General features: G+C 40.7%; 5 protein-coding genes and 1 pseudogene across 7 annotated transcripts; 4 read left to right on the top strand and 2 right to left on the bottom strand.

The window, feature by feature from the left end:
* Window positions 1-681: 681 nt before the first annotated feature.
* Window positions 682-6,405, top strand: LOC103705453 (protein KINESIN LIGHT CHAIN-RELATED 2-like). 3 transcript variants are annotated; one of them, XM_026804023.2, is made up of 3 exons: window positions 682-2,408; window positions 3,871-4,088; window positions 5,014-5,703. In XM_026804023.2, the coding sequence occupies exons 1-2, from the start codon at window positions 757-759 to the stop codon at window positions 4,079-4,081; spliced, it is 1,863 nt and encodes a 620-aa protein (XP_026659824.1). In that variant the 5' UTR covers window positions 682-756; the 3' UTR covers window positions 4,082-4,088; window positions 5,014-5,703. The 3 variants fall into 3 exon arrangements, with proteins under 3 accessions (XP_026659824.1, XP_008787386.1, XP_008787385.1); XM_008789164.4 differs by lacking the exon at window positions 5,014-5,703 and adding an exon at window positions 5,767-6,405 and having other exon boundaries at window positions 683-2,408; XM_008789163.4 differs by lacking the exon at window positions 5,014-5,703 and adding an exon at window positions 5,807-6,405 and having other exon boundaries at window positions 684-2,408.
* A 965-nt stretch (window positions 6,406-7,370) lies between these two features.
* LOC103705563 (RING-H2 finger protein ATL16-like) lies at window positions 7,371-9,489 on the bottom strand. The gene has a single exon (XM_008789326.4). The coding sequence runs from the start codon at window positions 8,860-8,862 to the stop codon at window positions 7,870-7,872; it is 993 nt and encodes a 330-aa protein (XP_008787548.1). The 5' UTR covers window positions 8,863-9,489; the 3' UTR covers window positions 7,371-7,869.
* A 19,147-nt stretch (window positions 9,490-28,636) lies between these two features.
* LOC103705561 (ethylene-responsive transcription factor ERF095-like) lies at window positions 28,637-29,457 on the top strand. Its single transcript, XM_008789325.4, has one exon. It carries the CDS (start codon window positions 28,841-28,843, stop codon window positions 29,216-29,218), a length of 378 nt encoding a protein of 125 aa, XP_008787547.1. The 5' UTR covers window positions 28,637-28,840; the 3' UTR covers window positions 29,219-29,457.
* A 21,421-nt stretch (window positions 29,458-50,878) lies between these two features.
* On the top strand, window positions 50,879-54,731 carry LOC103705452 (serine/threonine-protein phosphatase PP1-like). The gene is made up of 2 exons (XM_008789162.3): window positions 50,879-51,398; window positions 53,749-54,731. Exons 1-2 carry the CDS (start codon window positions 51,197-51,199, stop codon window positions 53,895-53,897), a joined length of 351 nt encoding a protein of 116 aa, XP_008787384.1. The 5' UTR covers window positions 50,879-51,196; the 3' UTR covers window positions 53,898-54,731.
* A 3,686-nt stretch (window positions 54,732-58,417) lies between these two features.
* LOC103705451 (inorganic phosphate transporter 1-4-like) lies at window positions 58,418-61,555 on the top strand. Its single transcript, XM_008789161.3, has 2 exons — window positions 58,418-58,703; window positions 59,559-61,555. The coding sequence occupies exon 2, from the start codon at window positions 59,638-59,640 to the stop codon at window positions 61,258-61,260; it is 1,623 nt and encodes a 540-aa protein (XP_008787383.1). The 5' UTR covers window positions 58,418-58,703; window positions 59,559-59,637; the 3' UTR covers window positions 61,261-61,555.
* A 1,639-nt stretch (window positions 61,556-63,194) lies between these two features.
* Window positions 63,195-72,089, bottom strand: part of LOC120103887 — a 9,383-nt pseudogene continuing 488 nt past the window's right edge.

Raw genomic sequence — 72,089 nt, forward strand, 5'->3', positions numbered from 1 at the left:
AAGTTTGAGTTTGTTTGAGTTAAAGTTTTTGAGTTATCATGGTAGTAAGTGTAGTGTAGTCATATCATTGTGCTTGGAATCAACTAATTCTAATCTGCAAATTGGAGTGCAAGTAAATTGCTTAATTGTACTTGCCATTGGAAAACAAACAGGAAGACCAGTATCATTGGTGGATCAGAGTTTACCATGAAATCAAAAATTTTGGTATCGCTGAGGTTTTAGATGACGTTATTGTTTAAACATTCAAACAATTTAAACAACTAATGAATGATCTGGGATTTGTGCTGGTAATCATTACACTACAGTCACTACTTAGCAACTTCATCTTCGATTCTTAGGTTGTGCATACTCAAAAAGCTAATACATGGTAATTACAATATCAGGGGGCCTCACCTTTTCTTTTTTTTAAAAAAAAAGTTAAACAATTATATTTTATTTTTCTCTCTATCTATAAGTATTTTTCAATTCTTGTTTTAAGTCATAATAAAACATAACCTAAGAATTTAATTCTCGGTGTTTGAGAAATAAATAAATAAATAAAAACAGGAGCTTGTTGCACGTGCGTCGTACGTGCCATACGTGCCAAAGCACTAACCCCGTGTGACGGCGCTCAAGGAGAGGGGCCGCCGTTTCTGCTATCCCGGCGGTGCAAAACGGGGCCCGTTATCCTCCCGAAACGCGACTCGGGCTTATCTAGGGTTTTACGGAAAGGAACGAAACCCCTCTTCCCGGAATACCCCTTCCCTCCTCTCAGCCATGAGACGAGCTTCTGCTCGCCTCCTCTCCGCCTTCACCAAAACCCATCCCAATTCCCGAAATCTCCCCAAACTTCTCTCTCCCCGCCCCCTCCCTTCGAATCCCTCTTCCATTTCCAACCTGTTCCCCAGAACCCATCCCCCAATCCCGTTCCCCAAATGCCCCTCCCGCTCCCTCCAAACCCTTTCCGCGAACGCCCCTCCTGCTCCCCTCTCCTCCCGGCAGCAGAAGCTCAAGGAAAAATCCGACCTTGAGGAGGCCTTCGAGTCCGCCACCACCACCGACGACATCCTCGCCGCCTTCCAAGCCTTGGAACACGCCCTCGACGAGAGCGACAAGAGGCTCGGCCTCGCCTGCCTTAAGGTCGGCCAGCATCTCGAGTCCATCGACTCCGAGGACCATGAGAAAGTCCTTGGCTTTGGCCTCAGGGCTCTTAAGATCCTCGACAAAGATGGCGAAAGCTCCATCTCGGTTGCCATGGCGCTCCACCTGGTCGGCTCGGCGAGCTACAATCTCAAGAGGTTCAATGATAGCTTGGGGCTCTTGAATCGGGCCAATCGGATTCTGGGCAATTTGGAAAGAGATGGTTCGAGCGAATTCGATATTCGGCCGGTGAGCCATGCAGTCCAGCTGCTGCTCGCCAACACGAAAACGGCAATGGGTAGAAGAGAGGAGGCTCTGTTCAATCTTAGAAAGTGTTTGGAGATTAAAGAATCGATCTTGGAGCCAGATAGTAGGGAATTGGGGGTTGCCTATCGGGATTTAGCAGAGGCTTATGCTGCAGTTTTGAACTTCAAGGAAGCCTTGCCGCTGTGCTTTAAGGCATTGGAGATTCATAAGGCACAGTTGGGGCAGAATTCGGTTGAGGTAGCTCATGATCGGAGGCTTCTTGGGGTTATCTATACGGGTTTGGAGGAGCATGAGAGGGCCTTGGAGCAGAACCAACTCTCCCAGAAGATTCTGAAGAACTGGGGAATGGGTTCTGACTTGCTCAATGCCGAGCTGGATGCTGCCAATATACAGATTGCTTTGGGGAAGTACGACGAAGCCATCAACACTCTGAAAGGGGTAATTCAGCAGACTGACAAGGACAGTGAGACTCGGGCATTGGTGTTTGTCTCGATGGCTAAAGCATTGTGTAACCAGGAGAAGTTTACAGATGCAAAGCGGTGTTTGGAGATCTCTTGTGGTATTCTTGAAAAGAAAGAATTGGTCTCTCCTGATAAGGTTGCTGAGGCATATGTGGAGATATCAACGTTGTATGAGATGATGAATGAGTTTGAGACCGCTATTTCTTTGTTGAAGAGAAGTCTTGCAATGATTGAGAGAATTCCGCAAGAGCAGCATGTGGAAGGGAATGTCTCGGCAAAGATTGGCTGGTTGCTTCTCTTGACTGGTAAAGTAGAGCAGGCTGTTCCATACATGGAAAGTGCTGCTGAGAGGTTGAAGGAGAGCTTTGGGCCGAAGCACTTTGGGGTGGGATATATCTACAATAACCTGGGAGCAGCGTACATGGAGATGGAGCGGCCACAGACAGCTGCGCAGATGTTTGCACTTGCAAAGGACATCATGGAAGTTTCACTGGGGCCACACCATACAGATACCATCGAGACGTGTCAGAGCCTTGCAAATGCATATAGTGCAATGGGAAGGTATTAGTTTCTCATCATTTTTACTCGAGTGTCATTTTATTTTATTTTTTAATGTTAATGGGAATCCGGATTCTGATGATACCTTTTGATGGCCACAGGCTAGCATAATAATAATGATCTGACAATTGATTCTTTTGGATATTGATTTGATGCAATGTGAGATGGCTCTGTGGACAACTATGAAATTATGGTGGTTCGTTTGTTATCTTGGGATCTAGACATGGTTTAGGTTCTCCATGTATTGCACCATCATGCCATAATTGTGTCAAATTCATAGCCAATCTTGTTGCAGTCTTTACCCTTGTGATAGAGCACCAGTTGATAAGTTATTGTCCCTGCTTTTTGTGTTGGTTAAGAAAAGCCACCCTATCGTCGCTTAGATGTATTTGCAACTGGGTTTCACTGTGGCAGTATGATGAAATATAGAATCTATATAACAACTATGTAATCTAAGCCTGTCTTATCAGATAGGATTGGCTTCAAAGCACGGCCCTGAACAATAAGTTATGTAAGATTGAGGGCTTTGTCAAAAAAATTGTTGCTGAATTTATTTTCTCAGCAAGAGGCCAGACACTTTGCTTCTCAACACTTAGTGTTACTCGGCTCTTTTGCATTGTCTTCATATAAGTGGACCTTAGTTATTTTTTCAGTATTATTTGTTATTAGGCTTCTCCAACAATCTGATTTGGTACTGTATCTACAGAGTGAATTTCATGATACTCGACAAAGCATGGTGGATGTCTGTTATGTGGCTAGACATGCTTTGGATTTTTATGTATGTGTAGGAAGTACAAACAACATTACTTCCTGTTCCACTTGTAACATATTGCGTGGAAAATTTGACTTATTTCTCGAGTCAGCACGACTTTGTGTGCTTTTGTGTCTTATGTTAGACATCACATTTTTGGGGATTCTGAAAATTGCATGTCAGACTATCAAGGATTTCGCATGTTCAGTTATGCTGACATTGCTAGTTCTGCATAAATTTGCTGTTGTGGAAGATATGCATCCTTTTGAAGCTCTACCATCTGTCCCTTACCTCTTGTAGTTGTAGATCTGGAGTTTTAGGTTGTCATTGAAAGGACATTTTATGTATTTGGTCTTTTCTAGCAAATCATGAAATCAAATAGCCAATTTATTGCAAGACACTGAAGGATTGGAGTCTAAATCTCTAACTCAATTAAAAAAAGGTTTCAGCTGTTTAATTATCATTACCTATCATCTTAACTCTTTCATCACGAACTTGCATTGGAATGGCCTGTGATATTCCTGCCATCTTTTATAAAATCATTTAATATTAAGTTGACAATAGAAATCTTGTCGTTGCGAAGAACACTTAGATATGTAATGAAAGACAACTTTAGAATCTTGTGAATTATTTTGGTAATATATTTTCATATTGAAGAGATATTCTACTGAGGCAAATCATATTATAAATAATATCTTCTGCCATGAATTGCAGCTATGCCCTTGCATTAGAATTCCAGCAACAAGCTGTTGATGCATGGGAGAACCATGGTCCGAGTGCCAAAGATGAGCTTCGAGAAGCTACTCGGCTTCTTGAGCAGATAAAGAAAAAGGCTTTCGAATCTATGTCTAATGCAGTTTCTCAGGAGGCTCTGCCTCTGTCTCATGGAAGTGATGCTGTTCCTTCCAAACTTGAGCAGCATTGATGACAAGGTCAGTTTGTACGTTTTGAAGCATTGTGGATTTGCTGCTGGTATTCTTATATTCACGCATGAATATATATGTCTTAGAATTCTTTGCCATGTGAAGTTGTGATCATGCTTCTCTTTCCTTTCGACTTAGCATAAGTCTTGTCTTCCATTTGAATTGTTAGCTTTTATATCTAGAATAGCAGCATACCAGCATCTTTGTAGTAGCTTACCCTATACTTCTGTTGATCTGTTTCATACATCTCCAAATCCTGAGAGAAAAGTACTCTATTTTCTGGTAGCTCCTGTGGTGGTGGAATTGATACCCTGTCGCTACCAATCATAGCTTATCTGGAACTCCCTTTTGGAGATTATTTCATGTGCCAGTCATGCCCATAAACTTCATCAACCCATGTCTGTCCAATAGAGCAAAATTTTATGCGTGCTGAACCATCGACTTGGAAGATTCTCTTTGTCAACTGAAACTTGCATGTGTTAGAGGAATAAACAGCCCCTTTCTGATCCAGTCTAACCGACCTCAAGCTGTAATGGCATGTATTGCTCTCAGTACATTTGATTGCTATACTAAATTTTCCTTTTGATCTCCTGTTCTTGAGCATCACAGGAGACGTAGTCCTTGAGTATGACACTAGCTGGGAACAGTAAACCTTCTCTGAGGTGGAATAAGTAGGAATGGACGTTAATGTTTGAACGGTGTAAACCTAGAAAGTCTTGTTTTTCATAACATTCTTCTTTATCTAATCCAAGCAATGAGTGGGGAGCTCTCCGACTGTCAGTTTTTGTTTGATTAACTGTCCAGTAGATGTGTTATGGTCTTCATGTCTATGTTGATTCTATGAATCCTCAAACTAATCAACATCACCACCTAATTCATGCTATGGCTGCATTGTTCATCCTACCAAGTAACCTCCATACTCATTTGTTTGCAGGTCGCCATCATGACCCCCACACTTTCTAATTTGTACAATATCTGGTTTAGAATAAGAATGTGGAGCACTTGGCAGTGCCATCCGTTGAGAAGCTTTTTCATATAAATTTATCTTCAAGAACCTCCTTATGATGTAAGCATATTTCTTCAAGAGCTTGGGGACTGAATTTGATCTGCAGACTCAAAATTTCAACACTGCCCTTGAGATCTATGTTTTCTCTAGATCCCCAGTCTAAAATTTTAATTGCATAAAGTTTGTCTAAGAATGATGGTTTTTATTTGTGGATTGCTGCCACTTAGGTTTCTTGGTCCAATACCTGGGCGGCCACCTTGCTTATTGGACCTCCATCACTCAACGTGCCCTGTTTTTCTTTTTTGCTGGAAAGCTGTTGGTCTATGTGTATACCTTATTGCAGAGTGGACCCCATATAGCAACATTTCACCAGTGGTGCCAAGAAATGTAGTAGTCAGATATCCATTTTTTTTAGAGCATAAGAATGCCATGTAAATCCAAACTATTCAATTTTTGGGGATAAAAAATAGGACCAAGATGTTGCAAATTTGTGTCATAAAGATACTCTATTTGCTACACCAGTGATTATCCTTAAAAGCGATCACAAATTCTTTTTGAATAGTTAAGCATCAAAAGATGTAACTGACCTATTGATTCAGATCATGCCCATTTCTGAGTGGTTTGCAAGCCTTAATAGTATTAATTTGTTAGCCTTGATTTTTGCTCACATTCTTTATGTAGGACTTCTGGTGGGTGTGATTCTAAAGCGCATTTTTTGCAGATGAGATTCTAAACTGCATTTTAGAGAGCGATCACCTATCCATCTGAGAACATGATGACCGGTCCAAGGTGTACCAGCGGTTGGAAAAGGTTTCTCGGTTCAGATTAAAATAGTATATTTCAAGTGGGTCGCTCATAAAAGTGAAGAAATAAGATGTTCGTCAGGCACCATTACCTAATGATTCCTGCAGCAAGCACCATTGTGTTGCAGAATCCAGACAGACTATCAAAGAATGTACTGGGCATTGGAGGTCACCAAGTGTGGATCATGGTGTTGAGTTCTAAATGATGTTCTCACTGGTAGCATCAAATTCAATACATTGGAGCTGAATAAGTCGGTGCCTGTTTAGTACTGAAAGGGACAAAAAACTCCAGGATGCTCAGGTTTAGTATTTAAAAAATGATTTCTTAAAGTGAGATTTTCAATGTATACAATTGCAGGTGCAGGTGTTATGTTCAGAGTTTTAGTCAAGTTTTTTTGGCACATTTTCTTTGGATTCACTTAAAGGCTACATGTCTCTGAGCCCGTTTGGGCAGTCTCTGATATTCTGACAATGCATAAGCCAATTGGTCTGTATGAAGGATTTCATAACTGCATCCTGTGTATCAGTGTCGACCTGTTTTTGAAATTGGTGGTGGAAGAAGGCTGGATAGCCATCAGCACTGCATGCACCCTCATGTTGCTGATGTGAATGATGCTTTCTGCTTACTGGAGGGATGGTTATTTTTGATGGACAGGTCTGAGATGGTTGGATCCATTGTCTGGTTTTATGGGACCCTCCATGTTCTGGACAAGTGTTTGACAATTATAATTTGAATTGCTTCAAGCCTGCAAGAGGCCAAGTAGATATCTCAAAAACTTAAAAAATGAGTGTTCGAGGTCCCCTCATGGAGAACGTAGGCCTCAAGTTTGCTACCCTCCAGGCTGCTGCTACTCTTCCTCTCTTGCTTGACTTGTGCCTCCTCCTCTCTCTCTCTCTCCCCCCCCTCATTTGTTATGGAGTACATGAACTGGTCATCATTCCTACTTGTTCCTTTCATGATAGCAGCGTGTTCTGAAGAAATTTGAGAGAAAAGACCTGTGAAGTTTCTTTTGGTAGCCCAAAGATGCGAACTTATGCTTTAGTCCGGTTTGAACAATATCGAACTTCTTGCACACCAGGTATATTGGTAAGTAAACGACAATAAGGGGTGATGACCATAAATCTACTTCTCCGTCGTCTACTTGCTTCACAAATGAAAATAGTTATTTTGGCATGATTATAGGTTTTGGTAAAAAGCATGCCTATAGGTTTGGAAAAGTATTAGGTTTTGTCACATTTGGACCTGGAATGATGTGGGGACAGCTGTTGCCCACTTGCTGTAGCTTTACTTTCCCAGCATCCAGAGGAAACCTGCGACCTTAGGGATTTTTTTTTTCCTGGGTTTTTTCCTTTCAAGGCAATCGAAAGTTTCCAAAGACTGCTGAGAGTGGAAGGATCTTAGGAGAACTGAATGAATATAATACGATTGACCATTCTTGTTTAGAACTTAGAAGTTTCTCGGCCATCAGATACATGATGCCCCTGTGATGCAATTCTAAAAGCTTCAAGGTAAGAAAGGATGGACGTATAAAAAGAAAGGACACCTGCTTATAAGAGAGGGTTATAAAAAAATATGCTTTTTTGCTGTGTTCTCACTTAGGTTCTTGGTTCTAAATCCGTCGATGGAGCTCTTCTTTCGACAGAGAGAAGATTAATATATGCCTGAAATCAAGAGCTCGGGGAAAGACTAATGTCTCAGTATGGGGGCGTACGCTTACGCTTACGACGCAGGCTCGTGTAGGTCACTTGGTCAGAAGAAAAGAACCATAATGGATTGAAGTGTTAAGGTCCTATAGCATGCAGAAGATAATTTTTCACCACAAAAAAAGGGGAAAGGAGAAGAGCTTAGTTAAACAAGGAAGAAAAATTTTAGCCTATCCAGTGATTCAATTCCAGTATACACTCCCTCTATGTTCATATGATAATCTATTCCAAAGCCTGTTAGAAAAAGAAGCAGCAGCAGCAGGAGAATTCTCTTTGGTCACACCTCGTTTTGAACTGGAAGAACAGAACTCCTTGAGCTCCGGCACTGACCGAACGAGAAGAAAGTCCGCCGGATCCTCCCTGAATTGCTGCTGCTGCTCTCCTCTTGGAAGTGTGGGTTCTGCTGCAAGATGTTCTGCACCGCCATGTAGAGCTGCCTGTCACTGGAGGAGTCCATAGAGAAGGACCTCCTCATAGGCTGGATGGAGAACCGCTCGTCTTTGCCCCTCGCATCGATGCACTCGTCCCCCATGCTGCTCCCATGGTGGAGTTTCCTCTCCTTCTTGTGCCCACCCCTCTGCTCTGCTTTCCTGGGGGGAGGATCCGTATTGGTGCTACCGGTGGCTGGTTGAACCTCGTCCATGCCATCGTTACTAATTTCTATCACGATATCCCCACTGTGCTGGAGATTCTGGTGGGAGGCCAAGTCCATCAAGTTGTCGGCAGGGAGTGGAGTTGTGGTTGTGATGTCCGACCTGCAGAGGGGACAATTGGCATTGGTTTGAAGCCAAGTATCGATGCAGTCTATATGGAAGACATGGAGGCAGTTGGGAAGCAGTCTAATCCTCTCTTGATCTTGGAACTCATTCAGGCACACAGCACACTCATGGAAGGACCTCTTCCCCTGTTCATCGCCATCATCACCACCACCACCACCACCTTTCCGGTATCGGAATGTCGGTATTGCCCGGATGGCGGATTCTTCGAGGCCGCGGCTCTGGGTGGCTCTCGCGTAGGCCATGAGCGGGTTCTCCCCGAGCCTCCCGGAGCCAGAGAGCCGGGTGATGACATCGGAGCGGCGCCAGTTGAAGCAGCACTTGATCACAAAGACATAGTAACTGAGGAGGAAGATGGATGTGGAGAGGATGCCAAGGATCGAGATAGCTAGGATGGGGAAGTTGCTGTATGGGGAGGGAGTTGGGGATGGTGGTGGGGGTGGGAGTGGGGGTGGTGGCTTAAACTGAGGATGGTGCCCGCATCCTGGACCCATTAAAATAGGAAGAAAAGCTCCTGTTGGGAAACAAATGAAAAAGCCTGAACGATCAAAGTTAGAAGCGGGGGAGATTGGTGGTGATGGAGGTCATGAACATAAAATAAAAGCAGAGAATTCGACGAAGAATGCGATCGAACATTCACAGAACTTCTACAAGAACAGGGGAATAGGATTCTACCTTCCCGAGCGATGGAGAAGTGCACTCAGACCAAGAAACTTTAATGGAGAGGAGATGGGATGGGATTCGCAGCGTTGGAAATGGGAGTCGGGGATGCCATGGGCTTTTCGGTTCACGGAAACGAGTTGATAAAGAGGACTGGAGAACAGGGCGAGTGGAGAGGGGGAGGTAGATTTTTTCTGAAAAGGAAGACTTCGTGGCATCATGTTGACAAGAGCGGATCCAAGACCGCCCGGTCAACACGATTCTCTTTCTATTTTCTCTTGATGAGATGGTGAGATGACCCAATTTTATGGGCCTCACCTATTTGCCCTAAAGGGTCAAAAATTGAGAGGAGCGTGATAGAAGTTTGCCTCCTTTCTGAAACACTAGGTCCATGTAGCAAATTGGTGGTCAAATTGATTTAATTTTAGACCAATAAAATCTAACGCTTTTAAATTCTAATTGATGAAGAATGTTTAGTTTTTACATACATAAATTAGACATGAAGGTGATTAGGAAGGCTATAGCATGTAGACGTGTCTGATAAGTTGCTTTACTGTAGAATCTAAGTCTTTTTTGAGTGAGAAACATAGGCTTCATAGCCATAGATATAGAAATATACGTACTTTGATCAAGTCAATTTAGTAGCTTAACGTGTAAGGCGAGCTCAGCTGGTGCATAGCTTGACCAATTGATTATGAACTGTGCATTGAGTTTAAATGTTGGATGGTGCACTTCTCAATATTTTTCATCTAAACAATTTATAGCTGGTGACTCTCTCCCTTTCTCTCTCATAAATTTTAAAAAAAGAAATGCTTAGTTAATAAAAAAAGATTATTTTCTATATCCTGTTTGGTTTACTTGTAAGTTTGACTCTATGATAGCTGGAGCTGCATTGGCCATATATGATTGTTTCTTCCTCATGTTTTATTAATTGCGACATGACATGAGAAGATACTTGTATTACTTTAACATGGTTCATCTGCCTCGAAAAGAAACAAGAAATGTCGGCATTATTTTTTTCATAAAATAAATGACAAGATATGGGGCTTCGTAAATAAATCTAAAAATATTTAAAATTACGGATGGAAGCTCCTAAACTTCTAGTAACATGCTATTAGCAAACTTTTAACCCTGTTCCTCACATAAACTCACGGTTTAATGCAGACATTTTTGTCGTGAGATGATATTAAAGACAAGAAGATCTGTGATGGTCGCAAAATATGTTATATAGAAATCAGCAGGCAACCAAGTCCACGAGTAAACGACCGAACGTAGCTGAAAGGTTGGCCTCTTGACTTCCAAGTCAAAAATGCGTTATCGAGAGAGGAAGAAAAAAAAAATAAAAATTAATTTCCTACTCTTTCAATGATGCTGATATATCAGAAAGTTTTTGTTGACCTAAACTGTCGTTTTTACTTTAAAAAATTCGCTAATATTTTTTTTTTCAATTTTAAAGATGCCTTCACGGCCCACGGATATTTTTTTTAAAAAAAAAAAACAACACAGGCCAACGAGATTAGCTTCTCTTCCTCTAAAAGTAAAAATATTATTTTCTACGTTGAATATGCCGTGTTCCAATCACAACCATTTATTTTTATATATTTTATTTATCAAACATATATCTTGATGTATTATTTAAATAATTATGATCGGTGCTGTGCATAGCCGTACGTGCATGCATGCATGAGACCGAGGAAATAATTTCTCGAGTGGGGACTCGGTTAGTCTTTCCAGCCTTCGGAGCCTTCGGAGGGGAAATACCGCTTCTTGGCTCCACGGGTTTACCAAGTCTGGTCTTTGTTCAGGAATTAGCTTTTTGTTTTGTTTTGGTTTTTTTTTTTTATGCGTGTGTTCTTGCTAGAATTTAGACGTATTGGAATTCTAAATTCACATCACCATCACCAAGGAGGAAAAGTAAAAAAGGATCTTTCCTAACATCAAATCATAGAGTTGATTTAAAATGATTCGAAGGCTGGAGATGATATGATGGCGGACATGATCGTGCCTAGAAATTTGAATCCCTGGCTACCAATAGGATAAAGATTGCAGAGTGCCAGTAGTGCAAGCAGCTATGATCATATTCCTGTACGACCTTTTCCATGACCTCATTATTTTGGTGGGGCCACACCATCCTCTTCTTCATGGGGGGTAAGCTGATATTAGCTCAATAATATTTGCTGTGATGTTGTGATGTGGATTCGATGCAGGAGACTACCGAACTGCAATTGCTTCAGAGAGAAAGGTTTCAAAAAATAATTACTTAAGATTTTTTTTTAATTTTTGAAAAAGTATGGTTAGAATATCGCCAAGCACTGTTAACAAATTGGCTTAAATTTGTACCGTTTGACTTGCTCTTATGGGATCAAGAAAAGGTTTGATCTTAAATTGGGTCATGATGTTGATATGTACTGAGCAAATTTCAACGGCCGGATCTCGGAAGGCTTTGTTGGTGGAGGCATCATTTTTTTTTATATATAAGTTAACCTTTCTCGTCCTAGAATTTATCATTTTAATATCTAATAAATGCACTTTTAACTCATCATAATATTGAATTAACTTTATGTTCTAATTATTTCATTTCCTGCACCACTAGCCAACTTATTGTGTATAAGAAAAAAAAATCTATGGACTCAAGACAAATTCATATCTTTATTCAACTACATGTGAATGAGCACCAAATTGTATCGAAACAATACAAATGTGTAGCAATAGAGATGAACGATCATTAAATAATACAGTTCATATCGAATCATACACAGTATGCATTTTTTTGATGATCAATCATCTTTTAATAGTGGCCAGCTGGCCGTCTAATCGTATGCCGGTATGCCTTCAAACCGGTAGCGTTGGTTTAGAACAGCTATAATTCTCAAATACTGCAACAATTTTTGGCGACTTTGGGGAGCTAAGTTCTCTAATCTTTGACTTAATCCAAGTACCATGTACCACTCTTTTCTTTAATTTAAACATATACAATGTTGGACTCGAACTGCTCCTGGACAATCTGTTTGCAACTACTGGATGCCAATGCTATGCTGTCAAGGGCCGAGTGGGGGATGGCTAATTGGCGACCCCACATATAAAAGCCAGAGAAGGACCTTTCAAATCCATCAATCTGGCCGAGGAAAAGCTTCTGCAGAAGGGGATGGCTTTTATGAGCAAGGGACATCCAACCCATCAGAGAGCAGAAATTATCGGCAGTGCACAATTTGGTGATACAGCTATTACCTTCTTTGGGCTGGAAAGTAGATGCAGTCCCCAAGAAAATGATAGAATTGTGACAATTTAGAAAGCTTAAGAACAGTCATATAGTCCCTGTATGAAACTTGGCAGCCTTTTCGTTTTACTTTCTTTCTTTTGTAAATCACATTTCTGTACTTAGTAAATAAGTGGATTGATTCTCGAGCAGTACATCTCAAAAATCCGGGCTTCTGTGTAGTTCGAGTGTCCTTGAATGGGTGGGTCTCCCAGCTTTTTCTCCCTTTTTGTTCTTTTTAGGTGGAAGTGACTAAAAGAACTCATAGGCTAACTACTTATATGGTACATACTCGTCGTATATGATGCAGATTTTGACAAGCTGAATTGAGGGCATCACTCCTGATGCGTCCCATCTGAATTGTGCTAATCACATAGCAATGAGAAGTGTATGCAATGGGAAAAGATGGTTGTATTGGCAATATTGACATCAGGTGTTCAGAACTCTGCTTAGAACTACCTAGCTTAGCCAGAATTCTGCAAACAGTGTTGGATACCAGAGGATATTCATCTCTCATTTCTCCACTGGGTTCTTATGAGTTTGTTCTGGCAGAAGGGAGTATCCTGCTGAGAAAAATGATTTATGGATGAGTTAGACATGCTGGTGGAACTTGGTGTTAGGGGGAATATGATTTTTTTCCCAAATGACATAGATGCCCCTAAGAAGCCGTACAACTTCCGACCCCGGACGGCCGAAGTCGGCGTCCGACTTCGGAACGCCCGACCTCGAGACCTCCGACCTAAGAAAAACCCCGATGTTCGAGGTCTACTCTTGTCAGCCACCTACTACAGCCGTGCGCCTCTGAGGTCTGGCCGAGGACCATACCCTGACGCCCCTCTGGCATTTATTGCGCATGGTCGCTGTAACTCTCCGGCTTACTCCACAATAAATGCGGATCTCCGGCTTACTCCACAATAAATGCGGATCTCCGGCTTACTCCACAATAAATGCGCATGGCTCCTGTCATCTACGGACTCTCAGCTCTCCACGGCAAATCAGCCTAGCAGAGTCTAGTCAACTATGATAAGTCTCCGATCTCGGCCATACCTCCGACACCAATGCAATAATTCGCTTGATAGCGTGCTAGTTCGGGCTGTACGACGCCCTCACCGCCGACATCAGTGCAATGATTCGCCTGACCGTGCGCCGACCCGAATGACATGCCGAGCCGTACTACGGCTTCGCCCTGTTACATCGCAGGTAAACCAACCCCCGCCTATAAAAGGGAGCCTTGGCCTCTCAAGAGAGGGGGGGAAGATTGATGCACTCTACAGACGCCGTTCATCTCCTTTCTACACTACTTGCCCCCTCCCTGACTTGAGCGCCGGAGGGCCGGCGCCGGAAAACCCGGCCACCGGCTCGTGTGCAGGCACCCAGACGGAGGACGCCGCCAGCTGACGGATCGCCGCCTCGCCGCGCGGGCCAGCCGTCCCTTCTCTCCGACCGCCCCAGACGGAGGACACCGCCCGCCGACGGACCGCCGCCCCGCCGTGAGAACTCGCCGCTCCCTCTCCTCGACCGAAGATTGCCCCCGGGTCCAATTTCCAGCAACAGTTGGCGCTAGAGGAAGGGCCCGAGTTGTGGCCATGAAACTAAGGAGCAGAGGAGTCTCTGATACCTCCCGGCATCATGCTCCAAGCCTCGGGCGCTCAGTCCAGAATCCACCACCAAGACCTCCGGCAGATCAAGCTCCACAAGTCCAACCCGAGCACTTCGACGCGCTAGTGCAGCAAGTCCAAGCGCTAGCCATTGCAGCCCAAAGCCTGCAACAAGTGGAGGCTCCTCCTGTGCCGCCTCCACGGGTTCATATTAAGCAGAGGAAGAAACTTTCTCCCGAGCCATCTCGAATCAGGCATGGCTCCCGCTACAACGACGTACGTGGGGGCAACTAGTGAGAAGTAGTAGCCCAAGTCTCACATCAACGAGTTGGAGGAAAAGAGAAATAAAAGCTGAGGTCTGGAGAAGGAGAGTTATGTACTCCCTCCTCATGGGTGTAAGTTCTTACAACGGCGCTCGTGACGTTGCTCTCCTTCAGAGCGTCGCCATCACCGAAGCCCCGGCCGTGCACAGAGGGCTGCCGAGCTCATCCAGGCCAAGCTCATGCAGGCCGAGCCGAGCTCAGAAGGCCGAGCTCGTCATCCATATGCTGCAGCCACAACCTGCAGCAGTCTCATCCAGGCCGAGCTCCGCAGGCCGAGACTAGAAAGCTGCCGAGCTCAGAAGGCTGCCGAGCTCAGAAGGCCGAGCACAGAAGGCCGAGCTGACCTCAGAAGACCAAGCACAGAAGGCCGAGCTGACCTCAGAAGGCCGACCTCGTCATCTATATGCTGCGGCCATGCCCTGCAGCAGCCTTACCGCACCATGCTTTACTTGCCAGCCACACCACGACATGTCAATCAGGGACCATACCCTGCTACGACTGTCAACACCTAATGCGGGATGAATGCGAGGGATTTAAACATAAGGATTATCAGTAAGTTATGTTGATTAACTAGCCTAATAGCAGCAGAAAATTCAGTCACATATGGGATAAGAAAACATTAACATGAGCATAGTAATTTCAAGACTAGTTACCCGCATGTACTAATTCATTTAGGACTTAGAAGAATGAACCGTTGTGGTTGAGAAACCACTTGATTAGGACACTTCCTTCAATAAATCAGACCTAGAGTTGAGGTTTACCAAACATTGAACTTCTGAAATTTTTTTGGAGGAGGATCCTTGATCTCACTCTCGAAGGTTGATGATTGGATGACCAAGCTTCATCTTCCGTTGCAACAGGGCCCTTTTGCTATTGGTTTGGAAGGATAATTGACCCAATGACATGGAGTACTTTAAGGACCTGCAAAGAAATAGGGATTAGAACTTTGGCGTGAGAGGGGAATGGAAATCACAAAAGAAAAAGGAGGCGAGAGGAGGTAGGGCAGCGGTGGATGTGGTAGTGGCTTTAGGGCCTCACGCCCAACTTGGAACAAGGGCCTCACGCCCAACCTTCTCTCAAGGTGACAAATCAAGATTGCTAAGGAAGAAAGAAGCACTTTTTATTCATTCATCAATTGAAATTACAAGATATCATGAGGAGGTATTTATAGACTTTCCTCATGATTTGAAATTTAAACACATAATGAATGGCGCTCCACATTTGAAGGCTTGGTTGCTAGAGAAAAGGAAAGAAAGTTGGCCGGCTTTAAGGGGGAGGATTTGAAAAGTTGTTGGCTCCCATTTGAAATTTTCTTGCATTTAAATTGTGGCCGACCTCTTGGACTTTGAATTTGGGTGACGTGTCAACTTGTATGAGGTGGCATGGTGATTGGTTCTTCTGATGAGGTGGCATGACGTTGCATTGGTTTCTTTGATGAGATGATGTGGTCGGCTCCTTATGCTTGACTTCATCCTGGTTGGCGTGCTTCCATTGGTTGGAGTGGTGGTGAGGTGGCCAGCTGATGTTGATGTGGATGCCGAGGTGGTGCTCCAAGGGTGTGCAAAGGTGGTGGTAGAAACATGCAACATGTCCTGACTTGGCTTGCTTTCTGACTTATTGAGGCTTGCTTTCTGACTTATTGAATTTATTTACAGGACTCGATCAAAGCCACAGTGACCTTGAGTTAATTGATTGGAGTCTTTTCTGGATTCTGGTGCCCGCACCAATTCTCCCGGGGTGGGAAGAATTCGACTCTGTCGAACAGGGGTTGGTTTGGCTGTGGTACTTTTCTAGGAGATCTGGGTTAAGTCTCTGTAGGTCCTCTCGAGTAATCCATGAATCATCAGATTTTGGTCGACCCTCCCAGTGAACCAAATAGCGTTGGTACCCTTTGTTCCGGGTGGTGATAGCTTGATCATCCAAAACATGTTCAACCCTATCTCTCGATTCTGGAAATGTGGCTGGAGGGCACTCAGGTGTGGGTTCACTCTCAATGGGAGCATGATCAAAAGGCTCACTAGGTATCAATGTTGGTCCCTTATACTCTATAAGGTCTGAGATGTTGAAGGTCGAGCTAATACCAAAATCAAGGGGTAAGTCAACCACATAAGCGTTAGGTTCAATTTTCTTTAATATCCTAAATGGACCTGCACTGCGGGCATGCAATTTTTTCATAGTTCCCGGGGGAAACCTTTCAGGTTTTAGTCTAATCATTACATAGTCTCCTTCAATGAATTCCTTAGCCCGTTTGTGACGATTAGCTGCTTGCGCATAAGCTTTGTTACTCATGTCAATTTTCTTACTGATTTCATTATGTAAATCCCTGACATGTTGTGCATATGATTCTGCTGTCTCTGAGACTCGTGCATGTGAGGGTAATGGAATAAGATCTACAGGTTTCCTAGGTTTATATCCATGGACAATCTCAAAGGGACTCTTTCCTGTGGATCTATTGACTGAGCTGTTATAAGCGAATTCAACGCGTGATAATAGGAGATCCCAGTTTCCTAGGTTGTCACCGACAAGGCATCTCAATAAGTTTCCTAGACTCCGATTAACGACTTCGGTCTGACCATCAGTTTGAGGGTGGTAGGCAGTGGAGAATTTGAGTTTGGTTCCTAGCATATGCCAAAGGGTCTTCCAGAAATAGCTAGTGAACTTAACGTCTCTATCTGATACGATGGTCTTGGGTAAACCATGTAGCCTAACCACTTCATTTAGAAAAAGTTTAGCTATTTTTGAGGCATCATAAGTCTGGGAATAAGGTATGAAATGTGCCATTTTGGAGAATCGGTCTACCACGACATATACTGAATCATGTTTTCTCAGGGTTTTGGGTAATCCTAACACAAAGTCCATGCTAATATCTTGCCAAGGGCATTCGGGGACTGGTAGGGGAGTGTATAGACCGGTGTTTTGTCGTTGTTGCTTTGCTGTGGTGCAGGTTCGACATCGGGCTACTATTTGGGCAACGTTTTTCTTTAGACCTGGCCAAAAGAACTGGTCTTCAACTTCTAAGATGGTTTTGTTCCTACCAAAATGACCAGCTAGGCCTCCTGCGTGGATTTCCCAAACTAGAAAGTCTCGGGTGGAGGTACGGGGAATGCACAACTTATTTCCTTTGAAGAGGAATCCGTCGTGAATGGTAAAATCGGAAAATTGGCTCGAGGGTCCTTGACGGATTGATTGGTAGGTTTTCTTAAAGTCGGGGCAATGTTCATACTCCTCCTTGAGCCTTTCAAAACCTATGACTTCGGTACTAACAGAAGTGAGGAGCATAGATCGTCTACTAAGGGCGTCGGCAACACGATTTTCTTTTCCAGCCTTATGTTTCAGGATGAAGGTATAGGCCTGGATGTACTCTACCCATTTCGCATGTCTAGGGTTCAACTTTTTCTGAGAGTTGAGGAAACGTAGGGCTTCATGATCGGAGTATAGGACAAACTCTAGTGGCAGAAGGTAGTGTCTCCAGTACCTTAGGGCTTGGACCACTGCATACAACTCTCTATCGTAGGTAGAATACCTTAGCTTGGCATCGTTTAATTTCTCACTAAAGAATGCTACTGGGTGGTTTTCCTGACTTAGAACGCCTCCAATCCCGACTCCTGATGCATCACAGGCAACCTCGAAAACTTTAGAAAAGTCGGGTAATCTCAATATAGGTGCTTGTGTCATCTTCTCCTTAATCTCTCTAAAGGCCTTTTCAGCTGCCTTGGTCCACTCAAAATTTCCTCTCTTAAGGCAATCAGTAATGGGGGCGACAATTGTGCTGAATCCTCTAATGAATCTCCTGTAGAATGTGGCTAGACCATGAAAGCTACGAACGTCATGAATGTTTTTGGGTACTGGCCACTCGATTATGGATTTGACTTTTTCGGGATCGGCAGATACTCCTTCAGTGGTCACGACAAATCCTAAAAAGATAGTCCTATGTGTCATGAATTCACATTTCTTTCGATTAGCATAGAGGCTATCTTGTCTAAGTGATTGACAAACTTGTCTAAGGTGATTTAAGTGGTCATCTTTTGTTTTGCTATATATAAGAATGTCATCGAAATAGACCACTACAAACTTTCCAATGAATGTCCTTAAAACTTGGGTCATGATCCTCATAAAGGTACTAGGTGCGTTGGATAAACCGAAAGGCATCACTACCCATTCAAATAAGCCGTCCTTAGTCTTAAAGGCGGTTTTCCATTCATCCTCCGGCCTAATTCTTACTTGATGATAGCCACTCTTAAGATCGATTTTGGAGAATACCGTGGCTCCGGCCATCATATCTAACATGTCGTCTAGACGGGGAATAGGAAAACGGTATTTGACGGTAATCTTATTGATGGCACGACTATCTACACACATTCTCCAAGTGCCATCTTTCTTAGGGGTCAGAAGGGCAGGTACTGCACAAGGACTTAAACTCTCCCTAATGAACCCTTTCCTAAGTAACTCGCCAACTTGCTTTTGCAATTCTTGGTGCTCTGAAGGATTCATCCTATAATGGGGTAGATTGGGCAAGGTGGCTCCTGGAACTAGGTCTATGGCATGCTGAATGTCCCTTAAAGGTGGTAGGTTGTCAGGAAGATCTTTAGGAAATACATCTTTGAACTCCTCTAAGATTTCAACCACTTCTTGAGGGTGTGCTACTGGGGTTTGGTCCAGGGTCTCCTTAACAGCCAACATCCAAATGGGTGAACCTTCATTGATCTCTTGCTCTAATTCCTTAGCATTGATTAGGTTCAATCCAGGTTTCTTTTCCTTCAGACTACTACTAGCTCCCCTCTTAATGTTGTCCTTAGGTGGGGTAGGGTGAACTACAATTTTCTTTCCATTATGATTGAAGGAACATGAATTTGATCGTCCAAACAGGGTAGCATCATGATCGTATAGCCATGGTCTGCCTAGGATAATGCTACTTACTCCCATAGGAAGGACATCACACCATACCTTCTCCTGATAGGATTGGAATTGTATCTGGACTTGGCATCTAAGTTTAATGGGTATTGAGGTCGAATTTATCCAAGATACCTTATAGGGATTGGGATGGGGTACGGTAGGCAACCCTAAACTCTTGATGGTGTTGGTTGATATGGCATTGACACAGCTTCCACTATCTAAGATGATTTTGCAGGCTTTTTCTCCTATTTTGATAAAGGTTTGTAGGATGTTGGTCCTACGCCAATCTTCTTGTTCTTTAGCCTGGGTCAATATACATCTCACAACTCCTAGAAATTCAGACGTCTCAATGATTTCTTCCTCTTCTTCATATTCATCTACCAAATTGGTCTCTGCTTCGTAGACTTCTTCTCCATAATTCTCTAGGGTCTCAGGATCTTCTTCTTCTACTTCTCCTATGTGTAACGCTCTAGTGGGGCATTGGCTTGCATAATGTCCTATTTTATGACACCTAAAACAAGGGACATTGTTTTCCTTTCTACCTTCAGGGGCTTTTCCTTTGTCGTCCCTACGAGCCTGTGGAGTGATAGGATTGGGTCTGTGTGATGGGTTTGAACTTGGGTTTGGCCTGCTTCCAGGGTTGCTAATCCTATTGGGTTCAGGTCGTCGAAAAATGGGTCCCCTCTGGAATCGTTCGCAGTCTCTGGCAATCTGGTAGGCTTGGTCTAAATCATGAATTTCCCTTAAGAACAATTCCCTTTGAATGTCCTCCTTAAGACCAGCTCTAAACCTAGATAGGGTTACGGCTTCTGACTCGACTATGTTGCACCTCATAGCGAACTCATCAAATTTGGCAATGTATTCAGATACAGTTTTTCCTCCTTGATTTAATCTTTGCCATTGATCTAGTAACCTCTGTTCGTAGGATAATGGGACGTATTTCTCTCTTAGCTTAATTTTCATCTGTCTCCATGTATTGATAGGTAGTTCTTCTCTTTGCCTAGTGATCCTCTCAATATTTCCCCAGTATAACCTTGCATGTCGTGTCAACCTAAGCTTGGCAAATTTGAATTTTCTTTCTTCCGACATTTCATACCACTCAAAATATTGATCCATGTCATTTTCCCAATCAATGTATACCTTAGGGTCTAGACTTCCTTCGAAGGAGGGTGCATCAAGTCTGATACTCCTAAGGGCTCGTTCATCCTGGTCTACATGATCCTGTTGTGGTCGTCGCTGATTATGTTCAGGAGTGAAAAGGTGGCGATGGGGTTGGGGTGTCAATTCAGGTTCCACGCGGGTCTGTTGATTTTCCTCTAGGGTTCCTAGCCTCTCCTCAACTTGATCAAACCTATTGTTCAATTGTTTGAACTGCTCAGTCATAGTCCTTAGGATGGTCTCAAGATTGGGGTCCATGGCTACAATGGGTTGTGTATGTGATGGGTTGTAGGGTGATCCTGATCTAGTTGTCATACAAGGCTCAAGACAAAACAAAATGACTAGCCTATGCTAGGGTTTGCTAAATCTAAATCAAAGACTTATCTAATCAAAATTGGTTCACCACTTGCCCAGGCCAGTTGGACCAAGAGTTCGTGTAACCGCCATTAACCATACTTAGCTGACACCAACCGCTTAACGGGGCTGGGCAGATAAGATGGTAGCCACGACCCTGATCGGAACTTTTCTAGACAGCAAGGAATTAGCCAAATTCAATTAGCCTAAAGACTCGTTGTGGTTTCTAAGTTAAGTTGGCTAGTTGAGTTTTAAATTAGGCTTAGGTTCTAGATTTATGAGGGTGGTTGTTTTGGGCTAAGGAAAGGTGATGAAATCCTTCCCTTATGTTGCAATTAGAGTGCCCTTAATATGATTTATGATGGATGCAACTATTTTAAATGTCCACACAAGTTGAGATTTAAAATTTCAAATTTCAAATTTCGAATTTAAATTTTTGAATTTTGAATTTCAGATTTGAATTTTAGTTTTCAGCTTTTGAATTTCAAATTTCAAATTTCAAGTTTAAATTTCAAATTTAAATTTTGAATCTCAAATTTTTTTTTGTTTCAATTTAAGTTCCCATTTTTAATTTCGAATTTTGAATTTCAAATTTGGATTTCAGATCTAATATTTCAAAATTTCAAGTTTTGAAATTCGAATGCAAAAGTCATATTGGAAATTTCAGATTTGGAAATTTTAGATTTGGAAATTTCAGATTTGGAGCCCAAACTTAGAATTTCAAATTTAACTTTGAAATTGTTAACTTCAAATCCTAAATTTGTGGAGATCAGATCTCAACTTTAATAACTAAAATTCGGAATTAAAATTTGAAATATTCAGATTTAATTCATAAACTTAATAAGGCATGCAAACTAGGATTTTGGCATCAATGGATTTCAGGAAAGTGCAGAAATTTCAGCAAGTGCAGAATTTCAGCATAATCAATGTGCGTGTCCTAATTAACCTTGCTCTGATACCAAAAATGATGCGGGATGAATGCGAGGGATTTAAACATAAGGATTATCAGTAAGTTATGTTGATTAACTAGCCTAATAGCAGCAGAAAATTCAGTCACATATGGGATAAGAAAACATTAACATGAGCATAGTAATTTCAAGACTAGTTACCCGCATGTACTAATTCATTTAGGACTTAGAAGAATGGACCGTTGTGGTTGAGAAACCACTTGATTAGGACACTTCCTTCAATAAATCAGACCTAGAGTTGAGGTTTACCAAACATTGAACTTCTGAAATTTTTTTGGAGGAGGATCCTTGATCTCACTCTCGAAGGTTGATGATTGGATGACCAAGCTTCATCTTCCGTTGCAACAGGGCCCTTTTGCTATTGGTTTGGAAGGATAATTGACCCAATGACATGGAGTACTTTAAGGACCTGCAAAGAAATAGGGATTAGAACTTTGGCGTGAGAGGGGAATGGAAATCACAAAAGAAAAAGGAGGCGAGAGGAGGTAGGGCAGCGGTGGATGTGGTAGTGGCTTTAGGGCCTCACGCCCAACTTGGAACAAGGGCCTCACGCCCAACCTTCTCTCAAGGTGACAAAGCAAGATTGCTAAGGAAGAAAGAAGCACTTTTTATTCATTCATCAATTGAAATTACAAGATATCATGAGGAGGTATTTATAGACTTTCCTCATGATTTGAAATTTAAACACATAATGAATGGCGCTCCACATTTGAAGGCTTGGTTGCTAGAGAAAAGGAAAGAAAGTTGGCCGGCTTTAAGGGGGAGGATTTGAAAAGTTGTTGGCTCCCATTTGAAATTTTCTTGCATTTAAATTGTGGCCGACCTCTTGGACTTTGAATTTGGGTGACGTGTCAACTTGTATGAGGTGGCATGGTGATTGGTTCTTCTGATGAGGTGGCATGACGTTGCATTGGTTTCTTTGATGAGATGATGTGGTCGGCTCCTTATGCTTGACTTCATCCTGGTTGGCGTGCTTCCATTGGTTGGAGTGGTGGTGAGGTGGCCAGCTGATGTTGATGTGGATGCCGAGGTGGTGCTCCAAGGGTGTGCAAAGGTGGTGGTAGAAACATGCAACATGTCCTGACTTGGCTTGCTTTCTGACTTATTGAGGCTTGCTTTCTGACTTATTGAATTTATTTACAGGACTCGATCAAAGCCACAGTGACCTTGAGTTAATTGATTGGAGTCTTTTCTGGATTCTGGTGCCCGCACCAACACCTCACCATTTCCAAGAATGTACTGCACTGCACGCCACAAGCAAGCTCTTGCTGCACGCAACCTCCTCCCATGATGGAAACGGGCCATCCACGGCAACTTATTACTTCACACGCCCACGTCCAATCGTGACGGTAACCCATTAATTCGCCCGGTCACATCACAGGTAACCCTGCTACTCTTCCTATAAAAGGGGAGCTTCTCCCTCTAAAAGGGGGCTGGAGGCTTCTTCCTCCCAAGGGAGGCTTCGGACTTGGAAATACAGTCCCTCTCCTTCTCCAAAATTAAGCCCCCCTCTGACTTAAGCATCGGAGGGCCGGCGCCGGAAACCCCGGCCACCGGCTTTTTGCAGGCCCCCCACGGAGGACGCCGCTCGCCGACGGATCGCCGCCCGCTAATGTTCGCCGGAGCTCCTCCTCCTCCGCTAATGTCCACCGGCTTCTTGCAGGTTCCCCTGGAAGGAGCCGCACGCCGACGATCCACCGCCCACCGTTCTCGCTCACAGGGCCCCCCCCCCCCGGAGGACACCGCCAGACGACGAACCGCCGTCCGCCGATTCTCCCAACGGAGCTCCTCCTCCTCGGTTCGCGGCCGCCCCCGGGTCCAATTTCCAGCAACACTTGGCTTTCCAATTCATATAAACAAACAAGAATGACCAATGTGTTTTCCCTAATCAAAGCATATTCTCATAGATGTTTAGGGCAAGCAAGATCGTTTTGAGCAATAAGGTGGTGATATGCCTCCACTTTGAACTCTAAATTTCTCTCGAAGGCAAACCATTAGAAAAGTGGTGCCGACTAATTGAGCTAACGGCTGTTGGATGAGCCGAAGTTGTCGTGACATGACATGATCTCTTATAACATAATTGATTTATAGGAGTGCTCTACATGTGGTGATGAATTGCGCCGATCATTTCATTAGGGAAATATATTATTCTCTAGCACTGTTTCATCTCTTAGCACCATTGCTGAGGAACTTCTCCATTCTCCAAAGTCTAAAGGCTGGCATCTAATGGTGATTGGAACTTGCATTGTTATCCGTTCGGTTCTTGTAATTAAGTTGGCTTTGGTGCTATATTAGGACTTGGTCTTGACAAGAAGAAAGCACTTACAGAAGTTAGGATCATGGTTGCTACTTTTTGTATATTTATTTAGTGGGTTTTGTTGGATAGTTCAGATTGGCCGATGGAAGTCAACTTGTTATTTAATCAGTGGGATGGTTCAAATGGCAGGTGGAAGTAAACTTTGATGATAATTGTAGATAGTTCAAACAGTCGATGAAACTAAACATTCTTAGTCATATGTCAGCTTCAGCCAAATCTTTCTCCTGAAGAACAAGCAAAGGACTTGCAACTATTCTTTGAAGGGTTTTGTTAGATATATAGTTCAAAGTTCAAACAGACAGTGGGATCAAATTTCCAATTCATCATGTATTAAAATTAGGATGATCCATGAGATATGTGTTCATCAAGGAAAGGTATCCAGCTTTGGTCTAGATCCTCCAGGCTAGAGCCCTTCTTTTCCCTAGCTTGCTTGTTTAGGGCAGGTGCAGCACACATATTTTAACTGGTGCTACATTGCTGTTCCTATCACTTTCGCCGATCTTGGTGCTTGCATTAACTTTCCATGGATCATATGGAAATGATGTACAAGTATTTCAAACACTAGTGGCTCATTGTGCAACTGAAAAGGGGAACAGAGAAAAGGGAAAAGAGAGGAATATGTAATTAAATCAACAAGCTTTTATATTACAAGAACAGAAACATTATATACTTCTGAACTTGAATGTTTCCAATATTCTCTTGCTGTTGCCCTCCTGAGCATAAGTAGTACTGAGGAATTCTGAGAAGTGGAATGATCTATAGAGGGGATTATTTTTGTTGGCCAAAGATTGTGTTGGAGTGATGAAGCTATCCATAGCAGGCATGACAAATGTGGCAATTGAAGTTCTAGTGACAGCTGAGATAAAAAACAGTCTACTATCAATCCTAGCAGAACCAAGAAAGGGATCAGAGAGCTTAAGAATTTGAAGTCAGACATAAATTATGAAGCTTGTCGCAACACGTTGCTCCACAATCTTCAGCATTCCATTAATAATTATCTCTGCAATCAAAGTTTCATAAAGTTCCAAACTTCATATTAAGCAAAATAACCAGTTAACAATCTAAAAGCTGAGGAGATATAAGATCCACAAAGGCCGACGCAGTCATCCTCTACCATTTCTCTTGTTTTGCGACATTTTCTGAATTGGACTAGTACCATGTTGGTTAAGCTATTAGATCGTCTGGAATATAGTTGATGATCTAACTAGGAAATTCAAACAATATTTCGATGAATTCAAACTCCAATTATCCAGGAATATTTGAAATATTTAAAGCTGGAAGTTTGTTTGAGGTCAATGATTATGTATTCTCGGTATACATCTTAACATTACATCTTAAAATCTTCTTTTCTACAATGTTTAGTTAATTTTGAATTTTGTTTTTTGTAATAACAAGCATGCGAGCTCATCCTTGGCATCAATATTCTAGGACTAATGGCAATTCATGCAAGTTTTGTCTTATATCAACCAGAACTGAATGGCACCAAGACTATCCTAGAGCAATATTAGTAATGTAAGAAATGAATCATTTAAAGTGCCGTCATATATTTTTCATTGCCCTAGGGATTCTTCCGAAAATCTTTTCTCTGAGCTCCAAGAGGCAAGAGGCCAAAGTAATAGCAGAAACAAATATACCTCCTCTGTTTCACAATTTAAGAACACTAACCTCTAATTGATATCCAAAATTCACAGCAAAGGCATTTCGGATGGGCTCCACTCCAATCCAGGTGCCATTGTATAAGGCTTGAAGCCCAAGAACGTTCCCTTGAAGAAGAAGAGTGATGAGATTAGGATCACAATGTTCTGGTAAACCCAATGTTAAACTTGGATCTGGAAACATGGTGCGCAGTAATTCACATTCATAAAAACATTTCTGCTGAGTTCTCCACTAAAATAGTCCTCCTCAAGTCCCAGTCCTTCATTAACGAGCTTTAATGGCCTCAGAGCCACCCCTCCTGTCTCCACAATATATTTTCCAAGAATTTCTCTGCACAAATATGTAGAGCAATAAGGCTCAGGGTGTTACAGCTTCATGAATGCTTTTCTCAGGTGGTTAAAGCTCATAGTGTGAGAAAATTTTGAGTCATGTTACATGAGGCAGAACTCAATGGTTTCTTCCAACTATCCACTTGATCAGCTCTGTACGCATGCATGTCTAAGATTGAACTCATGCAAAAGATGCAAAGAGTAGCAAATGATGAATGCCACAGTCCCCACCTGTAAAGCTTGTGTTGATAGAATTCTTGCGAGAAACTGATATATAGAAAACCATGCTCTATGGCTGGAAGGAGAGAGTTTGATTTTGAGACTCAATTTCTAAAGAAAAGAAAAACAGAAAAAAGAAAGAAAGGTTAACACTTAACAGAGTCGGGGACGGAAGAGTCGGTACCGTATGTAGAATTGTTTAATATGGACGTGGCTGGTGGCTGAAAACAGCCGGCCGGCTCGATTAAGCTTATTTCTTAAGCTAGTGAGGTTTGTTTTTACTGGAGCAATCTTTAATAATGGGATCTGATGTGGCAAAGATTCAACAGTCTGTTTGTGATTATTACTGATCTCAGCAATCCACGGAGGCGCTGACTTTCGCATCGGCCGACTTGCTGACCTCATCATCGATCGATTTGCCGACCCAAACAGCCGACCGAGTTGCCAATCCGTGCGGATGGCCAGCAACAAGGGGCCATGCGTCTTCAGATTAAAATATATTTAAAACAATTAAATCTTATTGAAGGAAACGTTATAGCACTATTATAGTCCGTCTTGCATGGCATAACTTTCGTAATTAAGCTCCTAACGTGCATAAAATATAGGCAGTTACCGAGCACTTAGGGTGCACGTCCATCTTACTCGATAACAAGAATCGGCCCTCGTTCTATATAAATCTATACTCGGGACCCTATGTCTATGCACTATTATGCTCCTCACTACTTTCTCAGATTTATGCTATTTTTCAAAATATTTACCTAAGGTAACTCTATATCCAAGGCCTTTCTGTTCGGCAAAATTTGGCGGCCTTCACCATTATTTTTCTTTTTGCTTTCGGGTTGGATTCTTAGGGCTCGTTTGGTTCGCGGGAAAAGAAGAAGGGAAAGTGTGGTTAATGGAAAAGTAATGAGATACCTCTTGTTTGGTTGGAGTTTTCAAAGAAGAGAGATGGAAAGTTGTATTCCCATAGGAATATGATTCCCATATTTCATGGAAAAGTCTATCCCATGAGAAACATAGGAAAGTTACTTTCCCATGAGGCGGGAATCACTCTATTTTTATTTTTTTCCAAAAAGGCCCTTCAGCATTAAAGAAGCATTAAAGAGGCATTAAAGACCTAATTTTTATTAAGGGTATAATAGAAATTATACATAACTTTCTCAGGAAGGTGGATGGTCAACCAAACATAAGCACTTTATAAATTTGTCACTTTCCCATAGTCAACCAAATATGCCAAAAGTACTTTCCTAGGCATCTCTTCCTAAGAATTTACTTTCCAAGAATCATATTCCTAGGGAAGAAAATACTTTCCGCAAACCAAACGAGCCCTTAGGTCTCCTCGAACACAGCTACAACTGACCACTTACCATTCGCTCATCTCAACTTGGAGCTGGTTGGCTCTCTTTCAGCAAAAATTTTTGCGGCGATAGGATTATATTAGATGGTTCTTCAAGGAACCGGTAGAACTAAATTTTTCTGCTCATATATTTAAATCAGAGCTACTGGTGCTTCCTGGCATATCTAAGCCAATAAATTGAAGTCACAGATCAAATGAAAAGCCAACACGTGGAGTTTAAGAAGCAGAAGAAACCAGATCATCAGCTAGCTCCTGGGCTTGTTGCCACCTTAAGAGTTAGAATGGACCCATGTACAAGTCGACCTCCTTTTTGTCATCTCGGCGTGCCTTGGGAAATCACAGTGATGATAGCTCGGATCATAATTCCGAGTCAATGGTTTCCACTTGGCAGGCTAAGGATTAAAAATGGGTCTGCAGTCACCTACTCCGCGTGAAGCCAATTAATACATCCAAGATTATGATAAGCAACGTGACTCTTTTCTTGATTCCAACACTTTATCAAACTTATGTGGAATTTGATGTCCGTGGCCATTCTAAATTCTCATATTTTTTTAAAAAAATATATATAATTATTTAGAACTTTCAGTAATGAATATTTTCGCTTATTGGTCTGAATGAAATTCTTTTCTCCACTGCAGCATCAACATTTTCTATTCTGATTATTAAATATTTGGTTTGGAATCATTTAGATTTTTTTTTCTTGCATCTATTTCTCTTCTTTCTTGATAATGTAACTCATCTTTATTTTTCATCACGGTTGTAAATACGATTAATTTTTAATAAATACCGAGTGACTCCTCCTGCCTCCCCTTTACATCAAAAAGATAAGCGACATGGCTAAAGTTGGTTAGGCTCCACGTTATATTTGTTTTCAATAAGAAAGGTTCTTATGAGGATGGGCATCTCCATTAGCCAGCCATACTCTTTTTTTTTTTTTTTTTTTTCCCCTAACATGCTGATAAGAAAAGGTTGGTCCCAAACGTCACCACCACTGACCTCACAGACCAGAATAGAATTTGATGTCAAATGCGCCCCACGAGGATAAATTTCCAAAGATTCCATGATACCTCTTGTTATCTTATATGCTAATACACCATATTATAACATGAATGCATCATAATAATAATAATAATAATAATAATAATAATAATAATAAAATACAAAACAAAAAAGGGCCTTCCAAAAGCCATCACTATGACCCATCCATGTACAACGAATCCAAGTCTAGTTCTTCCCCCCCACCTTCCTCCAATTCTATTCTCTTCCCATCACGTGAGAATCTTCCACAGGCCACCTGGCCCCACCACCATCTCTCCCAATTTAAATCCCAAGAGAGCCGTTAGCCGCCTCGCCCCCATCCCCGCCCCCAAACCAACGGTTTCTCATGGAAGAAGACCCTTCCAGGGAAGGAGGGAAGGAAGGAGAGACCAAATACCGAGGCGTCCGGCGCCGTCCGTGGGGGAAGTACGCGGCGGAGATCCGCGACTCGACTCGGCACGGCGCCCGCATCTGGCTCGGCACCTTCAACACCGCCGAGGAGGCTGCCCGGGCCTACGACCGGGCGGCCTACGCGATGAGAGGTGAACTCGCCGTCCTCAATTTCCCTGATGAAGTCCATTCTCGGAGCACCGGCTCGGCGTCGACCAGCTGGGGTGCGGCGAGGGAGCAAGGGAACCAGGTGATTGAGTTCGAGTACTTGGATGACAAGGTGTTGGAGGACATGCTGGATCATGGGGAGGAGAAGGGTGGCAAGAAGAAATAAAAAGGCTAGCGTTGACATGGAACCTCATCTGCTTTTCTAAGTCAATAATTTTGTTTGTTTTTCAGTGCACCATACCTCCTATATATGTATGCCTCCCTTTCTTTCTTTTATAGCTCTTGCCATCTTTTCATAAAACCAATAGAAGCCGTATTCTCCCCGCAAGAAGTTGTATGATATAAATTCAGTGCGAGTAATTCTAGATGTATAGATGAATGCAGTTGGGCTTGGTGCCTCAATTATTATCTAAAAAGTATATGCGTGTATGCGCGCGTTCGTGTGTGTGTGTGTTTGTGAGGGAGAGAGAAGAAGAAAAGTTTCTTATGATAGAGAGAGATGGTGGGTGATAGGGTAGTTAAAGCTATGATGCTTTATGAGAGACTTCGTGCACATATCAACTTCATGGGCAGTGAAATAGGAGTCGAATGTGATTTCCATCATGTTAGCGTGTTCTGATGGGCTGTATTACTGTTCAGGTTCCTGACTTTTGAATCGGTTTGGTTGGCAATATATATATATATATTAAGATTTTTTTTCTAAAAAATAGATGCATGCATATATATGATACCTAAAAAAAATAATTTTTGTATGTTTAATTGGCTATAAAATAGCTTATATTTGGTTGAGTAAAAATATCCTAATTTTTAGCTGATAGAAATTAATTTTTTTTGGTCTCTATGAATTTTTCTTTCTCATAAAATATGAAAATTTTATTTTTTTAAAATAAATATTTTTTATTTTTTTTAAAAAAAATTCAAACAAATATAAGATTTTTTTTTTTTTTTGGTTGACCCAGTCTCTTTTATTCTCTTCTGGCAACCAAATGAGTCCCTTGTGGTCTGAGATGCTACCAAGTTAATTGGCTGATATTTTTTGCGTAGACCACCGTCTCACGATGATGGATAGCGGCTGTTCTTATCATATATACACTGTAGGTTCGACAATGGCTGGTCAACTCATTTCTATCCTAGAAGAATGATGGAATTCTGTACGAAACATGGAGTAGAAATGTCCATGGTTTACACCAGGTTTCTTAAGCCCAGTGATTCATCAGACAACTAAAATCACCATGTTTTTAACCAAAAGGTCTCCAATTGTAAAAAACTCAAAAACAAATATATAATGACCAACATTTGAGGATGGTAGAACAGCATGTAACCACACATATACTTGTTGCATCCTGGAATAACAATGTCATGCATGGATAACATGGGATTCATACACTTAAACCCATTCTTCAAATCCGCCATTTTCTAAGCTGAGCCTTAAATCATACAAAAAACGGACCATGGTACCATTATGTTACCAACTTGCTATTGAATCACAGTCGCCCGTCGCATGCTGGATCCTATTTTCATCATGTGCTCCTTAATTTTTATGAAAAAATTAGAAATCGTTGCCAGCAAATTTTATTTTATTTTATTTTATTTTATTTTTGAGGAAGAGGGAGGCAAAGCCACTCGGCCTTTATTAGAAAAGAAAAGTTTACATAATTAATTTATAAAAAAATTGCAAGAAGGAAAAACAGAAAAGTGCAATAATTTTTTTTTACAAAAGATAATGATCTATAAGTAAATTTATTAAACTTTTGAACTAGTTGAACAATCTCATAAGTGATTTGAATGATTTCTGTATCTTCAATGCGCAATTATATAAGCTCTGCATCCTAATGTGAGTCAGCATTTTTTTAAAAAAATAAATCAACATCTCTCAACGTGTAGTGCCAATGTTGCGAGATTATTCCAAAGTTTGAGATGAGGATTAAGCAGCTTTTCTGAATATATATGCTTCTAGCTGAAGAAAGTTGATAAGATTTTCTCCAAAACGCAATAGATAGAATTTGATTTCTTTAAAAAAATTCGAGCATTTTGCTCTTTCCATATTTTCCAACATATAGCAGCAATCAACTAATCCACAACTTTTCTCAATGGTTGTTAGAATTTCTGTTTCTCTATTTGGTCCACAGATTACTAATGTTGGTAGGTCATCCTCTCAGATTTTGCTGCACTTTAATTGTTGTCCATAAACTATGGGCAAATAAACACCTAATTAATTAGTAGATGGGAGATCGTTTCTGTTCTTCTTCTACACAACACATATCCATCACTAACCTGCCATCCTTTTTTAGGAAGAATCTCTCCTATATGCAGTCGATTTCTGAGTACAAGCCACATAAAAATTCTTACTTTTTTAGTAAAGCCGCCTTCCACAGGCTCTCACAAAAAGGACAACGAAGGCCACTATTATTAAGAAATTTATAAAAAAAAGTTTATTGTAAAACAATCTCCTTGTGAGAGTTTCCATAGGGGGACATTGCCAATTCGAAACGGTCTTACATGCGAGAGAGCTTCTTAAAGGTATATAGTTGACCCATCTGTTGTCTTGTAAAGGGTCCTCTTACTTTAACTTTCCAAAAGAGTGCTCTCCATGACCATTGTAAGGCAATCTTGCAATCCTGCTTTACTACATTAGCATAGAGCTCAGTAAACAAAGAGGAGAGCTTCAAGGGCCCCAGTCAACTATCCTCTCAAAAGCGAATGTTCATGTCATTTTTCAATTTAAACGACAGACAGTTTTAAAAGGCTTTAAGCTGTCTGCTGATGTCTTTCCAAATAGGGGATAGGTTTTTGAGGATTTTTCTAATCGTCATCCCAAATTTCTTCCTCTAATAGTAAGTTCTTTGAATAAGTTTCCACCAAGAAGAGTCATTGCCATACAAAAACCTTGAAGCCCATTTTGCAAGAAATGCTAGGTTCATTTGCTTAATATTTTTTATCCCCAGCCCTCTTTGTTTCTTAGACCTACACACCAAATTTCAATTCACCAAATAATTGCCACTCAGCAAAATTCGAGGAATCTATTTCAGCGTCCGAGCCAAGAAGAACAAGATGCAAAGGGAAGAAGTGATCTTGCTATATGTCTTGATTATTTCTCACGTTTTAAAGTAGAGAGCAACTTAATGCAAAAGCCAATAGATTTTTCTTATGTTGATGCTCCCCTAATATGCTCAAATATTAGTTGGATGGTCAACTTACTAAAAGCTAGCTAGGAACATGGCCAGCAAAAGTCCTAAGAAGAATTCACATGTTAATTACTACGGTGTGCAACTAAAGTCCTTGCTCCACCAAGAACGTACCATAGGATGATAGCTGCGGAGGTCCAAGAGATAATTAAATGCCCCCCACCTAGCAAAAAGGGAATCCTAGGCGAGGACACAATAGATTTGTTCTATCTGATTTTGAAGAGACAAGAAACCGTCAATCAATTAATAATATTGTAAGGAGAGATGGAGATTATGTGATACATCCTGTCAGTGAGAAGGTGCAGTGGGTATCCAAGCTATATAGAATTCTTCACTTTTGGGAACCGAATTTATCCAACAGTTGTACAATGTGGTCAGATTTATTAAGTTAACACGCTCTATAGATTTGGATCGTGATTAAAGTTCACTAAAATTATTCACTTTCTAGATGAGCCAGGCATCTTAAAAGAATAAAAATTCCACACCGCACCGTCCAAATCACCGTCGCGTTCTCCACCCAACGTGGCATCTAACGAATGGGCCATACCGCGTAATGACACCAATCTCTTTCTGCCACGTAAGCGGTGAAAATTTGGCGGGGACGAAATAGTTTCCTCAAGAAAAGGCACCCATCAACCCGGCCTTTATGCGGGTCAAAAAGAGCAGCCGGTCAAAGCCGGACCCTTCCGTTTTTGAATTTGACTACCTCGAGAGGGATGCCACGTGCGACAACTTAATAGGCTACTTACCTTACCCTACATGTGTTTGGTTCCGCTGCTTTGACCCATGCCGCCGGACGGCCATGTAACGGCCGTGCAGAGCTAAACTTACGGTCACAATGAAAAATTCCTATTAGAGGTTGTAATAAGGTCCGAATAAGATACGAACCGAATATATAGCACATCATAAGCTTACCGATTCCAATCTTAGATAAAAATTTATATCTACACTTGCAAAAAAAGTTAAACAGATTAGACGGTTGAGCTAGTAGTCAAAATTAATATATAATTAAATTAGGAAAGTTGTCGGTGAATATTAAGTTTCAATTGATAAATAATATAAATATATTATATAGATATCAATGTTAAATATATAGTTGTCTAGAGTTAAATTTATCGCCGTAATAAAAAATTTCTTTTAGAGGTGGTAATGAGATCGGATCGAATAAGATACAGACCAGATATATGGCATCCCAGAAACTTATCAAATCGAATCCAATATATTTGTTAAGTTGACAAAAAATTACATCCGTACTTGCAAAAAAAGTTGAACAGATTAGATAGTTGAGCAGTGCCATTATTAGTTCCGATAGTCAAAATTAATATATCATTAAATTCGAAAGTTATTGGTGAATATTAAGATTAAATCGATAAATAATATAAATATGAAATATAGATATCAATGTTAAATATATACTTAGGAATCAAGAAACCGTCAAAATTAACCATGTTTTTCTCAAAGCAAAAAAATTTCAATGCATTTATGTTTTTTATGATAGATTAAAAGCCAAAGATAATTTGGAGGAAGAGTGGCCTTGGAAGCTGCTTTGGAGGTTAGAAAATAGTTGAAACAAGAAAAAGGTTTCATATATACCATGGGTGTATTGCTTCTTTACCTCAACGTGAACCTAGAATGAGTACTAAACTGGACTTTGTACGGCATACACAATGGTAGCTTGTTGGAATTGTAGTGTCCATTTTACACCTAACTGCTCAACAAAAACCTACTTTGGGTTTGCACTAGGATATGTCTTAGGATATAGAGCATTTTTTCAATGCCACCTTTTGTTGATTTTCTTACTCATGACTGTTTTGTACATATGATGGCTGGCCCACAAATCTTCCATACAATTTGTGACACAATTACCATAGAATAGATATGTTGTATGTAGTTAGTAGATATCATGTTAGTGTACAAAAGTATTCATACGAACAATAGGACATGGGCATGACAAGAAGTCTATTAAAAGCAGATATTTATCAAACAAGAGAATATGGATGGATCATCTCAGGAAGAGACAACGAAAATAAATGAATGCTCAAAATAATTTGCACTATAACATTAGAGATTAGAGATAAATTGCCATGCATAAGACTTTTCAAAATTATTAATTAGCCATCATTAGAGTTTAAAGAAGATCCTTCTATTGTTTAAGAGCGGATTTCTTTGGAGCCTGCTTCCTTTCTCTTTCAGTTTGTTGGGTTCTTTGAGCCGCCAGATATGCCGTTTATGTTAATTGTCTCAAATCCCAATGAAAGTGTGCTGGACTTAGTCAACTATCTTTCCCAAGGTTCAAAAAATAAATTTTCGAGATGCCATTCTAAAGTATTTCCCAACAAAGTTGAATAGAAAAATAATTAATCTTCTCTCACCACATATCTCAAAAGTATTTTTAACCTTTCCATTCATCCATTTGCAGAGATCTCAAAGCAACTATCATATGATTCGACGACGGATCCATGCGAAGGAAGGTAAACCCTTCTTTTGCGCGAAAAATACAACCCTAATCCGAATTGTTAATTCAGGAGGCGAAGGTCCATCCCTTTTTGGCAAGCCTCCTGATTAGTTTTATCCTTCAGATCAAATCATCAAAGGATCTATTACTTCAATGTTCTTGTGGTTATGTGCTCTGCATCTGGCACTCATCAGAATTCGGAGGTGGTGGGGTTGGCTTCGCCTGGCACCATGGAGTCCTGCGTTCAATGAACCATATATTTCTCCAGATTGGGACCCGGGAGGGAGGCGTTTCGAAGCACGGAGGCCCACCTCATCCATCCATCGCCAGGCTCTCTGCGGGCCGCCTCCCATTTGGAGCTCAAAGCCTTACGATTTCATCCAAGCGTTTGAAGCGATTCTCCTTTCCAAATCCTGATCTTATAGTTTGCTTTCAGAAGAAAGTCTTGATCTTTTTGAAATAATATTTTCATTTCTTAAAACACTTCGGCTCGCATGTTGGTTTAGTGTCGTTCTCTTTGTTACATATATTTTTCACAGCTGATATGTGATGACTTGGTGGTGGCACACAAGCTATAGCAATGCTAAAATAATATACAAATCATATATACAACCCTAGGCTAGTATAGTTCCTACATCTTATTATTATCATTATTAATTTGAGTTGCCGAGGGGATCATTAAGGGGACTCGGTTACTGTAAACAGTCGGATTAATGGACAAGAGATTCGCCTCATAGTTATTTCCAATAAATTAAAAGTATGATTTTCACCTTCATGGGTTGCACTATCTCAAATATATTTGGAGGAGATCGGCATTCAAAATGGACTAAACTAAGCATTATTGCCACTCCATGCTTCAATTATCCTCGATCATATTATTGTGCAATGGAGCAGGCATGCATGCATGCAGTGGGATCAGTATCCGTGATGGAGATGCGGATAAGGTGGTGCATGCACTAACTGCTTCTTCAAGCTTCCAAGGCTTCTATCTATGCTATGGTCACCTTGGTATAATTTCGCCCTAAAAATTTGGTCTCCCTTTGTTTTTGTGTGGATCCTGCTTTTCCTTGTCTTAGTGATGCATACTGTTTTGTCTTCGAATCAAATTTTGATGCTGATCTTCATATGAATTTCCACTTCTTATAGCTCCTTTAGTTGTGATTGAGATCTCAAATAAAACACTAGCTAATAAATCCAGTGATAGGGCGGCACTACACCAAGATGATGTTAAAGGTCGTACATGATGAGTCTTTCTCATCCAGTTGACTGTAACTTGTTTATATGTTACGTGCGAAAGATGAAAATTAATGCAGAGTACCGTCCATATCGCTCTCATGAACTATATAAGGAACAAAAAGAAGTTGATTCCTCGGCAAATAAAAAGGGCAAGAGATCCTGCTAGATTGGGAGCATCTTGCACACCTAAGATGAAAAGGAAAGGCCTTGGCTCTCCTTGGACGCAGGGCGGCACGACAATTCTGCAATACGGTAATAGGGAGCGTCTCGCTGTTCTCAACATCATTCTATATAGTTTCTAAACTTCCATTTAATTTTTCAAAAAATAAATTTGTGAGGATCCGTACAGACGTATATTTAGTCTCACATTAGTTATTCGCCGAAAAGATCTTGGATACTTATACAATATTAAGGAATCCAAAAAAATATCTTTCAGCTAGTCTTTTTGAGTAAGATCCTAAATTGTGATAAATGGTAATCGAGCGAACTCGCCCATAGCTTATATGAACTAAAGGACACTGCAACATGAATATAGAGGCTGACGACGAGCCGATCATGTGATTTAGTCTTATCTTCGAAGAAACTTGTCCTTTGGAACAGCCATTCATGGAATCTCCTCTAAATGTCTGCATGGACAAAATGGAAGGCGGATTATCGCAAAAGAGTCAAATTATCTCCTTGTTGGAACCCCAAAAGAAGGTGCTCTAGATTGTGGAGGGATGTGGTGAACTCTCTACAACCTTTTTGAATATAGTTCATCACAAGATCGGAAATGGTCATAAGACATCCTTCTAGAAAGATACATGGCTGATGCATTTGTTCCCCACTCTTTTTAGCCTTGCCAGGAAAAAAATCAAGTTCAGTTGCTTGGTTCTTTGAGCCTTAAATCAAACTCTCGGAACCTGCAACCCTCCTCCTTGGCACGGCTTAGAGCCCAGGAAGAACTTATGGAATTGCAGAAGCTCCTAGCTGAAATATCTCTCAACCCAGAGAATGACAAAATCCTTTGGCCAAATGATCTTAAAGGCTGTTGCTTCACCACCACTTCTCTCTACAGGTTCACCATCAAGAAGGGTATAGGCTGATCTTTTGCCATATAACTTTGAAATATGTATCTGGGAGAACCACGTATCTGCTCTTCTCCTTTGCACTTTCTTTTCTTTTCTAATTTTGTGGGCTGTATCTATACCCATTGTGTGTGAGTCGCTGATGTACCAAAAAAAAAAAAGAAACATGTATGTACCCCTCAAAGGTTAAATATTTCATATAGGCTTGGTGGATACCCGAAATCATGAATCACGCACAAGTGGAGCTTCATTCCCAACTTCCAAATGATAACTCGATTTAAAATCCATATTTAGGCCTGGAGATGAGAAAATCATATCCAAACCTAATATGACCGACATAAATAAAAAGTGTAAAGCTTTAACCTAAATCTATAAATCCTCAAATCCGACATGCTAAGAATCAGAGATTCAGAGTCTAAATCTTAAATCTGAAGCTAGCTTACTTGGGACCCAGCTAGATCCCGGCCCAATCTAACCACTCGTACCCGAAGGATGGGATCAAATAGCTCAATTAATAGAATAAAATGGAACCGGATAGCCTACAAATCCACCAATTCGAATTCCCGGGCCAGCCCAGCCCCTTGAGAAATTCTGGACAAATAAACTCATTGGCAACTGGGCCGGCTGATGGTGGTCTTGAAGCACTTGTGGCCCAGCAATTCTGGATCAAACCTTGCTCAATTTGGGCCCGGTCTAAACAAATGTAAGCGATAGGGTCCACGATCGGCCTGGATGGCCTTCCCAGTTCTACTTCAACTAAGTATCCAAAAAAATGGCTTTTATAATTCTAACAGTAAATTGGAGATGGCACTACCATTCCATTTCAGATTTCAGAAAGAAACTTCTCTGGGGTGAATGGAGCTATTTTAATGTTTCTGAAAGCTGGTTTGCTAGGAATGTGGTCTCAAAACATTCTGTAGTTTGTGGTACAAACTGCAGCCATGCCACATTGGTCTCCTACAATAAGGCTCTTCTCATATCTAACATAAGACAAGCATAAAGGAGGCAATAATAACAAATATCATGATTATTTGATAATTCATGATATTTCACAAGTGACTCATATACAATCCATGAAATCTGCGCTTGATTTAGTGGATCCTCATCTGTGCTATCATTCATTGTTATGAAGCATCATGAAGTTTCGATGATAAGCGGTCGGCGTATCAATTTTCCATATGAACAATTACCTCCAAATGCTGGTACTTCCTTATAACAATCCCTTCTCAGGATTTAAAGGTAATCTAATTTGTTTGCTTGACAGTAAAAATATATGTTTTGTTGATCGACCATCTAAACCATCTTGAAATGAACAATTGTTCTTGTATATGATTGGACACATCATTTGATGGCAGGAGCAGCACCCAAATTGCCAAATTTATGTGTGTGTGTGTGTGTGTGTGAGAGAGAGAGAGAGATAAACCATCTTGAAAAGAACAACTGTTCTTGTATATGATTGGACACGAGGAGCAGCATCCAAATTGCCAAATTTGTGTTTGTGTGTGTGTGTGTGTGTGTGTGAGAGAGAGAGAGAGAGAGAGAGAGAGAGAGAGAGAGAGAATGAATGTGGAGTACTCAAGAAAACAGGAGTCGTAGTCTTGTGCATGGTCATGAGAATTATTAGGATTAGGTGATGGACGTGGACTCGTGGAGTAGTCATTCTTCGTTCGCATGCCGTAGCCTCGAGACTGAGGCTTTGTCTTCTACTAAAATTTCCAAGGTCTTTATGCTTTACAGCCAGATATCCCTGTGGGCTGTGGACTCAGGAGATACTTATAGTTTTTCCAAGTGGGTAGTGCTATCATTGTTCCAAAAGATTGGTTGCAGACTTTGAAATATCTGGGCGCAAATTCGGCTCGAGATTATGTTCCACATAGGAGCTTTTGGATTGTTCTTTACTTTTTATTTTTTGATACGTCAGTCACAACCATCTTTTCAAATGCATGGAAAAATGAACTGATTGCCTTAAAAAATGGCAGGACTTTGCGAGCTTGATCTTGCATGAAGGTGAAGCGAGGAAAAAATGAAATTGGTGAGATATTGATGAAGAGTCATATTTAGTGGAACCTAAATTGATGAGATTCTCTTTCTAGATAAAGTTTACTACTTCTGGATCCATATCTAACTTACACAATCATTAGAAAAATTTAACCAAGGGTTTGGGAACATACTATTGGTACCATCCTATTCTAGTGATATTTGAAATCCTGAATCTAACCATTGTTTCAAATTATAGAATTTTTTATAACTCGATTGTAAGGAATTTGCACTAAAATTACCTATAACCAATTTTAATAGCAAAGGGGTATATCCCGCATCATCTTTTGAATTCTGCATGGATCACACTGCATGGAGTCTGAATGAAAGAGTTTGCATCAGATCAATACCAATTGATAAGCTATATATATCAATTGGCAAGCCTTTACTTGATGATATATATATTTCTTATCAAATGGAGAAGGATAAGAGATGCAGCTGAAATAGCAGTTTTATGTTCCAGGTGACCTACAATTCTCAATTGTTAATATATTTCTCTTATATTTCAGGATACACAAGCTATAAATTGATTGAATTTTAGAGAACACTGTTAATTTGAGAGCAGACGAAGGAATAGTTGGCTTTTTGGATTTTTGTTTTTTTCTTCTTCTTCTTTTTTTTTTGCTAAGACTAAATTGGATATTATTATGGATAAGCTATACCGCTAGCTCGCAACTTGGATTTCTTGCTAGCCATAGATGCTGCTCTTGCCATCAAATGATGTGTTCAACCATATTCAAGAACAATTGTTGATTTGATTATGGTTTTTAGATGATAGATCAACAATAGATGTACTCTTGCCAACGACCAAAGATATTCACCTACCTTGATTCCAAGTTCTCAAGGCACCATCTCCTTTGTACCATGTTGACTCTGCCAATGATCTAACACGGATTCACCTTATAATCCACTTGAACAAATTCTCTTTTTAAAAAACAAAAGAAAAAAAAAGGAGAGCGAAAAGTTTTGTTTATCTTATTTGACAGAAGTTTTGTTCTGGAGAAGACACAGATACTGTGCTGTAACATTCTCCAATCCTTCACTCCTCTTATAATTATGTAAATAGCTTTTTTTTATATATAGTAGATTGTGTAATTCTGAACCATGTTGGATCCGCCAAGGATCCCAATTTTAATTCAAGAAAGAACACCATCTAATTAAATTCTCTTTTGACTATTTAAAAATATATCATATTCTAGTGGTATAGATCCAAATCTTGTTAACTTAGAGTTGGAGATAAGAATCTACTAGCCTCATGATCATAAATGTAGGGAAGAAGACCATCTAATTAGATTCAGCTTCATTTCATTTTCTGATTTCTTTCCCTATTGTATGGTGTCAATCTATTTTGCACCGTGTTAAAATCTTCCATAAAACCGACAGACGTCTAGGTTGCAGCCACCAGAGTCAAAAGGCACTTCTTATCCATCCACTTTTTCTTCCCCCTTCGTTCTCCACGTGGCAGATTCTTCCATTAATAAATTCAAAAGGTGGCACCAGCATTCGATTTTAGCTTACGTCGCTGCTTAGGTCAGCTGCTGGCTAGCTGGATTAAAGAGGGAAATACTCATGAAATCTAACATAGAGCGTAAAATCGTCTCAATAATAGAAGTTATGTAATAATGATGGAAAGTAAAAAAAAAAATAGTTATGGTAATTTAGATTTTAGATGTTATAGGCTGCATTCCTATCATAAATTTGTAGGACAACACGCTATATCGAGCAAATCTCTCAACAAAATTGGCCATGATAGATATATAGTGCAGGGTATGGATAATATGATTGGCCATAGTCCGAGTTCAATTTGATTCCATATGAAGACACGGTGCCTCAATTGGTGTTTCCTCCTCGTCACCCCATGGGCATGAGCTAATATAATTAAGAATAATGGCAATTTATTTTTTTGATGGAGTAAGGAAGAAGTAACATATATACTTCCCCCAATTTATTAATAAAGGGAGAACTTCCAACAATATGAGAAGTATAAATTTAAATGACTTAAACCACTTGTTGAGCATGTCTTTGTGATCAAAGAAGCGAAAAATCTTGGCTTATTTATGTGGCCCTTTTTTTTTATCAAAATTCGGTGATAAAACGAGGACGAGCTACGCTAGGTCTGATCTACCATCTGTCCAGTCAAATAAGCCATAGTATTTCTATATCTAGACCTTGGATTATCCCGAGGAAGGAGAAAGAGAAAGAGAAACATGGATTATCACAATTAAGAAGGAGAAATAGAGACAGAAACAGGAAAAAAAAAAAGAAAACGCAGCGATTTTCTCAATTTAGTAGTGTGACCTCGCCCATCCATGGCTAGAAAATCATGGCGATCAAACTAATAAGGTGATATAAAAACCAACACAATTGGCCTCAGCCCCTGGGACAAGGCCCTCTGATAGGCCCATTTTTCTTGCAACCCCCTGAATATATATATATACACCCACCAAACCAGTTGCAGCAAATATTGCAGAGACTTGACAAGAATGCTGAGAAAAAAAAAAGATGATAGAATGACTTACCAAAGCCTCAAAAAGATAAGTATATCCTGACTTCCTTCATGCTAATAATTCAGAGATCTAGATGATACAGTGCAGATGGTGGCCATATTCAAATTAGCTACTCAACCACGGAAATCACCAGATAGTTTACATAGTTTATAAGAAGAAATAGCCTTGCGCTCTTGGTAAGAGCATGGTCCGCTTGTACACATACATATATATACTGGAGCTATATTAAAACCAGACACATCTCAGAAGCCTCTTATTTCTAATATATATCTAGACGCAGCTATATATAATGGATGCATCCAGCTGCATGCATGCAGCACGGCAGTCCTGTACGTATAGTTATGGCTTGTAGGGTGGCTTCTGGAAAGGACCCAATGGCTTCTTGGCATCTGGCTCAAGCAAAGGCTTAGGGATGTGCTCGTCCTCGGCGGCACGACAGCCGGGGTCTGGGCACAACGATCCGGCAGGCTGTAAGGCAATTGGCGGTTTTTTATCTCTAATCTCTGTCCGTTTCACCACCCGAGGTTTGTGGATGAAAGTTGATGGCTTGGAGCTGGCATTAGAGGGTGTTGTGAGAGCCACCATTCCTACGAGGAGGAGGAGTAGAAGCAGATATTGTCGAAGGGAAGGCGTCATAGTGTTTGTTTGGAGGTGGCTTTGTGGGGTGATAATTTTGGCTCCAATGCAGTGGATGGAAGGGTATATTTATAGGCGTTTTGGGCCATGGGGATTGGTGGACGAGCAGACGAGAATGGTCTGTTTGGGGGACGGGTGGCGGTGAGAGCCGCAGACTTCTATGACTACTATTAGAGGTCAAGGATTAAATGTTAAAGAATATGTACAATCTTCTTTGGTTTGGTATGGAATTTATTTAAGCTGATCAGCTCGAGACAACCTTTCTTATGAGCCTGACATGTGCATGTCTGTGTCTAAATAATTATGCTGTTTTGATCTTCTTTCGCAATATCATCCATTAGCTCACGTCCAGTATAGATTGCAAAGCACTTCGACATTTTTAGAAGCTACTATTGCATGATGCAATGATAGATGGTTGTGTAAATTAGCTAATGTTTCTTTTCTCCATTGACAATCTATCCAACATTTTCAAGCCGGCAATTGGACTGCCAAAATTTTTAATTGTTCATCACAGACGTGTGGAATACTTTTCAATTTTTAAAAGAATTTTGTACCACATCTTCTTAATAAAAACTATTATATTTTTTATTAAATTTCTTTACCATTTGACATAAATGATGACGGTATAAATCATTGAAGGTTGTTCGTTTGAGCCCACAATTTTTTTTTTTCATTTTTGCTTTTCTTAGCAAAAGTAGATAAGAATACGAGAGTAGTCATAAATTCAAAAGGATGAGGAAGGTGCACTCGCTTTTTCCCCTTTAAAAATAAAAATATTTCTAATTAAACAACTAACTATCTTTTCTCCTTCTCCCCACTCTCCATTATCATTGAGATATTTATATTAATCTTTATTGGTTGGGATAATAAGGGTTGATATTGCTTTTATATATATATATATATATATAAAGAATTGTCACAGTATCTCGTCCAGAAAAAAAACCTAGACAAGATATATTATTTGATTTTTTTTAATTCTATACAAGTACGTACCCAAGATCTATCGGTGCATAGCTGATTTGAAACCAAACACATATTCGTACGAATCCTCACGCACTCCTCTCGTTTAAGCCCAGACGTACTTACTAGGCTGAGGATCCAAATTCATTATATTCCTCTCATTTAAATCTAGACATCCTCACTAGGCTAAAGATCTAAATCCATTCAAATCTAATCACAAATATCACAATCAGCCTATGGTCAGCTTCTATAAATTCGTGCTGCAGTATTTTTTAGCCTATATAGACCATGGGTCAGATTTCCTCTAATATCATTTGTTTCAATCTACGACCTTATTTAAAAAACTTAATTAGTCAAAAAATATTTTTAAATTTTTTTAATTCTACATAAATATGCAAAAATTATTCGGCATATAAAATGCAGCCCACTTCATGCAAGATATATAATTGTGGTCGTAAGAGAGCTTCCATAATCAGCATATGGTGGCATGTATCTATTGATTGAGTCATCTAAACACACAAAACATTTTGATGTCCTATCAATTTTTGTATTTTTCAATCACCTTCTACTCATCAAGAAGATCAGTTTCAAGTCACCAAAAAATTGTTGCCAAATATCTTTGGTTGTTTCAAGCATGTGATAGCAACCTGAGCCGTAGAGAATCGGCTAACTTATGGCAAAGACCAAGAAAGCAGCCACAAGTTAGAAAATTGGCTGCGCATGATCCTAGCAATTCAGAATTCTCTATGGTACATCTTTTGTAGTGCAAAGGATAGTACCATTCTAGATGGTTATCATGTCATCTATTTTGGAGATGAGCAGATGTCATTTATAACGATAATTCTAACGATTTCAGCCATCCCTATTATATTCTACTATTTCCTATTATAACGCAATATTGAAATACAAATAACAATAATTTTACCTTTTTCTCCTCAAAATTTTCTCCAAAATTAATGGTACTATCCAAAAAATATTATTTTATTAATAAAGAAACGAAGGAAAAGGTAATTGTTGTGGGGAGGGGAGGGGGCCTTAAATTTAGTCCCACATCGGCTAGTAGCGGAAAGGTTCCGTGCCTTAAATGGGGGGTGGAAACCCTTTCCTCTCGAGGCGCCTTTTGAAGGGCAAAACCGTGAGGAGGGCTCCGGGTACGCTCGACCCCCAAAGCGGACAATACCTCGGGAGGAACGCGGTCCTCTTTCTCTGCTAGCTTAATGTGGGCTATGCTGTTGCGCGAGGCTCCGGCCGAAGGCCGTCCCCGCAACAGATGGCGCGCCAGGTAGGGGCGCCTCCTCCCTCCATTGACTACCCTTCAGGACTGTGGGGGCCCGGTGGGCAAAAACCTGCCCGGAACCTTTCCGCTGGGGGGGCTATGTTGTGGGGAGGGGAGGGGGCCTTGAATTTAGTCCCACATCGGCTAGTAGCGGAAATGTTCCGTGCCTTAAATGGGGGGTGGAAACCCTTTCCTCTCGAGGCGCCTTTTGAAGGGCAAAACTATGAGGAGGGCTCCGGGTACGCTCGACCCCCAAAGCGGACAATACCTCGGGAGGAACGCGGTCCTCTTTCTCTGCTAGCTTAATGTGGGCTATGCTGTTGCGCGAGGCTCCGACCAAAGGCCGTCCCCGCAACAGTAACGCCATTGGTTTCATGTCATTAGTTTATCTATTATTTCTCATTATAACATCGAAATAAGTGCCATTAACTCTACTATTGAAATTTGAAAGCAACTTTTGAGTTAATAATGATCATTTTAACCGTTATTGTGGTCAATAAAAATTTTGGTAAGGGATAAATAACCCGTTATTTCAAACTATTGGTAAAGGATGCGAACTTTGGCAAAACTAGGAAATTCCAATTGAAGCTTCTAGCTACCTTTCCCAGTCCAATCATTCAAGTCGGCAACCAACTCTCTCTGTTGGGCATGGACTAGAGCTCTCGCAAGCAGGGGCGAATAGTACTTCTAAATATTGATACTATGTTTTATTTTGCACTTTGTTAGAAAAACTAGGAAAAAAACAAACAGTAGAAATTATGGTAATCTATTTTTTTTCTTGGATATAATTTCTAAAGATAACTTAATTGTATGTTATGAATAAGTTATAACAAATCTTCCTAGAATAGTTATGTTTGACATAAAAAAATTTGGCCAGCATAACTAATTTCTCATTTATATTTATTTTCTAGAAAATTATTGGGTGAGGCAAAAGATTATTTTTCTTTATGTGATTAATGGGGACTAGCTTTCAACTTTTCTTCATTATACCCGCTCCATCGCGACTCCAACTAAAATGAAACTTGCGACCTTGTGACCTTTCACCTTTACCAGCTTTAACTCTTAACCAAATACTACTCTTTTTTTTTTTCTTTTACATCGATATGTTTATCATGCAAAAAGATGTTGTTCAGTATTCTTGTTCTAACATCGCAATTTACAAAAAAATGATTTTAGCTTATGTGGGAGGAAAGAGCAACTCCCTCATTATATTCCATAAAGATGTCCTGATTTTGCTAGATAAGTACCCTTGCGAGATTTATTACTTTCAAACCTATCCCGCCGGCAAATGGGTGTGTAAATGAGTTAATGTTTCTCTTCTCCATTCGACAATCTGTCCAATATTTTTAAATGGACAATTAGATTGTCAAAAATTTTCATTATTTACCAGAGACATGAATATTGTGTGAAAGACTTTTCAATTTCAAAAAAAAATTGGACCACATCTTCTTAATAAAAACCTTTATATTTTTTTTATTATCTGACATAAATGACCACAATATAAATCAGTCAAAATTGTTCGTTTGAACCTACGATTTTTTTTTCTATTTTTGCTTTTCTTAGCAAAGATAGATAAAAATACGAGAGTGCTCATAAATTCAACGGAGGAAAAAAGTATGCTCGCTTTTTTTACGAAAATAAAAAAATCTAATTAATCAAATAATTACCTTTTCTTCTTCATCCTATTCTCCGCTATCGATTGAGATATTTATATTAATCTTTATTGGTTGGGATAATAAGGGTTAATATTTCTTTTATATATATTGATAAATGCCTCGTGCCTGCATAAACCAATTTATTACCTAGGATCTCAATCAATATAAAAATTCAATATGAAACAAAAGTAAATTATTCACGGCATATGCAGCATCCAGCATTAATTTTGCTTTTAATATTATGAGACCCCCAATTCCATTGTATAAATAAAATTTCATAAATTAAATTAAATTCAATTAATTAGTTTTTATTTTATTATTGCATTTAATAAATTTTAGTAAATTAATTATATTAATTTTCCTTTTAATAAATTTTTCCATCGCGCCCTTCCCCCCAATGCATCGTCCACTGCACAGAGATGCAAGCATGCAGTGGATGATCCAACGATGGATGGGCGCAAAGGAAGGCGAATCCTTCTTCCGCCCGAAAGGTACAACTACGATTGACTCCACAAAAAGAAGCGGGACAGAACAAAGCGGTACACTGTACGTCCCACCCACTTGTCCACGTTTCAACTTGATTGGAAATCATCCTAATTTCCACATTCGGTGGTCCAGCGGTCCCCCCTACTCCATATCCCGAATCTTAATTAACGTTCGATCCAATACGGCTCCCTCCCAACCACCAGCGGCTCGCCAATCTCCACCGTCCGATCAGTCAAGTCGGCAGACTGCACGGCTACGATCAACTCTCCCATCCCTGGCGGCACACCGAACCGCTATTGAATCCAAAAACAAGAAATCCCAATCAAAAGAATCACAAGCGTCCAATCCCCTCATCCCTGCCCCCCTCAGGAACTCCAGGTTCGCTCCGCCCCAACCCTCTCGATCCGCTCACTAGTGACAACTTGGACTCCCACCATGTAATGTTACGAGAATCCACGTAGGCTTTGAGGTCCGTGTTCAATTTGTCGATACCACCCTCCCGGCCTCCTGGGCCAGGCCACCGCGGAAGGGACGCAGTTGGGTTCCGTGTTTAAGCAGCGAAGCACAACGCGATTCATGAAGTACACTGTACACGTGTGAAAGTAAGCCATAGTATTCTATATCTAGACCTTGGATTATCCCAAGGAAGGAGAAATAGAAAGAGAAACATGGATTATCCCAAAGAAGGAGAAATAGAGACACAAACAGGAAAAAAAAAGGAAAACGCAGCGATTTTCTCAATTTAGTTGTGTGACCTTGCCCATCCATGGCTCGAAAATCATGACGATCAAACTAAGTCCATCTCAAGGTGACTTGACAAGAAAGCTGAGAAAAAAAAAGATGATAGAATGACTTACCAAAGCCTCAAAAAGATAAGTATATCTTGACTTCCTTCATGCCAATAATTCAGAGATGTAGTCGACACAGTGCGGATGGTGGCCAGATACCAATTAGCTACTCAACCACGGAAATCACGAGATAGTTTACATAGTTTATAAGAAGAAAAATATACATGCTTGTAGCTACGCAATTCACCAATCCTTGTTTGCATTCCTTGCAAGACAAGGGTCCAGTAATAGCTTTGCGCTCTTGGTAAGAGCATGGTCCGCTTGTACATGCGCATACATATATATACTGGAGCTATATTAAAACCAGACACATCTCAGAAGCCTCTTATTTCTATATATATCTAGACGCAGCTATATATAATGGATGCATCCAGCTGCATGCATGCAGCACAGCAGTCCTGTAAGTAGTTATGGCTTGTAGGGTGGCTTCTGGAAAGGACTCAATGGCTTCTTGGCATCTGGCTCAGGCAAAGGCTTAGGGATGTGCCCGTCCGGGATATTGCTGGTGGCACGACAGTGGGGGAGCTGTGGGCATGGCTTCTCAACAATTGGTGGTTTGACATCTCCGATATAAGGCCCTTCGACAACCTGCTGGGGTTTGCCGACGAGGGTCGATGGTTTCTTCTCTGAGGGCTCGGAACCAGCGTTGGAGGGAGCGGTGAGAGTGACCACTCCTAAGAGAAGAACTAGAAGCAGGGATTGCGGGAGCGAAAGCTTCATGGTGTTCGTTTTGCGCGGTGCGGCCGGGTAGCGGGATGAGTACATATCGGCTTTTTTGGGCCAGGGAGATTGGTGGACGAGAATCGTCGCGTCCAAAAAAAAAAAAACGAAAAAAAAAGCCAAATGGTATTATTTAAATTTTTTTGACATATCCAAAATATATTTTAGCTAATTTGAAACCAAATACACATTTGTACGGATCTTTATATACTTCTTCCGTTTAAGTGTAGATGTACTCGCTAGGCTAAAAATCCAAATCAATTATATTCCTTTCTTTTAAGCCCATGCATCCTCTCTAAGCTAAGTATCCAAATTCATTCAAATCTAATCACAAATATTACGATCAGCATATATGGTCAGCTTCCCATAAATCCGTGCTACAGTATTTTTTAGTCCATATAGACTATGGGTCGGATCCGCTCTAATATTATTTGTCACAACTCACGCCTTTTATTTAAAAAAAATAAGTCAAAAAATATTATTTAAAATTTTTAATTTTATATAAATATTCAAAAATTATTCACTATATAGCTAATATGAAACAAAACATTATATATGTGGTGGTCAGGAGAGCCGGCCACAAAGCCGTCTCTAGTGCATTATCTCCTACGTACCTTTGTAATGTTATCTTAATAAAGCACCGGGGAAGTTACTCGCTTCCTCTATATTTTCATTCAAAAAAGAGTGATGGCCGGATGAGTGACCATGAGAGCTGCAGCCTTCTAAGACTATTAGAGAGCGAGGCCACGGAATATGAGAGCTACGACTTTGTCGTGTAGCTTTCTCGTGCATGAATCTTCCCGATTTAGCAGATCTTTGAAACGACAAATAAAGACTGTCCTGTCAGCCAGAATTACCCACTTCATGCAAGATATATACTTGTAGCAGTAAGATGCATGCTTCCATAATCAGAAAATGGGGGCATGTATCTATTGATTGAGCCATCTAAACACACAAGACATTTTGATGCCCTAACAATTTTTGTATTTTTCAATCACCTGCCATTCATCAAGAAGATTTGTTTCAAGCCACCAAAAAATTATTGCCAAATATCTTTGGTTGTTCCAAACATGCGGTAGCAATCTGAGCCGTAAAGAATCAGCTAACTTATGGCAAAGACCAAGAAAGCAGCCACGAGTTAGAAAATTGGCTACGCATGATCCTAGCAATTCAGAATTCTCTATGGTACATCTTTTGTAGTGCAAAGATAGTATTTTTTTAGATACTTAGTATGTCATCTGCCCTGGAAATGGGCAGATGTCGCTTATAATGGTAATTCTAACAATTTCAGCCATTCCTAACATTGAAAAATATATTAGTTGTTATTTTTCATTATATTCAACTATTTTCTATTATTACGTAATAATGAAATACAAATAACAATAATGTTGTCTCTTTTTTTCCCTCAAAATTTTCTCCAAAAATGATGGTATTATCCAAAAAATATTATTTTATTTAATAAAGAAACGAAGGAAAAGATAACACCATTGGTTTCATGTCACTAGTTATCTATTATTTCTCATTATAACATCGAGATAAGTGCCATTAACCCTACCATTGAAATTTGAAAGCAACTTTTGAGTTAATAATGATCATTTTAACCGTTATAATGGCCAATAAAAGTTTTGGTAAGGGATAAATAACACGTTATTTCAAACTATTGATAAAGGATGCGAGCTTTGGCAAAATTGGGAAGTGCCAGTTAAAGCCTCTAGCTGCCTTTCCCAGTCCAATCATTCAAGTCGGCAAGCAACTCTCTATATCGGGCATGGACTAGAGCTCTCGCAAGCAGAGACGAATAGTACTTCTAAATATCCAATTGAAGCTTCTATCTTTTCTTTTGCACTTTGTTAAAAAACTAGGAAAAACACGAACAGTAGAAATTATGGTAATCTACCTTTTTTCTTGGATATAATTTTTTAAAGATAACTTAATTTTATGTTATGAATAAGTTATAACAAATCTTTCTAGGATAGTTATGTTTGACATAAACAAATTTGGCCAGCATAACTAATTTCTTATTTATATTTATTTTCTAGAAAACTATTTCGCGAGGCAAAAGAAAGCATGCAGTGATGATCCGACGGCGCGATGGAAGGTAAATCTTTCTTGCGCCTGAAGGGTGCAACTACGATTGACTCCAGAAAAGGAAGCGGGACAGTCGTGGCACAGAACACGGCGGTACACTGTACATCCCCCCCACTTGTTCGCGTTTCAATTTGATTGGATGTCATCCTAATTTCCACATTTGGCGGCCCCCCCAGCCCCATATCCCGAACCTTAATTAACGTTCGATCTGAAACGGCTCCCTTTCGACCACCGGCGGCTCACCGCTCTCCACCGTCCGATCAGTCAAGTCGGCAGACTGGACGGCTACGATCAACTCTCCCATCCCGGGCGGCACACCGAACCACTATTAAATATATATAAAAAATCCCAATCAAAAGAATCACAAGCGTCCAATCCCCTCATCCCTGTCCCCGTCTGGATCTCCAGGTCCGTCCCGCCCCAATCCTCTCGATCCGCTCACTAGTGGCAACTCGAACTCCCACCATGTAATGCTACGAGAATCCACGTAGGCTTTGAGGTCCGTGTTCAATTTGCTGATGCCACCCTCCTCCTGGGCCGCGCCCCCACGGAAGGGACGCACTTGAGTTCCGTGCTCCGACAGCGAAGGACAACACGATTCATGAAGTACACGTGTGAAAATAATAGGCCAATGTTGGGGTATTAATTTACGCTGTGCGGCGGACGCGATCTCTCCATTCCTGGCGAGTCGCGCGACCAAATAATAGTCGTAAAAATTCCCGCTCCTATTTTTTTCCTCTCTCTCGCATCCTTCCCAGGGAGCGAGCGAGGGGGCATCTCTCTTTCCTCTCGGAGAGCGGGAGAAAAGTTCCTGCGATCGAGAGGAATGTTTGAGGAGATCTCAATGGGAGCGAGGGCGACGAAGGGAACGGCGGCGGAGGAATGGGGCCACCTCCTCCGTCCCTCTCATCCCTGGGTCCATTCGTAGTCTTGGCGAAGAGAAACGAAAGATGGCTCTTTTACTTCTGGATTTCTAGGGGTTCGTTCGATGTGGGCTTTGTCGGGTGGTGGGATGGATCTCGGTCTTCTGGATGATATCAATAGGCGGCTGCTGGAAGTGAGGGGGAGTCGAGCGGGGAAGCAGGTGCAGCTCTCGGAGGCGGAGATCCGGCAGCTCTGCGTCGTGTCGAGGGACATCTTCTTGCAGCAGCCCAATCTTCTCGAGCTCGAGGCGCCCATCAAGATTTTCGGTAAATCCTACTTCCCCCTTCCGATGTTTCTTGATCTGGGTTTGTGCCAAACTGGTTTCTTGGTAATTGATGTCAGTGGGCAAACGCTTGAACCTTGATGAATTACGGAATGCCTTCTATTCTGGCGTTAAAGGAAATTGGTGTTACAAGGACCGGGAATTTGCAATCTTGCAATCTAATATCTTGTTTATTATTCTGTATCTGAGTTATTGATAGTGTTGATCAGGATGAAAGGTGTAGGACAGGTTTTTGATGTTTCTTCATCTGGGTTTGTTCCATAATGGTTTCTTGGGAACGGGTTTTGTTTGGTTTTTTTATTGATGTCGGTGGGGAAAGCTTGTCGTTCTTTTGCCTTTTGAAAGGGGTTGAAGGTAACGGGTGATGACCACATTTGGAATTTCCAGTCTAAAAGCTTGCTAATGATTCCGTACTTGGGTTACTGGTAGTGTTAGAGCTTGCCGCAAAGTAAAATTTTTACTCGCAGAGCCTTCATGTTCTTTGGCTGTTCCTATGATTTTCATCTCTGTATCATGATCATGAAACCCTATATTAATTGCTTTTAAGCTTATCTTTCTCCAGTTTACCATCCTGTTATGCAATAGACTGAAGGTAAAAATAAGATTTTTGGAATATTATTCAATTTTAGTGTCTAGGAATCATCAGTTCCATGCATTCTCGGTATAGCTGCACCCTTTTAGGTTATTTTATGACAAGGTAAATATTAAATTTTTGTCCTACATAGTACATCTTAGGTTTCGTTCCATGTTATGTTTCAAAATATCATGACTAATATTTTTTTTCTCATAGTATGTGGGACAAAATAAGTTGTATAAAGTTAAATTTTAAGAGTGTAGTCTTAAAACTAGAGTAAGATGCATTTGGTTCCAGCGAATGGAGTGAAATATAAACTCATATATGAGAAAGAGATTCTATTGGGAGGAACTATGCATGAAATTTGCACACCTGAAATGAAGAGGTATTCCGAACGGTACTGCACAGTATATGGTGGGACTAGGAAAGCTAATTATGTATAATCGAACTTGAGTAGATTCTATTGTGCTGAGTAGATGGAACTGAGCATTTTTGGTATGGCTTTCTAGGGCATTACAACTTGCAGTTAATTGCATATGTTGTTGTTGCATGGAGAATCATTTTTCCTGTATTGGCTTCATAAGCAGCGACACAGCTATGGTGTGCTTTTATGAAGTTATGTTTCTCGTCAGATGTCAAAAGATCCAAATGGTGAAACATAAACAAATGATCTTAATATTATGACAAATACCTTTTAGGTGGCCCCTTCTAGTTCCTTGTTTTTAAATCCCCTGCCTGAAATTCCCTATTGGAAAGGTGTCTTCAATCAATTTTAAGGACACTTTTCAGTGGATTCTGTTTATTGTCTGCTTATATAAGGTGGGCTCCGACGCTCCGTCAATATGCCACATAATCTTTGCACAGAAGTGCATAATTACCGACTTCTATAATGCCAACTAATTAACTTGTGGTGGGTTTCTTCATACAGCTGGCCAACAGATGTCAATTTATCAACATTAAACTAGAGTATTTGCATTTTGAAAAAAAAAGGATTTGCCATTTTTCCTGGGATGTTTTGGCATCATATTTTTAATTTGATTTGCTGGAGAAGTATAAATATCTGCATTATCCTCAGGATGACTCAGTTCCTTACTTTCACCTAAGCTGGGTGCTACTTTCTCTATTCCCACAACTTTTCCCCTGGAAGATAATTAATTTTAAATTTTTTTGGGTACATGCTTAGATAGTGGATCATTAAGCCTCTATCTTATTCATTCCTTTATCATCGACTCTTTTCAGGTTTGGTTACATATACTTCTTATATGTAGGCTCTGTTTGGAGGTTTCTATTCCCAGAATCATATTTCTTTGCTTTGTCTTTCATTCCATCATTTTCAAAGTTTGAATTTGACATTTTGCTGATCTTTGGTTGCTAAAGAATAGGGTGTTAGTAAAGATGGAAAGAGAGGAGGTTAAAAACTACAGATTCAGAATATCCTATTCAAATTAGAGTTTTACTACATTTCTATTAGCAGTGAATTTTATATTCTTGAAACATCCAAACACTATGCAACGTTAATTTGTGCTTCAGAAGCATTTGGCCAAAAATTTCAAAGTATATAAATAGCCACCAGAATGACGATCACTATCATGATTTGAGAATTCACTGCCCTTTTATTAATTATGCTTGTGACATCTGCTCGATCTTTCCTTTAATATCTTCGCCTGCTGGAATATATATGCAGAACAATCTCCATAACCAAAGAGAGAATTCACTTCACTCTATTTCCTCTCATTAACTCCGACATTTCTGTGAGCAGCCTTTTCTTGGTGCAAGGCCATGAGAATGTGGATCGTGGTGTGGATGATGCAAATCTACTGTCAAAAAAAAGCTGCAATGGCTCTTTCAAGGATGTCCGAGCCCAAAATTCCACCAATGTTGCTGAGTTTTGTTCTTGAAACAGGATAGCCGGCATGCAACACGCCTTGATCTCTGCGTACATTAGTCATGGATTTGCTTGTGTTAATTGCATCATCAGTTTCGCTCTTAAGAGATGTCTTATCCTGTGAGTTTTCTCATTCTTCTGAATTCCAAGTCTGTTGAAGAAATTCGGAATTAATTTCAAGAGATTTGAATCATGTAATAACTGATATTGTTCTGTAGACTTAATGTAGATTACATATTGCTTCGAGGTCCCTTGTTACTCTGGGCATTGAGTATATAGCGATGGTTGCATCCTGCTCCTATGTTGGCATGCTGTTTTTTCCAGTCATGCTGGTTCACAGTGGTCTACCGGAGATCGGGTGGGGCGGTGGGAGAACTACATGGCAGATGAGATCCATCAAGTATTCAACTTTCAATTTTCGTGGGACATGGCATGCAGGTATCCAGGTACTGGCCCTCAGAAATCAGGACTGATTTGCTTTGGTTCGATGTGGATCCGACTTGAAGGTTGGTGGGCAAACAGAAATCCAGCTGCGACTCGCGGATTGGAATAGTGAATAAAGCCGATAGAAACATTTCCAATGACATTAACAAACCTGGTGGGCATTAAGATTTACAGGAGTGCAAAAATTGCTTCGCGAGAAACTATGATTTTTATCAGGTTCCGACTTTGACCAGGCTAGTGATTAGTCTGGCTAATCATTCTGGAAAGATAGAGACCTGACCGCCAGCAGGATAGTTTCCCCTTGTTGGCAGAATCTGTTTTACAGGTGAATGTTCTAGGTAATTTAGCACGGCTTAGGATGGGTGTTTAGTTTAACATTAGAGGCTTTAGCATAATAGCAAATTCACAGTCTAGCAGCTTGCTGTCTCTGGTTGTGATTTTTGAATTCCCCGACAGTTCAAACTAAAACATCTGACTGGTATAAGTAGAGCACTGGATAACGTAAAACTAATCGTTTGCTCTCCTTGAAGTTCAAGCATTTCAAATTAGCTACTTGAATAAATCCCTTATGATGCGTAGCTGCATTCGAACTGGACGGCATCTGTATTGCTCAGTTTTGCTGCGTGATACTGTACCCAATAAAGAAAAAAAAAAAAGCTACAAGACTTTGTGGCTGGCATGGCAAGGAATGATTGTAGCATATCGGTTGGGTTTAAGATATGTTCGTACCAGGTCGAATTGGACAGTATGGAGAGTACCATATTGGTTCGCTATCGGAATCTAGTATGGATGGTGTATCGACGTTCGGTATGCCAAAATTTTTTTTCATTCAATATGTCAAAAAATTTGTATTATATTATACCGATATAGTGCTAGTATGACATCAGTATAAGATTTGTGCTAGTGTGACACCCTTACAAGATTCAGGGCATCCAGACGATGAACTCTAGTTAGTCCTTATCGTTTCTCACGCCAAAAAAGACTTGGGCCTCCTCGCTTACCATGCGGCAAACCGCTGTGAGAACCTCCCAAGTCAAATCTTCCACTAATATTCGAATATCTTTGACCTTTACGTCGTCTCGCTTTCGCAGAAGGTCTGTAAGTAAACAATCCACGCCTTCCTTTTGTCCTTTTTAGGGAACAATGACACCACTGATTTAGGAAGTTGGTGGCACGGAAGGTCTACCTCCGTATCCAAAGATTTGTTTTCAGACAAGATTTTTACCAGCACACAAAATCCCACGTCTAGAAGGGAGAAAGGAGAAGGAAATGCCCTCAGTGATCTTTTAGACCTTTTATATTTTTCTGCCATCCCAACCACCGAGTCCAAATTATGCAGCTCGACTTTGCCCGTATGACCCTTAGTCTTGTGTGCTTTATTTTGGGTGGATTCTCCCTGGGTTCCCTCTCTTTTCTCCATAACTTTACCTCAGTTGAAAAGCTCGGATACTTCTGTCTGGATGACAACTGCTGATGAAGTGAAAAACATCGGCTAGGTTTTTCAGGAGGAAGTGAAACAACTGCTGATGAAGCCAATACTAAAATGTTTCGCATGGCACGTAGGCACGTATCATTTGTATGCAAAAGCAGGTGCAATACGTGGCAATCTTGTATTCCTATCTGCAAAAATGTTTTGATTTCAATTCCAATGTACAATCTGATAGTTCAAGTCAATTTTATGATTCCATGTCGCAGCAACCAAGATCCAATCGCATCTTTTTGGAGATTAATTGTGGTCGCAAAGATTATCCCATACTATTTATAGAAGTCTACAAAACAACCTTTCCTTTATGGCACCCTCTCAAATCCTTGGCTCTGGGCATGCTTGCCCTTGTTTTTATTTCTTAATTTTTATCCAAACAAATATTCTAGTAAAAACCAAAAATAATAACAATAATAATATATATATATTCTAATATTATTGCTACCACAATTTTAATTGTTATCATATTGTTGCTGTCATCATCGCCGCCTCCGCCTCCATCACTACTACTATCAACATCATTCTAGCGCAATACTGCCGCTGCTTCATTGATACCTCTGCCACCATCATCATCATCATCTCCGCCACTGCCTTTTCCTACCTTAGTCCAGCCATCGACCCCATCACTACATTGACCATCTTTTCACAATCATTGTTTCACAAGAAGAAAAGTTTGGAACGCAATTACCATTGTTATTTTCTGTGACTTGGATTCGTTGCAAAAGAAATCACCTACTCCCGAACACTTGGTGGGCAGGAGAATATCGTGGTTACTTAAATTGGGCGGAGTCCAAAGCGTGGAGAGAAGCCCTCGTCAGGGAGTGCTAATTAATGATGACCTGCGCATTCTAGCGTTGAAAGGCTCACCGAACCCTTCCCCCCGCTTCAAAGTGCCGATTTATTAACGTGGCGTTATGGTGCAATCACTACTTCCATGCACATTCTAGGGCCGGGAATTAAAGAAGGACCAGTAGCTCCTCCAGGCTCCAGCCCCAGAGAAAGACTTTCTCACCTCTCTGCTTTTCCTTTGTTCATGTGCTTGCCACAAGCAGGAGTCTAGTTACAAGTTATTTTAAAGCAAAAACAAATAAAACATAAAATATTTTTTTAAAAAAACCAAAAATATATAATGAAAGTGTGGTTGGTTTGCGATCGAAATTAGAATTGGAATCGAATAATTATAGGTGAAATCAGATTCGGAATCGAAATAGAATTTGAGTACCGGAAAATAGATAAAATTAAATTTTAGAGAATTGGAATATTTTTATTTCTTTTTAGAATCAGAATCAAAATTAAAATTGAACTTTATTCGACCAAACGACTGTCACACCCAACTCCCTCCAACCAAATATATTCTAAATTATAACAAATTAGGTATGTTTTAATTTTAGTAATTATGTTATTATATAAAATACTATAATGCAAAAAGAATTACTTGTTTGGCATTGAAGGAGGAACTTGATTGCTGAATTTTCAATTATTGATTAGATGGATCATGGATCACCAGAAACTAATGAACTTGTGTATACCTGCGTTCATGGCCGTAGGTTCTCCATTGAGTCTTAGAAACTTTTAAAATAATAGGGCTGCATGCTTGGACTCTAGGAAGCTAGGTCGGTCATATTTTAGATGGGTTCTTGGTACATCTAACTAAAAGATACCAGTGACCTACCAGGAATTATCTATTTTGCTGCTGAACTAAAATTTCAAAGCGTGCATTATTTCATGTTTGTCTATTCTTTTAACAGCATGCTTTGAAATTGTTAAACGTGTAAATTAATTTTAAAAACATGAGAGAAATCAATAGGAGGCCATTATAATCTAATTTAGCTCTATTTTGACCCCTTTTTTAAAAAAATTGGCACTTCTATGACTTCCCTTGGTTGTTGCCTTCCATGTTGTCATAAATATGACATAAAGTTGCAGGTCATATCCATAGCAAAGTTTTTCACTCAGTCTAGGTGAGATGCATGATAGACTTTTAGATCATGTTCAAACTAGTAAGATGGCTCGCTAGCGCCCTTCAAAAATGGCTGCATTTATGACTACCTAAATCTCATATATATATATATCATCTCTTGCATGCCATATCTCAATAAATAGATTTTATAGAATATACACGTATAAGTAGACGAAGGCGGTCGGTCACACTTGCAACATGTACCACAGGTTAAATGCAGAGTTTAGAGGCATAGGAGATCTTTGTCTGCATACATGCAAGCAGCTCTAGGTTTTGGATAATAAATCAAGAGTTTCATTTCATCTTCATTTGTGATACTATTTTTATGAAATTTCTAGAGAGAATTTCTCCCATGAAAGAAACTAAGAGAAAAATATTATCATGCTAAATACAAAAAGTCATTACCAAGATCTATAATTTTGATATTAAATTGTATTGGTACCATGCTAATATAATATCAATATATCTTATAGAGGATCAGGTCGATACCAATATGGTATATAGAGCGATATGCATCGAAACAGTGAACTTTAGCCAGGAATAATTTTTAGTCCCTGATGACCAGTTTTATACTAACCGGCCCAGCGTTATGCCGACATTTAACCGGATATATTCTTGAGACCAAAATATTTTGGGAGGGTGGGAAACTAATTTCCGGTGTAAGAAATTGTTGGAGGAGCAAAAATAAGCCTGCGAGAAAGCTGGAGCCTAGCTGTTGAGGGAGGGCCTTGGAGGGAGGGGATCCATGGGCCCCCGTGGATCATGAAATCGGAGAGAATATTCCACTGGGAGATCCTCTTCTCACCGCCCGACGCTCCCGCGCCGCTATTTATATCCTCCTCGATCCCTACCTGGGCTTCCCATCGCCCCACCCTCGCCTCCTCTACCTCCACCCAATCGTCCCCTCGGCCGCTGCGCTCTCGTTCGATCGGCAGAGAAGAGGTATGGACCGAGATATCTTCCTGTTTCTCGCTCTGCGTTATGTTTTGATCTTCTTTGTTTGGGTTTTCTTTCTCGTCGTAAATCCAGACTCGTGATCGATTGAACGCCTGCGATCCGTTTGTGGTTTTGTTTTTGCTTGTTTCGTTATCTTCTGGAGAGCAATGAGAAATCTTTTGGATGGAGATCGAGGATTTCGATGCTTCTTGGATTGCAAAATAAGAATTGGTTTGTTCCTTCTTTGACGTTTGAATGCGCGCATCATCTTTCTCTTTCGGTATTATTTATTTAAATCTCTTTGTCGGTAATTGTTATTTGTATTGCTGAATGCATCGGTTATTGTTATATTTTTCCGCTGATTTTTTTTTTTTTGGTCTCTTTTTCCATGGATATAATAGACAAGTTTCTAGGGTTGGATTCTTGGTTCTTGATATCGTTCCTGAAATCGTGGAGTTCGGCTTTCTCAAATTATATGCCCTATTTTTCCTTTTCCTCTTCTAATTCTAATGCCGTTTCTTGCTGATTTATTAAATAAAAACAGATGTGCCTCTGTTACCGTATTTGTTGAATTTATGATCGATTTGTTTGTGGTGGGTTTTTCGTATTCGTATCTCTTTACGGAATCTCTGTCTAACGTTTCCTGTTCTTTTTTGTTTTAACGAACTCTTCATCCTCTGGAAAACGATAAGACTTTGAATCCAATATTGGATTTTTATGGCTTCATATCAGCCAAAAGATAGGCGTCTCTAGTGGCGGCAATGCCGGAACGATCTTTATCTCAAACTGCTCCTCTCTCTCTATCTTTCTATAAATAAAAGAGATTGAGATATAAATAAAAAGATCTCCTTTGTGTTTTAGGGTTCTTCTTCTAATCTAAAACAAGTCTAAAGAAGGGAGAGGAGAGGAGAGGAGGGAGGAAGAAGGGAAGCCGCCCGTCATGGCAGGGGAGCAGCTCCAGGTGCTGAACGCTTTGGATGTGGCCAAGACGCAATGGTACCACTTCACGGCCATCGTGATCGCCGGCATGGGCTTCTTCACCGACGCCTACGACCTCTTCTGCATCTCCCTCGTCACCAAGCTCCTCGGCCGCATCTACTACCACGTCGACGGCTCCCCGACCCCCGGATCCCTCCCCCCCAACGTCTCCGCTGCTGTCAACGGCGTCGCCTTCTGCGGCACCCTCTCAGGCCAGCTCTTCTTCGGCTGGCTCGGCGACAAGATGGGCCGGAAGCGCGTCTACGGCATGACCCTCATGCTCATGGTCCTCTGCTCGGTCGCGTCCGGCCTCTCCTTCGGCCACACTCCTAGGTCTGTCATGGCCACCCTCTGCTTCTTCCGCTTCTGGCTCGGCTTCGGCATCGGCGGCGACTACCCCCTCTCCGCCACCATCATGTCCGAGTACGCCAGCAAGAAGACCCGTGGTGCCTTCATCGCGGCCGTCTTCGCCATGCAGGGCATCGGCATCCTCGCCGGTGGCATGATCGCCATCACCGTCTCAGCCGCCTTCAAGAACTACTTCCCTGCCCCCACCTACGCCGTCGACCCCGTAGCCTCGACCGTCCCCGAGGCCGATTTCGTCTGGCGCATAATTCTCATGTTTGGCGCCATCCCGGCGGCGCTCACCTACTACTGGCGGATGAAGATGCCCGAGACTGCCCGCTACACTGCTCTCGTCGCCAAGAACGCCAAGCAGGCAGCTGCCGACATGTCCAAAGTCCTCCAGGTCGAGCTCGAGGAGGACCAGGCCAAGGTGGAGCAGATGACCGGCAAACAGGCGAACGCCTTTGGCCTCTTCTCGAAGAAATTCCTGGCTCGCCACGGCCTCCACCTCCTCGGCACCACCACCACCTGGTTCCTCCTCGACATCGCCTTCTACAGCCAGAACCTCTTCCAGAAAGACATCTTCAGCGCCATCGGATGGATCCCCAAGGCCGCCACCATGAACGCTCTCGAAGAAGTGTTCAGGATCGCCAGGGCCCAGACTCTGATCGCACTCTGCGGCACCGTCCCGGGGTACTGGTTCACCGTGGCCCTCATCGACATCATCGGCCGGTTCACGATCCAGGCGATCGGGTTCTTCATGATGACGGTGTTCATGCTCGGCCTCGCCATCCCCTACGACCACTGGACCACGCCGGGCAACCACATCGGCTTCATCGTCATGTATGCGTTCACCTTCTTCTTCGCCAACTTTGGTCCCAACAGCACCACCTTCATCGTGCCTGCAGAAATTTTTCCGGCCAGGCTGAGGTCGACGTGCCATGGGATCTCAGCAGCGTCGGGGAAGCTTGGTGCGATCGTCGGCTCGTTTGGGTTTCTGTACTTGGCCCAGAACAAGGACCCGGCCAAAACCGACCATGGGTACCATCCCGGCATTGGTGTCAGGAACTCCCTCTTCTTGCTCGCCGCCTGCAACCTCTTGGGGTTCTTCTTTACCTTCCTGGTGCCCGAGTCGAAGGGCAAGTCTCTGGAGGAGATGTCTCGGGAGAACGAGGACGAGGGCCCAACAGCAGAATCTGATGTCCCTGTCGGTTACTATAGGACTGCCCCTGAGGTCTAGTTGGCTGCTGCCGCTGCTGCTGCATTCTGTTTGTTTTCCTTCTTCTGCTTCCTTGTGCTATGGAATTTTAGCTCTCATGGATCCTATCAAGATAGATCCTAATCTAGTTTCAGGGCGTCAAAACTTTGTTGCGGACTGTCTTTCTTGGTCATCGGAGAGCTTGTAGAACTGACGAATGTTTAAGAGCATCATCACAAGTATTGTGTGGGATGTTTGTTAAAAGGCACCTGTAATCTCTTTTGTTGCTCCAGCAAACAACCTGGCCTAATACTAAAGTTCTTCTTTTTAGTATTAACCTGTTAGTGGTTGGTTACTAGATAAACTGTGGTGCATGAGGAGTTCTTTTGTTGCAATTGTTGTCTAATTATCCGTTTTGCTGTGGAAGTTGGATCCATATACTGCAAGAAAGGTGTTCTACATGCTTCTGGCCCCTGCTTCTGAGAACTCGAGTGTGGTGTAGGTGAAAAATTGCACCAGGAGCTAGCACTCATATTTATTTCACTTGTTTGCATCTTTTCGCCTGTCTATTTTGCTGTGGAAGTTGGACACTTGCATATTGCAACCAAGGAATTCAACATATTAATGTCCTGCTACCGGCCCCTGCTTTTGAGAAATCTTTGTATGGGTGAAACATGGTACCAGGAACTACTATTAAACTTGTTTGTATCTTGTTACCTCTTTCAAGGTCGCAGAAATAACGGTCATGGAACTTTTTACAGTACAATCAAATGTTCGCTCATTTCAGCAATAAACTAATGAACCATTGATGATTTATGAAATACTTGTTGATTCTACTAGGTTTGTTTTTATTATCAGATAATTGAATCCTGATTGCTCTGTGTGAAGGTGCTGCTTAAATAGTGGAAGTATTTTAAAGAGATGGAAAAACAACATTGGAACGAAGATACCACACTCTGGCTTATATTCTCTGCTTGCCTCTTGTGGGTGTCTTTCAACTGTTTGTGTACCAAATAGAGCAAGAACAAATCAAGTCTACCAAAAAAATTTCATGGGCAAGAAGTCGATTTTCTCTCATAATGAACTCCTTTTTATCTGATCCTACATTCAGACTTCAGAGAATTTACTCTATTTCTGATAAGGTCTGGGTAGATGGACCAAGGCCTGGTATCAAGCCACCAAGCTCCAGGTCTGAGCTGAACTAAACCTAGCCTTAAAAAAATTCACCAGAACCCTACCATGAAATAGGTTGCCCCAGGCCCATCTTAGCCGAGGCCTGGTGTAAAGTGAAGCCAGAATAACGCCATATCCCCATTCCTGAGCTGAACCTCTTGCAAAGCCCATCATGAAATGGACTGCACCAGGCCCATTTAGAGAGAGTGGGATCAATTGAACCCACCGGGTGTGGATAGACAGACGAACGCATTGTTGTCGCTCTTGCGACAGTCATGATTTCTAAAGATTATGATACAAGGTATTAAGGATCCAGTCGGGCTTATTAATTCGAACCCACTTTTTTCTTTGGTTTTTTCACAAAGAAACATGACACTCTGGGCTAGGGTATACAACCACATTAACAGCACAATCCAACAATATGCTTGATATCACCACAAAGCTGTCATTCTCTAACTCAAACCATGTCTCCAGTATCTAGCTATTTTCACCCACAAAAGCACCTTTAAGTGCACCACATTTACTTAATTTGTTGCCATCCTTTCTTTTTCTTTTTAAAAAAATATATATCCATTGGCATCAAACATAAAATAAAATATACAACAACTCAAAAAAGATATCTATCCCATCCATCCACAACAAAAATTTTATATGACTAGCAACACATATATATCGTCATGCAATCTGCAGTTAGCCCCAACATTTCATTATAGAAGATTGAAAAGCTACCCACACCCTACAACAAAGGATGGTCAATGATGTTGGAATCAGGCGGACCAGAAAACCACCTAACAACCATGAAGAAATCACCAACCAACGTAAGACGAGTCTTCAATATATGTAGTTTAAGAGCAAAAATACAGTAACTGCCGATTAGACTGAACAACATTGTGCAACAGCACTTAATCAAAAAGTCTTTATAAACCACCAAAACTTTGGCCACTTACAAGATGCCACCAAAGGAATAGTAGCATTACATATCGTACAACGGACCATTTCCCTTAACCTACAATACAATGAACTGGCCTTCGTATGTGCTCACCTCATCTACCACCACAGACATTGTGGACGCAGCTGCTCCTCGGCATCATCTCGATCCGACATTAGCAACAGAGTCAACCCAGCAAAGAAGACCCATCAACCCACGAAGTCATGAAGCATCTGACTTCCAAAGTGCCTCATCTGCTGCTGTTGTTGCCCATCCTCATGCCTGAGGCCCAACGTGAGCGAAACCGCTCCAAGCCCTCCAATGTCCATCGCACTCTGGTACGTTCCAAAGCTAATCAAGTTCCCATCCATGCTCGTCGGAATTCCACACTCGTCCATCCTCGATCTCTTCTCACAGTGCCAGGGCTCCATACTCTGGGTACCCTCATCGTTCAACACAGGCTCCATAGAGGAACAACAATCCAATGGCTTGTTGCACTGCGCTTCTGGCCTTGGTCCGTTAGAAGGCCGCCCTACTTCATCCATGGGTGGCTTAGTAGTAGCACTGTTTCTGTTGTTGCCGGAGTTGAGGTCCATTCCGTTCATCCCTTTGGTTTCAAGCATGTGGATCTCTTCCACCATAGGCTTCCATAGTCGCACCCGGGCATTAATGAACCAGTTGGAGACCTGCATGAAGGTGAAGCACCGGCGCAAGCAACATATTAGGCACTGAAAAATAAAAATCATTTGAAACACCATAAAAAGAATCCTTCCATATCCTCCACCATGCAGCAGCGGTAGGGGATGCTGCATGGTTACTACGTATTGCACGATGGTGCAAAACCGATAACTAAAAATAATAAGCAAATTATATTATGCAAATTATATCAGTTTGGATTAATAAAATTTAAAGCTGCCAATTCTGCCAGGTGGACCAATCACCATGCGGCCATGAGAAAGCCAAACGGCGAAGGCCTCAGAAAATCCAGGCTCTATCAGATCACGAGTCACAGAGCTTGGACAGTCTGCCCAAGGTCTTGCCCCCCTTGTAAAGTAGCAGTGCGTGTGGCATGAGTTCACATCGAAACAGTGTTTCTACTATTTCGTGGGAAATGGTGTGAGCACTGGAGACCAGGCCCTGCTCTCACGCATGCAAGTTCATCGTGTGTCAGCTTTATTCACATGGAGTTAAATGAGTCAATTTTTGACTGCGCCAAAGCAGACTGTCAGAGTCCACAAAGAGTCAAAATTTGACTCCTACAAGCTGACTCTTCACGTGCGATGTGAATTACACCAGCTTAACAACAGGTATGGGTCGGACTGACAGCAGTTCCCAGTTACAAACTAGGTCTTTTTTTTGACCCCATTAAGCTGCAGGCCAATCATTCTGGAAATCATGGAAGAATGGGTCCTCTACAAATTAGGTCATGGTCAAAAAGTGGCACATTTACTGCCATGAATAGAGGATAGGTCCTACAAGCTGTGCCAGGGTGACCCGCAATACCCAGGTCGATTCAAAAACCTAGTTCAGCATAGGGTGGATCAAACCAAATACTATGCAGCTATGGCCAAATACTGTGGGTCAATGGTGGTTGGCCCACACAGTGGGGAGCAGCTAAGTTAGAATTCCATCAATACTGACAGAAAATAAGTATCTTAATTATTGGTCCAAATGACCACTTGGGCCCTGCTGTACACAATCAGAGAGTCAGCTGCATGATAGAGGAAACAGACATTTGACTCAGCCTGACTTCGATCCAAACTTCGAAGTTCCAGGCCAAATTTACAAGATCCAACCTGTTTCCCATTGGATTAAAACTTAGATCTGCACTGAGAATAGACCACCCCTCCAACTCAGCCCATTCCAAAGATTTGGTTGCAGGTGACATCATTGGAGGGATCCATTCATCTTTCCCCTCCTAATGGCATAATATCACACACAAGAGAATGAAAGATGGGGTCTGAGAAAGTTACCTGGTTCCGTGACAGGCCAGTTTGGGTCGCTAACATGTGCTTGTCCGTATCAGTCGGATACCTGGAGACACCAAACATGCATGAGTAGTCCCTTTCCCACCCAAAACACCATGCATGCATTGATGACAGTAATAATATATGTACCAACAGAAGGCAGCAGTAGAAAAAAAAATTAAAGATTTACACAACTATGAGATACAAACATATGGAGTCAAAAAGTGCGGCTTGACTCACGGATGAAGGAAATGGTCGAACAACCAGGCCCTCAAAACAGCCACAGCACGCTCAGGTAGGCCTCTCTGAGGTCTCCACACCGGCTGGTTCCGATCCATAAAGCCTAAGCTGTTCTCACCTGCCTTTTGTTTCCGGAGGCTCTGGTCGACGTATTTTAGCTTCGGGGACATCGTTGCTTCACCTCTACTGGAACTCGGTGATTTGATGAACTCCTCTCCCAGCACTTTGCTGATGTGCCGGAGCTGATCAGATATAGCATTTTTTATGCACCTGAAGTGCTTCGAGACAGCCCTGAGGGCTAACGAAGTGTAGGGCGTAGCAGAGCTGAGGCCTGCTACAGATTCGAACGCGGAGACCACCATTTGCATTTGCTGGTGGTACTGCTTGTACCTTCTGCATACCTTCACAAATAAGTGAGCTTAGGCCGGTTAGAATTCTAAATAAATTGCATCAACTGATTGCGATACATAGGGCAGCTGAAGATAACAATAATGGTGGACATGAGAAAGAGAGGGAGGGAGAGAGATCAGCAACTCCACTAAATACGCAGGAACACTCGAAAATATAAATAACTGAAACACCATATTGGTTTACACCGGCGACATGAGATATGGATCTCATACTATCAAATAAAAACAACTAAAAATTCCAATCAACAACTATAGAGCTGTCATGAACTGAATGGCAACCATACATGACACAGTTTACCAGTAGAGCAAGATATTTTTAAACACATTTAGTCCTCTTGCATAAACTGCAACGGCCTGCTAGCTGATCAATCAAGAGTTCCTTTATTAGGAAGATTCAATCAAACTCCAATGCCTGATAGGCATCTTTAGATGGAAAGTTCGCTGGTTCTTCAAAGTATTGCATGCAATGTGTTCATGATACAATTAAAACCATATAATCACAAATATTATCACCTTAAAAAAAATCATAACTATGATAAGAAAGTCTATATTGATTAGCAATAGAAGCATTTGGGAGGCTTTATCACTGAAGAGTGATTAATATAAACAAACATGAATGCATAGAAATCTAACAATAACCAATAATCATTATGATTCATCATATATTAATTTTTTTAAACAAAACAGTAAAAGGCTACCTCACATTTAATCTCTACCATAAGTCATCAATGCTTTTCGCTCATTCATGACTCTTAGAGAGCAAATTTTCATTCACAGCTTGAATCAATATTCAGAACCTCCATCCAGCATAAATTCTCCTTCGAAGGACTTCCAAATACCTAATCTTCCTAATCTTCCACGACAAGTGTGTCTAGTCTACATTGCAGATGACCATATTCTGCCAATTAGTTCTACATCAATTTCACCTTCATTAATGCAATTCATAAGCTTACATCACTAGGGTTTGCCTTTTTTTTCCTTTTTCAATTTTCAGTGTAAACAACAGCCACCCTCTATTACAATTCTCATGTCTATTTCTGTCTTTCCCTCTTCTCCATGCAACCAAATCATCATTCTGGTCACATTTAATCTCTACCATAAGTCATCAATGCTTTTCGCTCATTCATGACTCTTAGAGAGCAAATTTTCATTCACAGCTTGAATCAATATTCAGAACCTCCATCCAGCATAAATTCTCCTTCGAAGGACTTCCAAATACCTAATCTTCCTAATCTTCCACGACAAGTGTGTCTAGTCTACATTGCAGATGACCATATTCTGCCAATTAGTTCTACATCAATTTCACCTTCATTAATGCAATTCATAAGCTTACATCACTAGGGTTTGCCTTTTTTTTTTCCTTTTTCAATTTTCAGTGTAAACAACAGCCACCCTCTATTACAATTCTCATGTCTATTTCTGTCTTTCCCTCTTCTCCATGCAACCAAATCATCATTCTGGACTCGGCCATGCCCACCTTAAAAACAAACAAAATTTCCAAGCATGCTCTACCAGAAACTTGTACTAACCATTCCATTTAAAATGCACAATGAATTTCTTAAGGCATGTAGTTAGAATAAATAAATAAACTAGGGAAAATTAACTAGAAGAAATACATATTATCATGAGAAGGGGAGAGTTGCTATACAGACGCATACTCTTCTATCCTTATCAGATTCATCGGTGCCTGAAAACAGACGGAAATCAATGTTTGAAATTCTCACCCTCTAATAAAAAAGATATCACACAATAAAGAGTGTTACATATTACAAGCCTTTGGATCACAGGGTAAATCATCCTGATGATGCCAATCAACCTGACGCCATGGAAATTTAGCAACAACAAACAATATTGGTGAATAAAACTTACCATCTCAAATAACTGCATTTTATTTAAGAGAGCTTTACTACAAGACATCTTAAGAGATTTGAATTGGTAATTTAATTTTTCACTTCTACAAAAGAACCAGAATCAGTCATGAGATTGAAAACATTTATGAGACCAGTACATCAAGTAAAATGTTTCAAGAGCGCCCATAAAGAGTTATGCAAATCTGGTTTGACTACAATAGGAACAATCTACTTTATTGAATGATAGCCCTCCATAACAAGCTTTTTTTTAATGTGTTCAATTTTTCACCACCCACCCACCCCCTTCTTCTTTTTTTTGCCCAAAAAAGCAGACACTATCATCCCTGGTAAATCTTCCATGAGTCATTCCATAACAAATATTAGATGATTGTGGATTCAATGTAATACATAATAAAACAAAATCTTAAATGTGATACATAGATAGCCAAACAAGCATGGCTTCATATTTTTCATTTTTGTTACCAGCTATACAAAGGAAAATACTCATTTAACCTGGAGTAAAAATCATTTACCAAACTCATTTAACACTTATTATAGCATATTCTTGCTGAAATATTTCTCACACCATAGGGGTAAAAAATTTGAACTCATAAAATATTAAACAAATTATCATTTCAATTACTAAACCATACAACAGAATATACCCAGCATTCACATGTTATTACATAGTATAGAATTCAAATCAGTGTTTCATTTTTGTGTGGTTTGACTGGTCTCAAGTGCAATTTCACCATATCAGAAGAATTTGTGCTTAGTTCATCAACTTGCATCAGATATGCTAGGTTATTTACTTATTTCTCTGGTTACTTCAAAGAGCAAGCATAAATGACAGAAACAGTAATCTGCCTTTATGCGGTCCCACAATTTACCACGTGAAATATTCTGTTAAATTTCATGAAAAGCCAATTTGAAAATCTATAATTCTTAGTCTATTATGATGCATTTTATATGGAGACACAAAATGGACGAACATAAAAACAAATTCCATCTGAAGATGGCATCTATGCTTGCTAGAAATGTCCTAAAATAGAGAATTTCCTTCACAAATTTTGCTTCAGAAGAGTGCCTTAGCCTGCAAATTCACTTCTCTTGAGTTAAACTCTTAAACTAATCAGTCCTAGTCCTAGAAAATCATTTCAGTCAGCAGTTTTGATCACTAAAGAACGTCAACTACTCTTTTAACCTTCTCTGGAAGCATGGACAATTTAACTGACACTGTCATAATCCTAAAAATGAAACGTCATGTTTCCAGTGATGTTTCCAATGAACAGGAAAGTCAGTGTGACTGTATGGTACCATAAATGCAGCTTTGACTTTGAACACTTCTTTTGATTTTCTAATATTGCCAAAGGTTATCCATACGGCCCAAAAAAAAAAGCCTAAAGATATTATTTAATAATCACGAAGATGCATTGACAGAATCCGATTTATTGTTTACAATACAGGAAAACTAGCATCTCATTTACTACAGTTGTAGTGCAAAAATAAATTGTAAGCTCTCCAATTTTGTCAACTTTGGAAAACTTAGCTTCTGGTGATGATTTCCTTAGTTTCTACATTTAAAACTTGATTATTTTGCAGTTGCTACTCTGATTCAACATGAAGCATCGTAATTAATGATGAATTCACGCTTCTATCAATGCTCTTCGCTCAATCCTTTCAGTATGAATCATGTTCACTATGCTTAAGATAGGCTCCATGGATAAGAAGATATAAATCTACATGTGCCATTCTGCTCCATCTATAAGAACATCGTCTGTCTCAAAGAAGGCATGCTTATATATTTCCAAGCAACAATAACATGATGTGTCCTCTCGCCAAAAGGTCTTCATGACCAAGAAATTCCAGTCTAAAGTGATAATATTTTTTAAGAAAAGCCAATATCAAGGACAACATTACGTGTCACCACCTAACAAAATGCATGTGTGCATGCGTTAAGGTTGCATCACAATTTCTAGTTAGAGATATATTGAGTAATAATTGAAACACCAAAGCCATTTTCTTGACACAAAAAGTGGGCTGCATCAGTGACAAATTTGAAAAGGTTCACATATTATTATGGCGGATAAACATTGCAGCTTTGTTCTCTTTGAAAATGGAAATGCCACAAGTGTAGTGCTGAGCAATAACAGCCAACTGACCCGGAGTTGCACTACCATCCTTTTAATAATGGTATTACAGGAAGGTAAGGGCAACTTCATTTTCAAATCTGATGGAGCTCATGGATGAGAATGAGAAGGCAAAATTTCTATTTGCTCGAATGCTTCTGAGTGCATATTTCTACTAACTTGAACACTGAAGATTGGAGCTAGTTTGGGAAATTAATCCAAATAACTTTGAAACAGTTCTCTAAAAATTGTTTCAGAATTTGACTGAAGGGTTAAGGAGACTCGCATGTTTTCCAAAAAAAACTTTTGAAAAGCCTAATTCTAAAAATGAAGGTGGCGGTGCATAAGCAGATTGTATGCAGCATGAGAGAAGTTTAATGATTATAAATCAAGGAGTTTGAGAGCTTGCAACAGACTAAAAGTTTTTAAAGATAACAAGGAACACATATAAGATAGCAGCAAGAAAAACTAGAGGACTATGACCAGTAGATAGCACTAAAAACCAAATTAGCAAATTGCTGCTCTCTATTCATCAAACTGACAAATTAAAGCCAATAATGAATTAAGTGGGTTGTCAAGAACCTTATTGTCTGGGTGCACAAGACGTAACATATGAAAATCTTATTTTCCAGATGAAGGTAACTCGCATGCCCTTCTGAAAGTAAACCTTTATTTTCTAAAATTTTCATAACCCAACTTAGAAAAAAATTAGGGCATATGCATGCTTTAACACCTGTAGAAATCCAAACCCGTAGATTGTCAACATACATCCTACAGAAAATGCCCCAGCTCTCCATTAAAGTGGCCATGGTTTTAAATAAAATAAAAAGGGCATGTTGAAGAATTAAGAAAATTGCAGGAATCAAATAATTTAACAGCACATCATAGAATACAAATGGCCACTAGTAATGCATCTTACATTTATGGTTGTACTTGAAATCACCAAGTCCATATATCACTCACTAAAATTTAACATGATTTTCTATTCTTAATTTCTTTTCGTCTTCGTAAAATCAGGAGAGCCTGCCAACCAATTTAACACTGTATTCATCAAACATCATCAGACATTTCAAACTTCTGGGAAAGAATTGACTCAAAATTACAGGTCGTCTATTAGTTTACAAGAGATGGAAGAGAAGGAAAAAAAGTGCGTGTATCAATTAGTTTTGAAAAAGTTTTTGATCCCTAGTATTGCTACAAGATTGCTTGTGTCCTCTCCACAAAGACAACTTGCGTGTCAACTCAACCTTAAAGATCAAGTAAAAGATTGAAAGTGTAGTAGTGGTGGTCATCAAAGTGTGAACCAAAAAGGTTCAGATCAATCAACTATATGATGCTTTGGTCAACTAAGGTATCCCAAAGATGACCATTTCAATTGAGCAACAGCAATCTGCCCACTCATATCCTTCTTCAAAAGAGAGAGACGAATAGATATAAGGAAAAAAAATCATCTGCCACAGCAGATCAATGGAATCGGAACGACCACTACAGAAAATGCTATGTGCAGTGCTACAAGGAATCGAATGATATCAAGGAGCATAAAAGTCACTGATTTGACATGCAAAAAAGTTGAGCTTACTTCTAAAAGACAATTCGACCAAGAAATTGACAAGCAGCAGCATGTAGCAGATATAAAAGACAATTTGACTAAGAAATTAACAGGAAGTAGCATGTAGCAGATAATAGCAATCGATACACATAATGCAAGCAATAATATCTGACATAAAACTAACCTCTTCGAGCATGTACAAGAGCTTCGCTTTCTTCTGCTGCATCTCGGGGCGATGAATTTGAGACGCCTCGCCGCTCACACCAGCTTCCGTCGAGGAACTATGAAAGGTGGACGACGACGCCGCCGAACACCCTCCCCTTGCGCTGTTCTCTTTCTCGCCGGCCACCCACATCATCACAATTGGCACCCGCAGCCCCACAACACCTGCCACCCACATGACACTGCTTCACAGCGCTACAAAATTCATCCAGCAGCTGCTGAGCCGGCTTCAAGAACTTGGAGCTCTTCAGAATGGTCGCGTATCCCGTGAAAGGCCCGAGCGGCCCCGCGGCCCTACGAGCATCCGCCACCGCGAGCTGACGGTACCTTGAAGCGAGTCCCCATAACCTCTATCACCGATCGAGAACCTGGGGTACGGGCAGGATTCCCCGGCTCCGCTCGC

This window comes from Phoenix dactylifera, chromosome 17 (assembly GCF_009389715.1).
Source record: "Phoenix dactylifera cultivar Barhee BC4 chromosome 17, palm_55x_up_171113_PBpolish2nd_filt_p, whole genome shotgun sequence".
In the NCBI taxonomy this organism is placed as follows: domain Eukaryota; kingdom Viridiplantae; phylum Streptophyta; class Magnoliopsida; order Arecales; family Arecaceae; genus Phoenix; species Phoenix dactylifera.

Coding starts and splice junctions, on each gene's coding strand:
- LOC103705561 (XM_008789325.4), top strand. CDS start 28,841: ATGGAAGAAGACCCTTCCAGGGAAGGAGGGAAGGAAGGAGAGACCAAA.
- LOC103705453 (XM_026804023.2), top strand. CDS start 757: ATGAGACGAGCTTCTGCTCGCCTCCTCTCCGCCTTCACCAAAACCCAT. Junction 2,409..3,870: donor GCATATAGTGCAATGGGAAG/GTATTAGTTTCT, acceptor CATGAATTGCAG/CTATGCCCTTGCATTAGAAT.
- LOC103705452 (XM_008789162.3), top strand. CDS start 51,197: ATGTGGGCTTTGTCGGGTGGTGGGATGGATCTCGGTCTTCTGGATGAT. Junction 51,399..53,748: donor GGCGCCCATCAAGATTTTCG/GTAAATCCTACT, acceptor TTCTGTGAGCAG/CCTTTTCTTGGTGCAAGGCC.
- LOC103705563 (XM_008789326.4), bottom strand. CDS start 8,862: ATGGGTCCAGGATGCGGGCACCATCCTCAGTTTAAGCCACCACCCCCA.
- LOC103705451 (XM_008789161.3), top strand. CDS start 59,638: ATGGCAGGGGAGCAGCTCCAGGTGCTGAACGCTTTGGATGTGGCCAAG.